Consider the following 72,089-nt stretch of genomic DNA (forward strand, 5'->3'; position numbering starts at 1 on the left):
ATCTATGTAAAAAATTGGGATTGTTGAATTATCTTCGTAAGGTTTGGGATTGTTGAATTATCTTTGCATGTAAACTGTTGTTGCTAGTTGTTACTTGTCTAAAGAAATATCTAATGTAAATGCTAGTAGCTACTACCGTGGAGCACATTGCATCATTGTGAGTGGTTTAAGTACCATAGGTTATGCTTTTGCTAACTTCCCTCTAAACCTTTGCATGTGTTCAATTACCCAACTGTTTTTGTTACTAGTTTCTGTACATATGAACATGGCTTTTGGTGAAATGCCATTTGATTCCACATGATTTCATTTTAACTTGGATCTATTTCTGGTGTTTGTGATACTCCCAACTACTAAAAACCCCAGAAAGAAAGAAAATAAATTATTTAAAATACTTCCTTGGTTAAGATGCTTTAATTGATTTAATTTGGACTTTATGTGTTGGACATGCAGACACTTACAAGATGATTCTTATTTACAAACAGTGGTTGATTTGGTCTTAGTAATGTCCGTAAACCCTGGTTTCGGCGAACAAACTTCATTGAGAGCCAAGTCAAGAAATCTCATATCTGATTGTGCGTAGAGAAGGTATTTGTGGAGTTTCTTCGATATCTTTTATTTTTTTATAAAACATTTTAGTTGATTGTTGCTTGATCTCAAACAATTGTCAATTAATTCCCTTGTAATTGACAGGGGTGAACCCGTGGATTGAGGTAGATGGTGGAGTTACTCCAGCAAATGCATACAAGGTAATTTTATTTTATTTTTTATAAAAAAAACCCTTATTCCTGTAAATAAATGCAAATCTATAGAAGTTGAAAGTTATTTAAGGGACAAGAGAAAGAGGCAGTGCACATTTGCTTTGTTCCTTGGCAATTTGAAATTCAAACGACTGAACCAAAAGTTACTCATGATGTGTTCTTTGTTAATGATTCTTTGATGAATTGCAATTTTTCAGACAATACTTGGCATGCTTGCAATTGTGTTATGTGAAGCTACTGTAGCCACCTTTTCTAATGTTCCAGGCACTACGATGTCTACCAAAGGCCATATGTCCATATAGATTGCCATTAGTCTTTTCACATTATGATGCTTTTTTTAACAAATTAATTTCAAGATTTTTTTTAACTGTTAGAGCTATATACGACTTGTGTTTCATAGTCCACGTGCAGGTGAGCTTGTCTGTCTTTAAAGCTACAGTGGACTTTTTGGCACCTCAATTTTCTTCACATTGAAAGCTTAGGCTTGTGCTCAGCGCACCTCGCACCCCCCCTCCCCTTTCCATCCCAATTCTCACTCCTTTCATTTGTAGTTGCACTTCAACTTTCTCTTGAATAAATAGATTTAGTCATAAACTTTCTTAGTGCTAAATAAGGAAAATTTGCCAAATACAACCTAATAAATTTCGCTATTTGCCAATTACAACCTCAAATTTCTAATTTTGCCAATTACAACATTAAATTTGTACATATATTTTAAATTACAACCCGAAACCATTTTCCGGAAAAAATCACCGGAATATGATGTCATAATGTTATTAAAAAAAATAGTTACATATTTTCTATAAAAAAAATTAAATCGATAAATAAGAATTAAATCAAAAAAATCATAAAATAATCATTTTTTTTTACATATATTATGTACTTCATAATTTTTTTTTAATAACGTTATGACATCATTTTCTGGTGATTTTTCCCCGAAAATGGTTTCTTGTTGTAATTTAAAATATATGTACAAGTTTAAGGTTGTAATTGAAAAAATTAGAAATTTGAGGTTGTAATTGGCAAATAGAGAACTTTATTAGGTTGTATTTGGCAAATTTTCCGCTAAATAAGTGTTCGACTTAACTAATTTTTGTGAATGAAATTTCCATTATTTTGGCCCAAAATGACGTGTCGAATAAGGTGACTGTATCCATATCGGAGCGCCAAGGATTCAACACGGGTACTTTAGAGTCGGAGTAACAATAGATAAAATGAACTTAATTTGGTAGCATTACGTTAATTAGATGACATCTTTGTTGGGAATATTGATCTACTACTACTAGTGTATAGGGGACCATGTTTGAGAGTTTATCTGAGTTTCTAGCTAGCGAGGTTGTAATGCTGAATATGATGGTAAAGGTTAGAGGTTTTGATTTACTTTACATGTTTACGTTCCATGCTTCTGTTATTCATACCCTGTAAGTGCTTGTATATGTTCAATTGTACGGTACATATCATGACTTGTACGAGTAGTAGCATAGAACTAATTAAGAACATTGGCATGAGACATCCTTATTAATTATGTGAACATTTCAGATATTCTGTTATGTAAGATGATAGTATGTATCAGATTAAGTGTACGTTATATAAAACTTGTGACATTAAACGTACGGCATTAGACTGAATTACATTAAACGCACAACATTACACTACATTCATGGTTTTATCATTAGATATAGATATAATAATTATAATCTAATCCTTAATGAATATTATCCCCGACCCCTATCATTAGACTGCAACCTTTTGGTACAGTACACAAGGGTGGGGGAGGTCGGGGATATGTGGTAGGCTTAGGGAGTTGCAGATTCATTGAAACAAGCTAGGCTTCGGCTTCTTATTTTACGAAACTTGAAACTAAGCACATGCAGAAAACTTTAAAACAACTGATATTGATTTTGTTAATTACATAATTATCTAACTGTTTCACACGGGTTTTAATGAAGCAGTTAATGGATTTATGGATGAAGGATGGTCAATGGACAATGGCGTAATTGATAATGTAACTCTTTTAGTTAATTCATTCTACAGTAAATGTATAAATTGTGTAACTCTCCTAGTTAATTCTATTTATGGAGGTTTTTATGGATAGTGTGAATGTGTAATACAGAATTATGGAGGTTATTTATGGATAGTGTGAATGTGTGAATGTGTAATACATATTTTAGGACCTAGTACCAATGCATTATTGCATTATTATTTTTTTGAAAAATAAAAGGACTATTTGCAGCGCGCATTGATAAGCAAAGTTATAACTTGTGTCAGAAATTTGCTTTAAAAAATCTCTTTTTACAACGCTCACATACAATAAAAGGCTGCAAATATGCACTTTTTGCAATTCGTGTGACACCGTGCGCGCTGCCATTAATGTCTTTTTATAGCGTTTTTGTTCGCTGTGAATAATAGTCCGTTATTTGCAGCCATCACAATTTATGCGCCCAAAAACGTAGCAAACAACCCTATTTATGCGCGCTGCAAATAACGTTTTTTTTCTAGTAGTGATTGGATTCATTTAATTTATTAGTTGGAGATAAGGACTTGCGAAGGACTAAGGATAATTTCTTAGTTTACGGTGGAGATAATGAGTTGGTTGTCACTGGATACACCAATGCAAGCTTCCAGAGTGACAAAGATGACTTCCAATCACAATCTGGTTTCATATTTTGTCTCAATGGAGGAGCTGTGAGCTGGAAGAGTTCTAAGCAGAGTACCATCGCAGATTCTACAACAGAAGATGAGTATATTGCAGCAAGTGATGCGGCAAAAGAAGCTGTTTGGATCAAAAAGTTCATTAGTGAACTTGGTGTAGTTCCTAGCATTGAAAATGGCATTGAGTTGTATTGTGACAACAATGGTGCCATTTCTCAGTCCAAGGAACCCATATCGCACCAAAATTCCAAACATGTGCTTAGGAGATTCCATCTTATTCGAGAGATCGTTGAAAGAGGGGATGTGAAAGTAAGCAAGGTTCATACTGAGGATAACGTGGCTGATCCTCGGACTAAACCGCTTGCTCAACCTAAACATGAGAGTCATACTAGGTCTATGGGCCTTAAGCATATGGGAGAATGGCTTTAGCTTGTTTACTTCATGTTTACAATTGTAAAGACATTTATTATGCTTTGAATGTTTATCAATAAAAGTTCATTCTTATTTAATTGCTTGGTTTACTATTAAATAAAATGTCCAAATAACTTGTGTTTTCAAATAGGATTATCGAAAACGTTTTGATAATGGAACCCTATAAAGTGAACTGAAATCACAACATATTAAAGTCCCTAGTCTAAATCATAGGTGATTTATGTAAAGACTAGCATGTAATTAATTGATAGCGCAGTTCCACGGTCTATGGAGACATAGAGATGTCTAATTGATTATATGTATGTATACTTGATGCATTGAGACATAACCTAACTAGATTCTAAAATTAGAATCAAACTTCTATATTTAGTGGATGTCTTAGACATGAGTATGTCTTAATAACCATGAGACAATTAGTTTAACCTTGACGTTGTTAAACGCTGTGCCGTAAAAGGAGGTTATAAAGGCAGTGATCAGGTGGGCTCAGAATTGAGTGGGAGTTATGGTCATACAATGGTGTATGGATCACTTGATGAGCGAGAACTGAAAAATTGCATGGCCATGCGGAATGGGATTAAAATGTTAATCTTTATTTGAACAGTTCGAACTCAGCAATCAAGAAACAAGAATTTGAGAATAACATTGTGTTATCAAATTTTGGCATTAAGAGACTTAAGGAATTTAACATTGCGCTCTTGTCTTCGGACACGTGAGAGATTGAAGGTATTATATCCATAGACATTTCCGGCAATTACTAAATATAAATAGGAATTAATTATAAAGATAATAAGTTAATTATTTTAGTGATCATATTTTCTTGCTAGAGAATAAATGTGATTAGTATGACAATATTGATTGGGCCTAAAACTAAAATATATTAATCCTATAAGGTCACACATATAAACACTAATTGGAATGGGCCCAAAAGGCCCTATGGCAACCGGTCTATTAAGAGAAAGCAGGTTGGGCTTAGTTTTCCTGTTAACCTAAAACTCTCACATTATAAGAGTTATAATGTCAGGGATGTAGAATAGACGTCTATTCAATATCTGACACAAAAGGAAAAGACAAAAACCCTAACTCTTATCCTCTGAAACGCTATTCTTCCCAAACAAAGCAAGAGATTGATTGTGAGCATTCTCTTCCGTACTAGAATATGTGGGATTCAATTGGTGCTTGTGGAATAAGTAGAGGAGCAACGAGTGGGGCTCTCGGATCTTCAAAACTTGCATAAGAACTTGAGAACATGCTACAAAGGTGATTATTCTTTCTTCATAATCTGATTCATATTATTGTTAAGAATGTGATTCTGGATAGATGTTAGGAAATTGTTTCCTGAAATTCCGCTTTATGCATCTATATTATCCTACAGGACGATTGAGTGAGGGCACACGAATTGACCGTGAAAATCAAAGAATACTCATCAAACACTATGAGAAAATGGTGTGTCTCTTTTAGTATAGTCTTTGATGTATAAACCTTTGGGAAACACAAATTTCCTTATGTGTATAATATATTCTTATGAAAAGTTGGGTTGTAAGGTAAAATTCTCAGTTCCAAGTGAACCAGTTTCACTTGAAGTACTTTTAGAACTAGCGAAGTAGTTAGAACCTGGATAGTTAAGTAAAAAGAACACGACAATGCCATATAATACGAGGACTGATCTCGATTGGCAAATGACAATTTTCTACTTAGGGAAGCGGTTAAACTGATGTTTAGTGTGTACGTTGTATGTTTGAGATTTACGCTATTACATTGTCACGTATGACATTTGTATTATTTTAAAAAAATTATGAGCCTAGATATTCCTTCAATTCCCTTATATTCTCGAGTCGACCTTCACTAAGGGACCTTTTATATTATGGTTATGCATAGCTTATGGGATAATGATGAGGGAGTTAATGAAATGAATAAGAGATGGTTGAAAAGGCACAAAAGAATGTAAATTAATGGCATGTTGTAATTACAAAAAAGAACCATGACCTATTTTCTTCTTTTTAGAAAGATATATTTAATTTACTTAAGGCAACTGTAATCGACATTTTTGCTATATACTTTCATTCACTTTTACTAATCAAAATTTTCTATGTTTGGGGATATAACTGCGCGGTTTAACAATTTTATTATACATAAAGGTATTTAACAAAAATTTAAATACTCACATGGATAGCTAACAAAGATAAGTATAGAATAAAAAAATTATTGAATCAAACAATATGATGGATTATCGGATTATCAAGTACATGATTACACTCTAAAAGTTATTCATATAATTGAACCTAACGTTTTCTGTATGCGTGTTGTCAATTAACACTAGTATGGACAAAAATCTATTGCCTTCCAAAAGCAATGTCGCCCACCGCAACCCTAGTCAATAAACTTACTATCGTCCTTAAATTCATTAAATTTGATTTTCCCTCCTTCTAGCCAAGGTGTCGTACAATCATAGCTTTCTTTGTAGGAGAAAGCAGTGCGCAAACGCCATGTAAATTTGTAATTACTGCCAAATGTTGAAGATGCAAATCTTCATCATCTTCTTTACAAAGAACATCTAGACATACCATTTATAACGGGTACATGATATTTAACATATTTTGTACCTGCATATGCATCCACAAACCTTTTGGATTTATTTCTCCAATAATTTGGAAAAATTAGAGTAATTGTGAGAACTAGGATCACACAATGCACAAGAATATCATTTGAGTTCATCTTCTTGAGTTGTTTTGTGGTTGATTATATTTTTGAGGGCGTAGATTATTTTTGCAAATCCATGTATGTAGGGTGTTTATATATGTCGTGGATTTTCACTTGAATTGTAAGGAAACAAATACCTTATAGTAAAAGTTTATGGGGACATACACAAAAGGGAAGAAATCAACTTTTGAATTATTTTAACTAAATTGTTGTGGGTACGGTTACAAAATAATCTATCCGTATTTTTTATGAGTTAAATGTTGACCATCATAATTACTAAGGAATGTGAGTTGATTTTCTTAAAATAATGATATAAATGGTGGGTGAATTAATTATTTATTGATAGTGAGTTAATAATTTATTGTTAATTTTTGTGGGAATTATAGGAGAAAGATAAATAATAGCCAATTGGTGGAGTTAGAACCTTGGTTGTAATAGTTTAATTTAAATTTATTACAAACTACAAAATGTAACTCCTAAAAAACTAGTTCTAAAAATGGTATATGTAACTCCTAAAAAAGTACGAATATAGTATTATGTTTATAAATATATTATTTCCTATATTAGGAAAATTTGGTAATATTAATCCAACTTTTGGCCGATTTTCTTTTATTAATCTCATCTACGACATATTTTTAAATAATCCCATATTTACTACAAAATGACTTTTATTGGACTTAAATGACCTATAACCGATGGAAAAGTCAACGAGATGGTGAGGAATTTATGATGACTGAATATATTGAGGGAGGTGAGGAATTTATGATGACTGAATATATTGAGGGAGAAGAGAGAGAGAGAGAGAGAGAGAGAGAGAGAGAGAGAGAGAGAGAGAGAGAGAGAGAGAGAGAGAGAGAGAGAGAGAGATAAAGAGAGAGAGAGAGAGAGTATTGCCACATAGGGACGTATTACCGCCTACAACAGGTTTATGACCTGTTGGGCCCAATAAAAGTCGTTGGGTAGTAATGGTGGGATTATTAAAAATTGTGTCGTAGGTGGGCTTAATAAAATAAAAGTGGCCAAATGTTGGATTAACATTACCAAATTTTTCATATTATCATCATTACATGTTTGTGGGACCAAACATCGGGTTAATTATAAAAAATAAAAAAAAAATACAAATTCCTTCCAATTAGTGGCTTATGTTTTTATTTAGATGCAATAAAAAGGGAATTACTTCGTAATTTACTCCGCGTTAAATATTTTAGAATCATTAATGTTTCCATGAAATATAAATGAGTGGTTGCATTTATTTGCTAAAAGAGCATTAAATTAAAATATAAAAAAAACATACAAGATTTTGAAGAGTAAAAAATCTCACTTTAATATAATATATAGATAGAAATGGATTAAAAACCATTCATACCACAAGAATTTAATAATGCGAAAATTATACCATTACATATATGTTGTCAACCCTTAATATTTGTTTTCCTGGCCACCCATATTTGTAGACAAATGTTCGATTATGAATCTGCCACAAATATAGACCAAAATCTGTTGTCTTCCAAAAGCAATGTCTCCCACCGCAACCATAGTCAAGGAACTTACTATCGTCTATAAATGCGTTAAATTTGATTTCCCCTCCTTCCTCCCAATGTACGGTACAATCATAGCTTACTTTGTAGAAGAAAGCAGTGCGCAAACTCCATGTAAAATTTGTATTTACTGCCAAATGTTGAAGATGTAAATCTTCATCATCCCCTTTACAATGCACATCAAGAATATCATTAGACAAGCCATTTATAACGGCTACATGATATTTAACATATTTTGTACCAGCATATGCATCCACAAACAATTTGGATTTATTTTCCCCATAATTTGAAGAAATTGTAGTAATTGCGAGAACTACAATCACACATTGCACAAGAATATCATTTGAGTTCATGTTCTTGAGTTGTTTTGTGGTTGATTTTATTTTTGATGGTGTAGATTGTTTGTGCAAATCACATGTCTGTGGGTGATTATATATGTCATGGATCCTCACTTCAGCTATAAGGAAACAAATAACTTATAGAAAAGTTTATGGGGTCATACACAAAAGGAAAGAAATCGACTTTTGAATTATTTTAATTAAACTTTTGTGGCTACTGTTACAAAATACTTTATCCGTATGTTTTTAGGATCTATATGTTGACCATCATAATTACTAAGGAATCTGAGTTGATTTTCTTAAAGTAATTATATAAATGGTGGATGAATTAATTATTTATTGTAAATATTTGATAGTTAGTGAATACTTTATTGTGAGAAAAGTTCACGTGAGTATGTGTGTGGACTATAGAAGAAAGATAAATAATAACCAATGGGGGCAATGAGGACCTTCATTGTAATATTTTAATGTAAAGTTATTACAAAACAGAAATATAAATCCTAAAATAGTACATCCGGAAAAGGTATATGTGACTCCCAAAAAATTACAGATAGAGTATTATTTTTATTAATATAGTACTTCCTATATTATTTTTATTACATGTTCGTGGGATCAAGAATCGGGGTTTATTATAAAAATTTAATTCCAATTAGTGGCTTAAGTTTTAATTCCGATTAAGGTCTTATTTTATCTTAGTTGCTTAAGTTTTTTTATTTCACGTGAGACCTTTTTTTTCCTGACTGGGGGGCATACATTTTTTTACAATAAAAAAATTATACTTAATTTTTTTAAAAATTAAAATAATATAACGACCAACGTAAACCTAAGACATGGTAACTTTCTATAATATTTTATTATTTATCTCTCTGTCATTGATCCCACTCAAAATATTTTATTGTTTCTCTCTCTGTGATGGTCCCTACTTAAATAATAATAAAAACAACCATTTCTCAAATGATATCACTATTATAGTCCGCATTGTTTAACCATTCTGAGCACGGCCATGCATTTTACAGTATCTAACTCTCCGAGAGGCCTTGTTACACAACACACCATATCCTATCAAAGATAGTAGGACAATCTATTCTTGCCATCTATGAACACTCACTTTGATTCATAGTACGCCCAGTAACTTCTTTTATAGCCTCCTTTTACGGTGCGACGTTTAGCTAGCATCAAAGCGAACTAATTCTCAAACGAGCAGACATAATCGCTCATGTTCTGAGGAATGGTTCTAATCACCATTAATGAGAACTACTTATGACATGACTTTAATCTCTTAAAGTGTTCTCATGGTCAATCCGATACAAGATCCAATAAGTATCTATGCAAAAGATTCTGACATCCAGTCAAACTAGTTCAAGAAACAGAACCAAAATCTACTTGCAATCTAATCTTCATTAGTCATTGGTCGTCCACCTTTCAATGACCTGGATTAGGGATCCTTTGTGAATTCAATATTCAAGTTCACTTATGGGTGTTTCTTTGTCGAAGAATCCATCTTGACATCCCATTTGAATGTTTTGGATCACAAGGACTTATCATTTAATACTAAACCAAAATTAAATGAATATGAAATAATAAGTTTCATAAATATGAAATGGTTAAACCAATTATTTTAAACATAGATCTAACAAATGTTCTAAAACCAAACTTAGAAAATCAAAGCTAGTCTTCAACATGCTTGATTACCATGGTTGCTACATGTGCGTTGTGCTTCACTTGTGGCAACGGTTTAGTCAATGGATCCGCGACGTTGTCGTCAGTTCCAACCTTGCAAATCTCGATTTCTTTCTTTTCAACGATCTCTTGAAGTATATGAAATCGCCGCAGTACGTGCTTGGACTTCTGGTGGCTCCTAAGCTCCTTTTCCTGGGCAATGGCTCCGCTATTGTCACAATACAAAGCCATTGGTCCTTTAATGGAGGGGACAACCCCAAGTTCTTCGATGAACTTCCGAATCCAAACAGCTTCCTTTGCTGCTTCTGAGGCAGCAATGTACTCGGCTTCAGTTGTAGAATCCGCAATAGTGCTTTGCTTAGCACTTTTCCAGCTTACTGCTCCGCCGTTAAGGCAGAACACAAACCCAGACTGTGATCTGAAATCATCTCTATCGGGTTGAAAGCTTGCGTCCGTATAGCCCTTAACAATCAACTCATATGTACCACCATAAACCAGAAACTAATCCTTAGTCCTTTTCAGGTACTTTAGGATATTCTTGGCAGCAGTCCAATGTGCCTCACCTGGTTCTGACTGGTACCTGCTCGTTGCATTGAGTGCGAATGAAACATCCGGTCTTGTACAAATCATAGCTACCATGATGGATCCAATAGCCGAAGCGTATGGAATTCCACTCATCTTTCTACGCTCATCAGATGTTTTGGGACACTGACTCTTGCTTAGATATGTGCCATGTGACATGGGTAGATGGCCTCTCTTGGCTTCCATCATATTGAACCTAGCTAGCACTTTGTCAATGTAAGTGCTCTGGCTTAGTCCAATCATCCTTTTAGATCTATCCCTATAGATCTTGATGCCCAATATGTAATGTGCCTCTCCTAAGTCCTTCATTGAGAAACACTTTCCAAGCCAAGTCTTTACAGACTCCAACATAGGAATGTCGTTTCCAATCAGTAGGATGTCATCGACATACAAGACTAGGATTGAAATTTTACTCCCACTGACCTTCTTGTATACACAAGATTCGTCCTGATTCTTGATGAAGCCAAACTTAATGACCGCTTCATCAAATCACTTATTCCAACTCCTTGATGCCTGCTTTAGTCCGTAAATGGATTTCTTAAGCTTGCATACCTTTTCTTGGTTCTTTTGATCGACAAAACCCTCCGGCTGCGTCATAAACACAGTCTCTTCAAGAACACCATTCAAGAAGGCAGTTTTGACATCCATTTGCCATATTTCATAGTCATGAAAAGCGGCAATCGCAAGGATTATCCGAATAGACTTAAGCATCACGACTGGAGAAAAGGTTTCATCGTAGTCAACGTCGTGAACTTGCCTGTAACCTTTTGCTACCAATCTAGCTTTGTATATGTACACAATTCCATCTTTGTCTTTCTTCAATTTGAAGACCCATTTGCATCCGATAGGTGTAAACCCATCCGGCAAATCTACCAAATCCCAGACTTGATTTTCAAACATGGAGCCTATTTCAGATTTCATGGCCTCTAACCATTTAGTGGAGCTTGGGCTCGTCATATCTTGCTTGTAAGTCATAGGTTCGTCACTATCTAATATGAGAACGTCTAAGTTTTTAGTCAAGAGGACGCCTGTCCATCTGTCCGGCTGAACCTTAGTTCTATTTGACTTACGAGGGGCAACAACGTTTTGAGGAACTACTCCCACTGGCTCTTCTAAAGACCTTGGAGGTTCTTCGTCCTGAACTGCTTCTAAAGAGTTCGTTGTTCGTCTCGAATCTCTTCGAGGTTTATTATTCTCCCACTTGTCAATTTGGAAATATGATTTCTCTCCAAAAAGACACCGTCACGAGCAACGAATACCTTGTTGTCTGACTTGTTGTAGAAGTAATACCCCTTTGTTTCTTTTGGATACCCAACAAAGAAACATTTGTCAGATTTTGGTTCGAGCTTGTCCAAAATTAATCGCTTGACATATGCTTCGCAACCCCAAATCTTTACAAAAGACAACTTTGGAAGTTTCCCAGTCCATAATTCGTATGGAGTCTTTTCAACAGCTTTTGACGGAGCACGATTCAGTGTGAGTGCTGCACTTTGCAACGCATGTCCCCAAAATTGTAAAGGAAGTTCGGCTTGACTCATCATTGACCTGACCATACCGAGTAAGGTCCTTTTTCTCCGTTCCGACACTCCATTCCATTGAGGTGTCCCCGGAGCAGTCAATTCAGAAAGAATACCGCATTCTTTTAGATGGTCATCAAACTCGTGGCTAATATATTCACCTCCTCGATCCGATCTTAGAGCTTTGATTTTCTTGCCATGTTGATTCTCTACTTTATTTTGAAATTCTCGGAATTTCTCAAACGATTCAGACATGTGTTTCATTAACTAAATATAGCCATATCTACTGAAATCGTCCGTAAACGTTATGAAATAGCTGAACTCACCTCTAGCTTTCGTACTCATAGGCCCACATACGTCCGTATGTATTTTCCCTAGTAGTTCGCTTGCTCTTTCTCCCACCTTTGAGAAAGGTTGCTTTGTCATTTTGCCAAGTAAACAAGATTCGCATTGATCAATCTTCTCTAAGTCGAATGATTCTAGAATTCCCTTTCGTTGAAGTAATTCCATGCGCTTTGTGTTTATATGGCCTAATCGACAATGTCACTGAAATGTGAGATCTGGATCACCAGTTTTAGCCTTTTTAGTATTTATGTTATAAATGTGTTTGCTCGTATCTAGCACATATAGACCATTTTCTTGTTGTGTTGAACCATAAAACATTCCATTCAAAGCAAAAGAACAACTATTGTCTTTAAATTGAAAACTAAAACCTTTAGAATCCAAACTTGAAACGGAAATAATGTTTATGGTGATACTAGGAACATAGTAATAGTTTTCTAGTTCTAAAACAAAACCACTAGGCAAAGAAATAAAATAAGATCCTACGGCTAATGCAGAAATCCGTGCTCCATTTCCCACGTGTAGATCCATCTCACCTTTATCAAGCCTTCTACTTCTCCTTCGAATTGGAACATAAGTGTGAGCCACAACCAGTATCCAATACCCAAGAAGTAGAATTAGCAAGATTACAATGTATAACATACATACCTGAAGGAGAAGCAATATTTCCTTCCTTCTTCTCTTCCTTTAGTTTAGGGCAATCTCGCTTGTAATGACCATTTTTATTACAATTGAAGCCTTGCGATGTTGAAGGAGAAGCATTTTTCCTCATTTTGCTCTTGGAAGGCGCCATATTCCCTATGGGAGTGGATGAAGATCCAGCCTTGCTTATCTTCCCCTTGCACACTTTCTTGAATTTGGTGCACCTCACATTCAAAGGGTCTTGCTTGAATTTAAGGATTCTCTCGAATTTCTCGAGCAATTCCACAAGTTCACAAAATGTGCTCTCTTTTTTATTAAAGAGATAGTGCATCTTAAACCCCTCGTAATCCTTATGAAGAGAATTCAGCACTAGTGCAATATCTATCGACTCTTTGCCGGAACCACCAAGTCTCTCGATTGTGAAAATTAATTCAGACATCATATCCACATGAGACCGAGTTGGTGTGTTTTTGTCCATCTTGATTGAGTAAATGCGCTTTTGTGCCTCTAGAAGCTCGTTCTCTAGGCACGACTTGTGTGGAGTAATGAGTTTGAGATCGCTCATTGAATTAGCCAATTCATCAACCCTTTTGCCACCAGTTTGGCACTTGGGTTGAAATCCCGCACGACACCTATCCCCAAGACGACTTAGGAGAGCATGAGGCTCCAAAGTAATGAACCTCCCTCTCCGACTTTCGGGGATAGACATTAGGATAAACTCCGTGACAAGGTACTTGTGAAGTGCCCAACTTCTATACCTGCGCATCATAGCTAGGAAAAGGTTGTTCAATGACATAGTGCATGTCATTAACCTTTAAAACTTCGATAAGTTTCCTTTCCCATTCAAGAAAGTTAGTCAAGTATAACTCGACAACCAGAATTTCCGATGATTTGATTGTTGTTATGTATGCGGCCATTTGATTACTACATTTGAAAAGAATTCACAATAAATAACCATTCATAACTTAATAACTTTAAAATAAAAGCTAGCATGCAATCATTAAAGCTATTAAACATTTCATTCATGCAAAAGCAAAAACATGGTCCAAAATGAATGAAACGATTCCAAGACCCTAAAAGTCCTAAATCCTTAAGCATCTTTGGCTTGTCTTAAGTAGTTTAAGATTCTAGGTAAGCAAAACCTATTGCTAGTAATCTCCAAATTACTCTTGGTTAATAAATTAATACCATAATTTATCCCATTGCCACAACATAATGCCATTGTTGATTGAGTTGAAACCACAATCAACGTGCTCCTTTGGGACGCCTTACCATCTAAGTCAACTAATATAGCACCTCGCTTTGGCGTAAACCTACTACGTTAGAACCTTAGATTTTTGTAAGTGTGAGGAGGTCGAAAAAGCACGAGGCTAATGCGTGACCTCGTCCCTCGTGGGCGTGATGTTGTCAGATCAAGTGTAATTGGATTTCCTGTGAGTTTACACCCAATCGACTAGTAATATAGGAGTCGACATTCGGTTTTTAACGACAATGAGAAAAACTGACAAAACCCGGTTATCGTGACATAAAGGAAGTGCAATTATGTTTGACCACGACGGCCATAGGTTCCCTTGTGATCCCTGGTGTGGGGATCGCTCTACGTACATCCGCAGGCAAGAGATTGAGAGTTCGGGGGACTGTAACTACCGAGAGGAGTGCTCATCGATAACTCCAGAGGCAGGTTATCCTTACTAGCTCAGCATAAATAATTGAAGGGACATGCGTTTAAACTATTAAACTATTCTGAATTCATTTTAGCAATATGCAACACATAATACTAAATCGATCGTGATTATCTTATTTAGATTGATTTAAGGTACCTAGCATGATAATTCAATTGTCCAAGGTATTATCTTATTCGGCGTGATAGATCAATCAAATTAATAGTTTGACAATTTTATAAAAGGGTGATGAAAGCGATTAAATCATATGAGGGACATATTACAACGCACCCTTGAGAGATGCGTTGTGGTTCTCAGAAAACTAACCACTTGGCTTTGCTATTTCTCCTTTTATTTAACGAATCTCGGGTTTCTAAGCTATGTTCCAGTATTTAGGCTTAATTCATCAAGCTACAAGGGGCAGGACGCGTTCTGTTCGACTTTTGGGTCGATTGCGACATAACGCTTGATCAATTTCGCAGCGTGAGGCTTAGGCTTAAGGCTAGAGTCAATACTCAGGTTATGGAATTGTGTGTGTCCCTTTCACGTCGGTTTTGAGGCTGTATTTATAGGAAAAGGGTGTGTGGAAAGATAGATTTTAAGATACGAATCCAAAAAGAATCCGGAGATAAAACGGCCCCAGGCATTTTCAGCGCCCAGGGCTGGGCGCCAAAGATTTCGGCGCCCAGGGCTGGGCGTTGAAAATGTGATCTGGGCCGAGTTCTTGTCAGATTTGGACTCTTAGAACACGGAGCTTCTGGGGAGATTTATCCGAGTCTTTTAGTGCGTATTAACTTATGACGGAATGCGTCTGGGCCCGTTACGAACTCTAGGTTCGTTAGGAATTTAGTTCATACGTGACTCTTATTTTCGAATTATACCAGGAATGCAAATTCTATCTCCTTTAGGATTTATGTTGGAGTACAACACCTATTTCTGACAGGTTTCTATCTTTTATGACTTTGCCACTTTTAACAACTACCTTTTACGGCAGTTACTATTCTTAGCATGTTTCTATAAATAGTAGCTTTGGCTGAAATGAAAGGGTAATTGAGATTCGTTTATTTCATAGGAGATGCGTTGCAAAGTGGAGATTTATGTTCTCATCATCGAACCTTCCCTTTCGGAAATGGGGACAAAAGTAGGTGTCTACAGTTAGCCCCCACTTTGACTAAGTCTCGAGATGAGACGATGGTCAAAGTACTAGACGGAGTGCGTCATACAAGCCATGGTGTATGTGACCTGTTTTGCGAGGGTCTCGCGAGCCCCCGAATGATAACATTTGACTTAAGGGTCATCACTTGAAGTGTTAACACATTCCTCACGGGTCATTGGAATTTGTTAACTGATAGAAACTCCCTCACTTTGTCATTGGAAGTATCTAAGATGTTTTCGAAATCAAAGCTATAAAGTGCAACTAGGCCTGGCCAAACCCAATCACGAGGTAAAATGTTTTAAAGATTCTCATTTTCAAGGTTAGCTAAACGAGAAAACCCCCTTGTTTTTATAGGAAGTAAAACGAAGGAAAATCCAGCACATCGCTCTTTTTTGGGAAAACCGAAAACCACTCCTTTTGATTTTTAGAAAAGGGAAACTATCCTTTGATTTTCGGAAAAGGGAAACCATCCTTTGATTTTTGGAAAAGGGAAACCATCTTTTGATATTTGGAAAAAGATAAACCATCCTTTGATTTTTGGAAAAGGGAAACCATCCTTTGATTTTTGGAAAAGGGAAACCATCTTTTGATTTTTGGAAAAAGATAAACCATCTTTTGATTTTTGGAAAAAGATAAACCAGGAAAAGTTATCGCTGCAGCGACTAAGGACCTGCGCGGTTAGTGGCGCAGACCCCGCCCGCTGAAGGTGGGCGAGCCTGTCCGCTGAGGGTGGACGCCCCGTCCGATAGAAGTGGACGAATCTGTTTTGATGTTTTGAAAATAAGGACCTACGCGGTTTGTGACGTAGACCCCGCCGGCTGAAGATGGCGAGCCTGTTTTTGTTTTTGAAGAATTTATTTTCTTTTCATTTTCGAAAACTGAGGACCTGCGCTGTTAGTGACGCAGACCCCGCCGGATGAAGATGGCGAGCTTGTTTTTGTTTTTTTGAAAAAATTTATTTTCTTTAGAGGGATGCTCGGATTTAGTTGCAACCTGAATGTGGGTTGACAACGTGCTTAGACGGACCATTGTCTCGTGGTCATAATCTTTCATGGTTTTGAGCTAGTCTTTACGGCTCAATTTTGCCACTACTCGGGTCCTTGATTAGGGGACTATGTATAAGTAACAACGGCGACCTTTGTCTTGAGGTCGTAATCTGGTTTTATCTTTTGAGATTATCCAAACACGGGACTTCGTACAGCATAGTCTGGGAATATTGTTTTATCATTGCATACTCTCTTTTGAAATATATATTTACTTTCGAGCCCCCAAGCATTCGTACTTGACGGTCTTTTCTTGTCAAAGAGGTTCCTTGGGGATACACATTTGTAATGTCCTTGATCGTGTTTGGGATCGTGCTCGTAAGTGCGAGCGATCTTTGTAGTGGTGTGCTACTCTTAACAAAGCCGTGAGGTGCGACTTTCAGTAAAGAAATCGGCAATTTTCGAGTCGAATGGATACGGCAGGGCCCTATAGATGTCAGGGCCTCTTTTGGGCCTGGGCTCATTTTCGGCGCCCAGGCCTGGGCGTTGAAATAATTCACGCCCAAGTGGGGCGTTGAAAATATTGTTTGGGCTGGTCTTTTGATGACACAATTGGCCTCTTGTTCGTTTGTTTATTTCACTTGGAAATTCTACGTATTCTCTTCTCTTTTGTTTTTTTTTTATTTTTTTATCTTTGGAACGTAGAATTTTAGAGACCACAATGAGTTGAGTGATCGTGATGATTTCTCGAGAAGCCGTAGCCGATTGGTGGACTACGGTGTTTGTCGCTTTAGGGCGATTATTTAAAGGAACTGTCGCTCTTGAGTCGTACAGTTATTGCAATATTTGGGCGAGTCTATATGGCCCGAGGAACATACCTTGAGGCGTAAGACTTTAATCGCTCTTGTTGTTATTTTGAACATATATTTTTTCTTTTGAACGCGTTCGTGAATGTTCGATACTTAGGATGATGATACGCATGTGCGAACGAGCGTTCATAGAATGGCCGTTGCGTGCGGTCCATTAATCAGTTCGATTGAGTCATTTTTTTTTGAGCAATGACTGATGTTGAATAATTTGCTTAGAAGCTTGATAGGGTTCAGGCCCATTCATGAAGTGGGATCAAGCATCGTGCCCTTTTGATCGTTCAAACATTTGCTTTGAGACTTTTTTTATTATGGTCGTTTCATAGCTTGGAGCCCCCAAGCATGCATGTTGGGATGCTTCCTTTTGGCGTACGATTTTTGTAGGTTCTTTCGAGAAAGATGCCTTGGGGTTCCGCTCGTGTAGGTGCGAGCTATCCCTTCCGTGGTAGGTAATGTTTTGCTACCTTTAATCCTTAATGTAGAAGTCGTGTGGCTTGCATTTTGAATTTGGGCGATAAGTAGTCTTTGCCTCATACTCTTGGTCGTGCCCGCATTAGCGCAATATGCCTTACTCCTTTTTTTTAGACTTGTACCGTGGGATGGTTGAACTTATGGTGCGACGTAGGCTTGTGTGGCCTAACAGCGTGTCTTAGAACATTCCTCCAGGTGTTGGGATATCATTATTATTTTTTGCATTGGAGTACTTCATCACGCCTCGTTCTGGTGCTCGAACAAGTGTAGCACCTTCTGCGTGGGTGTGCATGGCTTATTACTTCGTTCGATGCGAGGATTCATAGATGTTTCTTTCTTTTTTTTATCCTTGATTTTTCTTTCGCTTTTGCTTTGGAACGATGTAGACTGTGTAACGGGCGCTTGTAGGGCGAGCGTTATGTGCAGTAGTTTGATCGAAGTTTTGGTGACTCGCGATTTTCAGTTACCCTTGTTAGTGGGCTGACTTTATATATTCTAAGTAGCGCTTAGAAATTGGGAGGGGTTGTAGCCATTCTAAGGTTCGTTTTACACGATCAAACCTTAGGATTGTGCCCCTATGACGTGTGTATAGCATTAGCGTCGAGAATTTGCGATAAAATCGTCATTTCGAGCATTTTTAGAGTGTTTTTCTCAAGCCCCCAATTGTAGCTACGGGATTGGCTTGGTGCTATAATGCTTGGCATACGTTTTTATGAATTCATGGTGACATGGATCATGAATAGTTTGAACCAGACTCGTTTAGTACGAGGTACGTTCGAGTAGTGATTTGCTACTTCTCTTGTAAATGTCGTATTGTGCGACATTGCCATGGTCAAGGTAGTCACATGTTGAAGTGTGCCTTGACCAAAAGCTAGGTGCCTTTCTTTACCCATAATCATATTTAGAAATCTTTATGACTCACTTGCAACATCGAGATAAACGCATACTTAGCTTAAACCAACGACACTTTATTATGTTCGAAGAAGTCTTTGAAAATTATTTGAAATCCGAGTCCTACTGTGTACAATCCGAGGTGTCCTAAGTAAGTTGACTTATAGAAGGGTTCGTACAGGAATACATGAGTGATACTGTTACGATTTTCGGAATGCTATCTAAGGATTTTTTGGAAACCAGGGTGCAGGCATCAATATATTACTTGTGCCCGTGTGGCACATGCTTTAGGCTTTTAGGGCCATCATTTCCAGAATTGTGGGAATATAAATTGCTTTCAAATTGACTTAGATTTACTTGGTGTATGTCTGCACAAAAGGTCAAGGTATACTTAGTTCTTTCCCTAGTTCTTGCATTTCAATTTTCAGCCCCCAGTTGCTATTATGTCTTCTCATTAATGATGCTTTCAGATTTCGATTTTAGATGCCCGTGTCATATGTCTGAGTAGGGTGAGCCTTGGTTAAGTGCCAAGTCCTATTGACAATGTCTGATTTTTTCAAAGGAGATTCGCAAGCATTTGAATTACCATGAACGGGTGCCCTGAGTTCGAAGGAACGATGGGGCGATGCCGTAGAACAATCCTCTTTATTGCAAGCTTATTGCCTTTACTACTTATTGGCGATTATGACTGTGTCTAGTGGTGAAAGAAGGTCTTTAAGTGAGTTACTTGCTTTAGGGAGGGTCAAGTCGAGTACTTTAGAGGTCATGGACGCTCGCGCTAGCCCCCATTCAATTGAGGCAAAGCGATCTTTTGAGTATTGGCTAAGTGCCTAGGAGTGTGAGTGCTCCTTCTGGCAAGGGTACGTGCCCTTATTATTTTTCGATGTGTGCTCATTTTGGCATCTTGATGACTTGGATTCTTCCTTTGACTTAAATTTTCTTTCGATTTGGATTGCAAGTAATTAAATTTCAATAAGGGACTCTATTTTTTATTCTTGTTATTCTATAGGCTTTAACATTTTTGCAAATTGGTTGGACCGGATCATGGATTGCCTACGTATCCGCCTTAAATAGATTTAATTTGGAATCAGGTCTTGCGTAGTTCTTAGCCAGAAAATGGTTTCTTAGAATGCCGATTTTAAACAAGTACGTTCGAGTGGAATTGTAATGTTTGAAATAGGGTGAAATAAGTGAAGTTTATTATTATTTTAATCTCCTGCTTTGCCGTAAGCCAAAAATTTGTTTTATTTTTTAAGTACATGTATTTGCACAAAAATCTTTTCATGTGTTTTTTGGTACGTATATCTGAATACGTGTTGTACCCCCCCAAGTGTTCGTTATTTTTCCGTGTATGTGCGGATAAAATGACGAGCACTTCTGGACAAAATTTGGCAAGCAGAGAGAATCAGCGCCCAGGCTGGGGCGTTAAAGATTCCAGCGCCCAGCTCTGGGCGTTGAAAGTGATTCATGGGGAGATTTCTTGGCGCGTTGCTTCTTTTCGTTTTGTACCAAATATTTGCGAATCTTTTTTGTGCGTTAAATGCTCTTTTTTTTTAGATGAACTTTAAAGGCGCTTTGCAAAGTTTCTTTTTTATTAATTTTTTTTTACGTTAAGCGTAGAATGTACTTTTCATTTGTCCTTTTTTTTTTATATATTCGTGACTCAAGACGGCTCGAAAGATGGGTTGAATGAAATAGGATAATTTGTATAGGTATTAGTCAAGCATGAGGATTGGAAAGGGTAGAAGATCGTAGAACTTTATGTAGTTTTTGTGGTATGATTTGGATTGGTTGACTCAATTCTTTTCTTTCGTTTACTTGGGTAAATTTCGCACTTTGGGAGGTGCGGGCTAAGTATTTCATGGCTCGCTCTTTTCGCTCTCCCTTTTCTCTTTCTCTTTTTCTTTCTTGCTTGGGATTTCTCCCCCTTTTTATTTGGGCTAAGAGGTAGATGGTTGTGGTCTTTGAGTCACGAGGCGAGACTGAGTGAGCCTCGTTTGGTAGGCCTATAGTGGACCTTAAATTTTAGTAGGCCTAGGGTGGACCTTTAAATTGTCTTACTTTGCAAGCGTATTTAGTCGTTTCTTAAAATGTGAAAATAGCGTAGATTCAAAATGTTGTTTTTACTTTATTGAAATTTAACGAAAGAATTACATCGAAAATAAATTTTTTTTGCTTCTTTTCAGATTCCAGTTTCCGGGATTTGATTGGAAGTTGTGATTTAGACTCGAACTTTCATTAACTTTTCTGATTATAACCCGTATATGAATACAAGGAGGTGGCCTAGACTCAAAATAATGACGTGGCGTAAGCCTATAATACTTGACCAAGCGACTTTCAGACTTAGGCTAATTGGACCATAACTTTCGTTGGTTGACACTTTAGATTTTAACCCTTGGGTGTTCATTTGTCATGCGCCATTTTGCTTAATGTTGACAAGGTAGTTAGTTGGGGGGATCGAATTTTCATTTTTGCAAGACTAGAATCATTAGTGCGGCTTCCCTCTTAGTGTGTATTGCTTTACCCCAATGGTAGCTTTATGGCATGCCGATTTGGGTACTTTCATGGTTCGTCATGTTGCATTCATGGAAAATATTTTAGTCCAAGGAGCGAGTGGCTCGAGAGGACTATGATAGTCGTGACCCAATGTGATCATAAGCCTTGAGGCCATTAATTTTTTTTTTGCCAATGGTATTGACACCTTAGGTTCACTTTGGGGGTTGTGCGACTATGGAGGAATGATTTTCAGAATGTGACTGTTTCCATTTTGCAAATACTTGAATTACATAATATATTCTTTTTATTGGTGAGAGAGAGTATTGAGGCCGTAGATTCTTAGCAAGGGATGACAATTACATATGGGTGCTTATTGATTTAAATGTTAGGAAGGGAGACTCAATATGGTTTAACCTTTTAACTCGCAGAACGACACCAAGCATTAGGACCGATTCTATGTATAGGACAACTAAGACTTAGGATTTAGATTGTACTTTGGCATAGCCTAGTCTAGACTCGGATTTATTTATTTTTTATTCGAACATTATTTTTCCTTGAAAACTTTATTTGAACATCATTTTTGAATACTTTGCCCATGTGACATTCAAGGTCATTTAATCAGCGTGCTTGGTTTAGTGCCGAACATAGTCGTCATAGGAGGCCTAGTGACGACACAATGAGTTATTTATTTTATAAGTCGTTTTTAGAATCGAGTGCCTTTTTTCATACGTCCTCGTAGCAAATTTGTTGCGAATTTTCTTTTTTATTGCTACGTATATTTTATACGCGGGCACCGAGGCTGTTGTGCCTGACCAAAAGGCCAGGCAGCAACTTCAGCGCCCAGCTCTGGGCTTTGACAATGTTTGGCGCCCAGCCAGGGGCGCTGAAAATGCGTTCCTGACTGGTACTCGTATTCTGTTTTTCGTATATACGACTTAATTTTGCGTGTTTGCATAATAACGTCCTTTACGCGTTGTGCAGCGTTGTGGGATCCGTTACTGGTCGTCCTGGGCGTCGCTTATTTTTGTGGCGATCGCCCGGGGCTACGGAACACGTATTTTGGTATAACTCTTCGGCCAATTGGTGTCTATGAATGTTTGGGCAATTTTTAGGGTCGTTGGTTTTCTAGTATTATTTGTCACACACAATCACATAATTCGCTACACATAACTAACATTACAACATGAAGCAAAATAATATGTCACGTAGTTTATGATAGGCTTCTATGGGTAATATTTGCGTCGGCTTGGTACCGCTTCTATCGTTGATCCAACACATGCCCCGGTCGAGGTAGTGCATTCACGAGCGAATTTCGTCCCAAGAGGCCAATCACGATGTAAGCCAAGGGGGCATGCACCAATGAGAGGGACCTAATGGGCGAGCGATTGGGTTTGGGACAGGTGTACTACTAGCGAAAGTGCCGAGTGGACAACATTCGAAGCGTTTGCACCCCCCGGGTGGCGTTGGGTATCCTTATTCCCAACTCCCGAGATGAAACATGCCAAGGGAGCCAAGATTCGTTATGCGGTTATGTCCGTTCACATTAATATGCTGATTTTCAGGTCGTCCCAACTTGATAGGGAAATAAACGCGGGGTAGGATCGTTTCACCCTTCGGCTATTTTGATTACCTACGAGCACGAGTATTTCATTAACGTCCCCAGCGGAGTCGCCACTGTGAGGGGGTCGAAAAAGCACGAGGCTAATGCGTGACCTCGTCCCTCGTGGGCGTGACGTTGTCAGATCAAGTGTAATTGGATTTCCTGTGAGTTTACACCCAATCGACTAGTAATATAGGAGTCGACATTCAGTTTTTAACGACAATGAGAAAAACTGACAAAACCCGGTTATCGTGACATAAAGGGAGCGCAATTACGTTTGACCACGACGACCATAGGTTCCCTTGTGATCCCTGGTGTGGGGATCGCTCAACGTACACCCGCAGGGCAGAGATTGAGAGTTCAGGGGACTGTAACTACCGAGAGGAGTGCTCATCGATAACTCCAGAGGCAGATTATCCTTACTAGCTCAGCATAAATAATCGAAGGGACATGCGTTGAAACTATTAAACTATTCTGAATTCATTTTAGCAATATGCAACACATAATACTAAATCGATCGTGATTATCATATTTAGATTGATTTAAGGTACCTAGCATGATAATTCAATTGTCCAAGGTATTATCTTATTAGGCGTGATAGATCAATCAAATTAATAGTTTGACAATTTTATAAAAGGGTGATGAAAGCGATTAAATCATATGAGGGACACATTACAACGCACCCTTGAGAGGTGCGTTGTGGTTCTCAGAAAACTAACCACTTGGCTTTGATATTTCTCCTTTTATTTAACGAATCTCGGGTTTCTAAGCAATGTTCCAGTATTTAGGCTTAATTCATCAAGCTACAAGGGGCAGCACGTGTTCTGTTCGACTTTTGGGTCGATTGCGACAGAACGCTTGATCAATTTCGCAGCGTGAGGCTTAGGCTTAAGGCTAGAGTCAATACTCAGGTTATGGAATTGTGTGTGTCCCTTTCACGTCGGTTTTGAGGCTGTATTTATAGGAAAAGGGTGTGTGGAAAGATAGATTTTAAGATACGAATCTAAAAAGAATTCGGAGATAAAACGGCCCCAGGCATTTTCAGCGCCCAAGGCTGGGCGCCAAAGATTTCGGCGCCCAGGGCTGGGCGTTGAAAATGAGATCTGGGCCGAGTTCTTGTCAGATTTGGACTCTTAGAACACGGAGCTTCTTGGGAGATTTATCTGAGTCTTTTAGTGCGTATTAACTTATGACGGAATACGTCTGGGCCCGTTACGAACTCTAGGTTCGTTAGGAATTTAGTTCATACGTGACTCTTATTTTCGAATTATACCAGGAATGCAAATTCTATCTCCATTAGGATTTATGTTGGAGTGCAACACCTATTTCTGACAGGTTTCTATCTTTTATGACTTTGCCACTTTTAACAACTACCTTTTACGGCAGTTACTATTCTTAGCAGGTTTCTATAAATAGTAGCTTTGGCTGAAATGAAAGGGTAATTGAGATTCGTTTATTTCATAGGAGATGCGTTGCCAAGTGGAGATTTATGTTCTCATAATCGAACCTTCCCTTTCGGGAATGGGGACAAAAGTAGGTGTCTACAGTAAGTGCTTGATTTGGAAGGCAATTTTTAAACTCAATATTGCTTTGGACCTAGTTGTTTCTATATTGGTTCGATTATTTAGTGAACTTAATCTAATCGAGTCATACAAACAACCTATTCGTGCATAATATAAATACATTTAAGCATAATATATATGAAGTGCATAAATAATAGGTGAACTAGTATGGCCCAAAACATCTTGTCTTGAAGCATCCAATCTTCTTCACCATTTTGTTAGCTTGGCATCGTCTTGAATCTTCATTCAATTGCTAACTTAAAGTTCTAAAGTTAGAAATTCTTGAAAATAGTAAAATTACATCAAAATTTCCATGGTACGCAGACCATATTTAAAAATTTACATTCAAAGATAGAAAGGTTCGCAGACCGTATTGAACTATCCTAAAATGGCCATACTAGTCACTTGGAGTACCTGCATTACATAAAATATATATTCACCCATTCGTATGCTAAAACGAATGGCCCATGTTAATTAAGCAAGTATTTACGCGAATTAATTAAAATTCACGTTCATATAAACGCGTCCTAAAAGATTAATCAATTTCCAAATTGTTAATCCTTAGACTTTATTCTAATTAAAATTGAATTTAATTAAAATAATGCGACCTACAAAAATAATTAAAATAATTATTTCATTTTTAATTTCATTTAGTAGCTCCCACTCAAACCAATAATTATTCCGGATAATTAATTATTTAAATATTAAATTAAAACTCGCGGCCTGGCCCAAGTAAATAAAATAATTATTAATTATCCCGTTAGCCCAAATTAATGCAAACATAAGAGTCATGCCCAACGAAATAAACAAAAAAAATTGTTCATGTGCATGCGCTTGTGGCCTACGAGGCAAACGAGCAAGGCCCATGCACCTCGCAGCCGCGCACACGTACCCGCAGCGTTTTGTTGCCCCTGTGTGCTTCGTCGTTGCTCGTTGCTGCGCTGCGCAACGCAAGGCGAGGTGCCTTGCTTTCTCACAGCCATCGCAAGCCAAGGCCCTGCCTTGCTCGCCTGTTCCTCGCCCAGCGCGCGCGGCACGCAGCATGCTCGCTACTGCCCGCGTCGCTGCGGCTCTACACGGATGTGGCAGCCCGTGTGGCTCGACGAGCCACACGTCCACTCCACCCTTGTGTTTGTGCCTTTGGTTCGTACTACGAACCAACTCAATTAAAAAAATAATTTAATTTCAGGAACGTTTGCATTTAAGTTATTTTTCATTTTTTTAAAAAAATGTTACGATTTTTATTTTAGAAAAATAACGATTCTTGCGATTTAATTAATTTAACAACAATCCAATTTTGTTAACATTATTAAATCAAGGCTAACATTATTCAAATATTAAGAACGAACGATTTCAAATAAAAATTTGAACTTTTCAATAATCAAATCTAAAATTCTAAATCGTTCTAAACATTTAAATTTCAGATTTTAATCAAATTGGTTTAAGTGTCGATTAAAATTAACGAAATCATTCAAAATTTTAATCCAATAATTTTTAAAATTTTCACCGGCCATGAAATTATATTCCCTTTCCCAATTAACCAAATTATTAGATCCAAATCAATTAGCGATCTAAAATTTATGAATTTGGGGAAAGAAAAATTAGGGTTTATACTTATCAAAAACGGCTGAAATATTTACCATAATTAAATAATATACCCAACAACATCATGTCAAAATTTCAATCAATTCCGAGTAGTTTAGGTCGACCAATTAATTGAAAACCTTCTGAATTTATTAATTTTAATTAAAAAATTAACAAAAACGCCAAAAAAAGACAACTTCGAGGCCTGTTTTTGCAATTCCGTTCTCATGAGTTGATCTTAGAAAATAGTTTTCAATCAGATTAGGGTCAGAAAAGTCGAAAAACCTAATCTTTTTTATTTCAGGACCTATTACGCAATTAATCCAATAATTCATAAAAAATTCCGAAAAATCAACAAAATTCCCAAAATTCGACAACAGCAAAAACAATAAAATTCATGTTAAAACATGCTTTGAATACATAAGGCTCTGAAACCCCTATAGGGGAATACAGTTAAACATACATAACATGTGCGGAACAATCCCCAAAGCTAGGAAACATGTATAAAGCACAGATTAAGCAAACTTACATTCGAAGCGTGTTTTCCCAAGTAATCTGTCAATGAACACGAACAAAGAACTCCACTTGTCGTTCCTCTACTTGGTTCACCGACACGTTCAGATCCGCCTTGATTATTGTAGCTTAGACAAAGTACAAGGTTTTTGCTTTTTGGGAAGAACAGTTTGCACAGAGGAGAAAACTGAAGAACGTAATATTCAGAATAAGGTTTAGGGTTGGAAAACTGATATGTACTTTTTGTGGGTAAAAGATATAATTAACCTAATTATATTAATGATGTAACCGGCCAAGACCAAGGGGCCTTGACCGGCCACACCACAGAACCACACGGACACCCACGCGCGCAGCCCTCACTGCAGGCCGAAGCCCACAGCGCGCAGCCGAGCAGCATGGGCCATGGGCCTCGCTGGCTCGCTGCTGTGCTGCTACGCGTTAGCGCGCGCACTGCCACGCCCTTCGGGCTGGCTTGCTCGCTGGCTCGTTGGGCCTTGCGCGTTTGCGCGCTCGGCTCGACGGGCCGGCAGCTCCGATGCTCTTCGTATTCGCGACTAATACCTTACGGCTATTATTTATCATATCGTATGCGACGAATCACCGTCTTACGATATGATTATTCGTTTGGCCCAACTTACGAATATTCGCGATACGATTTACGATTCCGATGCAAGGTCGTATCGTATAATACGTTTTCCAAAACTAATTCCCGAAAAGCTATTAAATGTATTTCCAATTCATTTAATCCGGTGATCTGTTACATGTCATTGGTGTGACCTTGTAGGTTCAGTCAAGAGTAAGTTGTGAGCTTAATATTCATTAGAACTCACTGATCGGAAGCATTTCTCCAGCTAGCTGTTCCGATCACTTGATCTCACTGAATTAATTGTTCGCAATTAATCTGAACCTTGGTATTAGACTTAATACACCTTGGGTGAAGGACATATTTCCTTCAGCTTAATATCATCATTTTCATTAAATACTCTGCACTAAACCTCAGTGATACAACGACTAAAATTTAGAATGAAAAAAAGCAGTAAAAATACAAGTGAAATATGAACTACAAGCAGGAAAGCATCCTACATAAAAGAGTTTTGCAAAGTTCACCAAAAGTGGCAATGAAGGACAGTCAAAGCAATATGCAGACAGTGACAAAAGACTGGGGAAAGATCACAGTAGTTAATAGAGCGCGCAAAAACACAATATCATTATCACTTAAACAAATGGGGAAGAAGGAGGAGAGGTACTATTTGCACCTCTCTTCCTCCTTTTCTGAACTTTCATTGGCTTTAAAGGCGTTCCAAGATCAAAATACTCCAAGTGATTCTCAACATTATCCATATTTTCATCAATAACATTAAGGGGAATGTCAAACCTTTCCAAAGTGTGTTTCTTAGGAGGGGGAATTACATCCTCAATATCATTTACCATATCGGCTAAGCAGATGTTGATTAATTGGGGGGGGGGGGGGGGGGGGTTAACAGTCATTGTCTCACCAGTACAGACCTTGAATTCATTAAGATAGCCAAACAGGTTAGCAACTGGAACCGGATCACCAACTACCACCACTGCCTTCTGAATAGTAGGCTTGGTGGACACAGGTGGGGACAAAAGGATGGAACCTAGCCTTGTTTCCTTTAACCAAGATACGGGACTTAGCTCTCCTCTTAGGAATGGCAGTGCACTAGTCAGCAATAGAAGTAGATTCAAGTTCAGTGGGTGCGGACAAAGATGTAGAATCCATCTTTGCCACCACCAGCTCAAGACATGGAGGGGTTTTTTTGGGGCAAGCATTAATGGTATTTTTTGGATTACCACACAAAGGACAGACCTCCCATACACCTTCGTATGAGAGAAAAAAATTTATTGGGTATGGGTTCCAAAATTAATAGAGATAGAGAGCGGGACATGCTTAGAAATATCAAGATTCAAGCAAACACAAGCAAATTGATCTTTTTCAACATTTTCAAAGAGTAAAACAATCAAGCCTAATAGCGTGACCGTATGAAGTATATATGTGATAAATACCAAGTATATATCTTTTCTATTCCATGTCTAACATGTTACATTTTTTTAAAGGAAGTGGTATTTTTTTTGGCTTTTTTAGCTTTTAACCAAACTTAATAGATGTAAGAGTGATGCATGTTATATAGTTTTATCATGTACTGTGCGGGTATTCAGAGCTGTTGATAGTGTGCGTCAATTAATTATTTGATCATCATATCCTATTTCTTACTAATTAACCTTGTGATGACTCAACAATGTTAACATTACACTTGTAAATATAAAGAGTAGTCACTCACATATTATGGATCTTTTACAAACAAGGGACCGTGGAACAAAGAACCAAATTATAAATGCTAAGCAAGTTCCTACTAAACACTGGTTATCGACTCTCATTTTAAACTTATTTCTCATTTGCTCATCCCAAACTCGTTATTACCCCAATCCACCCACTAAAATTGATCTAAAACTTGAAAACTTCCTCAATCGACATATATAAACAAGCTAATACTATTTCACTTTCAAAATGATATTTATAGTTACTATTTTCACAAATATTAAGATGAAAGAAAAAAATGCATAAAAATGTGGATGCATATAATAAACTCTGGATAAAAGTAAGATAAATGTGCAAAAAAATGGATGTGTAAGAAAAACATTGAATAAAATAAGAAAATTTGAGTGAAAAGTTGTAAATGTTGTGAGATAAGAGAGCTAAAATAGTACTCCCTTTGTTCCTAAATTTTGGTCCCGTTTCCTTTTTAGCGTTCTTAAATGTCTTTCCCATTGTGAATCTTTACTATATTTGGCAATGTTTTTTTACCAAAATACCCTAATATCCCTTTCTAATTACCAAAAACACAGATTCTACCCATATTCTACCATAAATTTCTCCACCTTCCTTATTTTATTCATTCAGCCTTCCCCCATTCACCCACCATCCCACTCCTTTACAGTCGTCCTTATCACTCCCTCTCTCTCTCTTCATTTCTCTCCTTCCTCCTCTCACATTTTTCTCTCTCTCCTCCAAAATCTCTCTGATTTCTCAAGACCAAAAAATTTCTCTCTCCTCCAAAATCTCTCTGTTCCTCAATCTGATGGTTTTCGACAAATCGCAAGCACAACATTCTCAACCATGAAATCGGCGATAAGTCGCAACCATTAAATTGACTTTAAATGGTGAAATTCTAGATTTCCGCCCCCACCACCACCAAACCTCCGCCGCCGCCGCCGCAAAAAAGCTCTAGATCAAGAAATTTAAACTCCTTCATATCTGTATTATGGCTTTAGGTGGTGATATTCGACCATGAAAACTCTAGATCTAAAGTTTTCATGGTCGAATTTGACCTCTAAATCCTCAAAATCATGGATATTGAGATCAAGTGGGTATTTAGCGAAATCGTAATATTGAGATCAAGTGGTTATTAATTTATTTCTGGGTTATTGCTTTAAATTTTCTGGGTTGATGTTTCGAATTTTCTGGGTTCATGTTTCTGGAAAATATGTGTTGATTAATCTCTGAATTTTGTTGATTTTTTGTTGATTAATCTCTGAATTTCATTGAATATTTGTCGATTTTCTCAAATTTTCTGTGAATTTTGTTGATTTTTCTTAAATTTTTGTCGAATTTTCTCTTGAATTTGTGTTGATTAAGAAGAAATTTTTGTCGAATTTTCTTGAAATTTTGTTGATTAATTCACACGAAAAATCATAAGCAAAAATGAGTAATTTTTTTGATTTGGATGGAATTTTTTTATTTAGCAAATTTTTAATCAAATGAAATTATTTGGGGATTTTATGGTTCGAATGCGTAATACCCTTTGTTAGAGGTGAATCCATATGAATTGGAGCATTGGGTGCTCATTGGTGTATTTCACGTGATGAGGATCCCACCTCCTATTTAATCTGATTTTTTTGTTATTAATAATAAAATATCTCCACTTTTCCTTATTTCTTTATTATTTTCTCTCTCCTTACTTTATTCCTAAAAAAGAATCTCTTACACCCAATCATTACTCTTACACTCAATCGTTACTCTTATCCCCAAACAAACCAATATTACAGTTTTCTTAATTCCCACCCCGATTCCAATTGGGAACAACATAAAGGAACTGCGGGAGTATATTTTCATGTACAAAAATATTATAAAGCACAATGTAAAGAACATTACGAAACGTACTAAAACGAAAAATGTAAACATCATTTTGAAATGAAGGTAGTATGTATCTATATTAACCATATTAATCAAAAAAAACATATCTAAGCAAGTGCATGTCCATATGCTTCTTTTAAGTAAAATGTACAATTTTTTTTTTAGGATGTTAAATGTACATTAGTATATGTCTACATGCATTAAAAAGTTAGAACATTCTTCATACGATATTAGAACTATGTCTACATGTATACTCCCTCCGTCTGTTAATACTCGTTCCAGTTTTCTTATAAAGTCGTCCCTTAATACTCGTTCCGTTTCTAAATTTCCATAATTTTACAAATACTAGTTGTTGGCTCGTGCGCTAGCGCACATATATGTTCCCCCAAGATATAAAAACCTCTTATATAAATAAGTTTACGTAAAAGATCGGTGCTAATAACTTTACGGAAAATGTAAACATAGTGTCAATGACGCTGAAAAACTTACTTCGGGACATTGATTCTAGGTGCACAATCTCCCGAGGTCTAAAAATTCGTTTCATAAAAATACGTAAAAGAATATTTACAAATTTCATGATAAATGGAAGGGATACGGTAAATGCATAAAACACAATAAACGTTAGAAACAATATGCTAATTCAGATTTGCACATAATATGTAAGGCGAAACCATTTAGAACTACATAATGAATTATATATTCGTAAACATTAAAAAAACACTCATTCTAGATTACTTTCTAGAGATATATTAGAATTAACATTTCCGTTTTAATCCAGAACCTCAATTTATTACAAAATTCATTGTACATTAAACCGATCTTACAATCAATTGACTTGAACAATTGAAACTACAGACGATACATATCACAAATATAAGAGGACAAAATAATTCCTTTCCAGCAACAAAAATAGAAAAGTAATGAACAACTCTAATACAAAAGAATACAAAAGAATTTATAACATAATCAATAGCAATAAGTTAAATTTGAAGCATACCCTTTCCCCCTTTCGATCACCAAAAAGATATAAAGCACAAATTGTTTGCCCAACTGCCAACTATAGCACTCCTCAACACATTTTCCTCCAAAAGTTGTTAAAGCAGTCTTAAAGAATGTGTTATCTCTCATTTATATATATTCATATATTCTTAGCTTTATCTACAGCCAAACCCTCTACTCACTTTTACTACTACACTCTCTCTAGTAGCCCAATGCTACCTAATGGACAACTAAGCATTGCACATACATAACACATGTCCTAATTTCGGATAGTACCATTGTTGACAGGATAGGATACATCTAGTTGGTTTCGCAAGTCTGCACAAGCTTCACAACCTTCTCCAACAACAATGTCCTGTATAATGGACCATAAGCCTTCACCAATATCCTTATAAGTTGCGAATAGGCCTACGTCACGTACAACAAAAACTAAAATCAAGAGTATTCCGTAAAAAACAAATTTAGAGTGCGCAATCAAGGAATAGAGGCATAACCACCCATATAACAGAAAACACGAAGTAAACCTGATTACTTAGTCAGTGTGTCATTAGGTTGGAGGACCCATGAGGAAGTATTAAGGTTATTGCGTTCCTTATATCATGTAACAAATAAACCTGAAGGACAAACAAGGTGTTAAAATACAAAGACCCAAAAGGTCAAATAATTCATGGCCACAAGATGAGATGCAATAAAAATCTCAAACTCAATTCATTGGCAGCATAAAAAAAGATAAATATCTAAAGCACCAATGTCACTAACATCACCCATCCAGGTTCAATTTTACTAAAAACTGCATGCGTGTAGTCTAAGAATAGCATTCAACATCCAACACACAATGGTAATATCATAACATCACACTCAAATAACATGTTTTAGCAATGATCAATTCTTTATAAAAGAAACATGCAATCCTATCGTGATTTCCAAAATTATACTCGACACTTCGACGGTTCTATATAATTTATAATTGGAAATAAATTCACATAAATTTTAAATTGTGTGTTAAAACAAGCATATAAACCCAAAACTTAAATGCAGCAGAATCATGAGCATCGTACCTCATTTTATTAAGCAATTGCTTTACTTTCTTACGGAAAGTGCCTAGATCAAACACAAACACACATGCATCGCCACCAATTAGCCAAATCCAATCCAAATAGTAGGCAAAAAACAACAGTGAAATTTCGTTCATGGATCTGTTAAAAACAAGCTTAAAAGGGAAATTGAGTGCTTACCAAGGTGTATAATGGAGTCGTACTCCCATGGAAGTTATAACTTCTATACTTCTAACAAACCTTGATTCAACAGATCTCTTTAGACTGGTTTCATTACCCCGCTTTTCACAATGTTAAACTATTCTACAAAGATTTTCTTGCGACAATTTCCATGAGTCCCTAGTTTCTATAATAATAGCATATGACCTTTTTTAAATCATTCACCCTTGATGACCATTCTCAGCCTTGCTTTCCTGTGAAATCCAGAAGGATTAATTTCACATATTATCATAATTCACTCAATGTTCACAGCAACATCCACCATATCCTGATAAGTAGTAAATGATGTGACATACTATCTCAAACACATGAGATTAACACCCCACTCAAATCAAACCGTATTCATTAATTATGTACCTAAAATGCAAACGATTTAAGTAGAAAACTTGATAAATACAAAATCATCTACATTTGGCCTCTTCAACAGTAGTGCATAGGATTTCCTCAAGCCTTTCCTCACATAACTGCTTTTAATATCCTAATTTTTAATCACTTTCCGTTCAGGAGTAGCACCGCCATTACATAAAATATTTGATTTTGGTCCAAAATGAAGTGTCGAAATGTCCATACGGGTGCTTAAGATAAAAGGAAAAGTCCGAGTAATAGAGCCACCAACAAATGGCTACAATATAATCTCTCATGCCCTCAACAACTCTAACAGTAGCTATTTAGCATCTGGGTTTAGCACAAAAAACATCAAAAATCACTATTTACCCACAACACTTTCGTTACAGGCAAAACAAAGGACTCATGGATATTGCATAAGAATGAAACCTCTGCACACAAAAGAAAACAGTACAGGACATATACTACATATAAATATCTACTAAAGAAGATAATTTCAAGATGAAGAGGATAATAAAAACTTACCTCTGAATCTCAACCATCGACCGAAGTCTCTTACCAGATGCTGCTATATAGTACCTGAGATTATTAAGCAACATTTTTTTGTCATGATTTACATAAGAGGAATCGCATAATAACAACACAAGTTGGGCTAAGGGTGCAAAACTAAATTGGTTTCAAGAGAAAAAAAATACAAAGTAACAATTGAAGTTTACGGGGGATTGCGACGCGAATTGGACAACCTAGAACAAATTTTCTGAACAAATTTTCTCTCTTTGGCTCCTCGGCACCGTTTCTCCTTCCCTTCCTATCTTTTGGTCAAAAGTTATTGGACATTTCATTCATTCTAGTGATGGATAATTTCCTGATATGAAAATACATATAAACTTCTTGATGTGTTCTCTCTTCTCTTCGTTCTTTTCTTACACTTCGTTCTTTTCTTACACTCCAAAAGCTAGCAGGGATAGCTGAGAACAAGGTCCTCTTCTCTCCGTCCTTGTTCTCAGCTATCCCTGCTAGCTTTTGGACCATTTATTTCTATTACCTTATGTTAGCAATGTTGTTTCTATTATTCTTTATTATACTCAGACAAGTGTTCCATTGTTCGTAACCATGCTCTTTCTGGGACTAATAGGTCCAAATGCCACTATAAAAATTAATGCGTTATTCGGTTCTGAATGTTAAAGTTTCTATAGCTCCCCCTTAAAGGCTTAAATATTTTATTTCGATCCAATTAATGCCATGTTTGAGAAAATTTGCTGATTATTTCTAAAATACCAAAGAGCTACAACTCAGGCTACTTTTGAACAACCTAGAACAATTAATAAAAATAAAAAAATAAAAGAGCTAGCAAAAGCATAATTAAACCCCCAAAATTCCAGAGCAACATAAAATGATTAATCAATACATTCAAAAAGATAAAACACTAATTCAAGTTATTATAACCAATCAAATATGCTCACAAGTTTCTATTAAAACAAATGCAGGAGACACTCTTAAAACTAACCATAATTAATCAAATATGTTCACAAGAATTGAAGGAAGAGTAAATAACATGCTAAGGGCGTTGGAAATAAAATAGCTGATGGTTGAACAAATCAGAATTAGGGGGTTTGAATTATACCCTTACGGAAGATAAAAGAGTAGAAGGAATTTCAGTAACAACAACAACGGTTGCACCGGCAAGGCCGCAGAGGTGGCTCCGACGAGGGAGATGGAAACAAAGAAGAGCCAGGGGAGGGGACCAGTTGAAGGAAATAATGTCCTTGGTCCAAGTTTGCATTTAATGCATTTCATGCTAACTCTAATAAATGCGATTCGGTATTAATTAAACAAGTTGATTATTCAGTAAGATCAAGTGATCTGAATTCCTAGCTAGAGGTCACTTCAGTCCTAGTGGAATTAATAATATTAGTACCACATCTTACTCTTGACTGAACCTGTAGGTTCACACAAATAGTACGTGAACAGATCAAGTATTTAGGTGAATATTATATTCATTTAATACTCAAATTATGGATATTCATAAATGATAAATGTTGGTTTCAGTGGGAGCTAAACAAATCATCAAAAGGCAAAGATAGAATATTTGTCGGAAATGAAGATATTTCCGGAAACGGAAATATGATTCATAACGGAAATATAAATATTATCGAAGCTGAAGATATTACCGGAAACGGAAATATGGTTCGTATAGGAAAACATTAATGTAAATAAAAATATTCCCGGAATCGAAAGTATCGCCGGAAACAGAAATATTACTGGAATAGGAGATATTGTCAGAATCAGAAATATTTTCGGAATCGAAAATATTACCGGAAACAGAAATATTGTTCGAGTGGGAAATAAATTCCAGAATCGGAAAACAAATCGGAAGCACGACGAGCGACAGGCAAGCAAGCAAGGTCGACCCATCGCTCGACGAGCCAGCCCATAAAGCGCAGCGCCAACGCCGAGCATAAGGCCCAGCGCTAGCACGCAAGGCACAAGCCCAACACGTAGAGCCAACGCCAGACCCAGCGTCCAGCTGCCAGCGCAAGGGCTGTGCGGTTTGGCTTGGGTGCCAAGGCTACTTGCGCGACAAGTAGCTTGGTCCACAAGTTGGCCGGTTTTTCTAAATCCTAGTGTTTAGGATTATCCTAAACTTCCTAATCCTAGGGTTTTGGGATTATCCTAAATTCTCCTAATCCTAGTAGGATTCGACTACCTAATTTCCTATAAATATATGACCCTTGGTCATCAATTTAATACATATCAATTCAGTTGAATTTGCCTATCACAAGAGTGAAATCCCAATTTCATAAACACCTTAGATTAGATCCTAGTTGGTTGAACCTGAGGCGGATTCGAACGTGCTCTGGATTTTCTACGGAGGGATGACGTTTGGCGTTCTAACTTGTTCTTTTTCGGTTCGGGAGCATCTTGGCAAGGCACGCATCACAAAGTATGTAATCTAAATTATGCTAACTGATTATGTGCAATTAATTTGAATTCTGGTAATTTATTGTCTTTCCACATGCAATTAGATGGTTTATTACCTAACATCACTAACTCCAACAACATCAACAATGATTTCAAGATCAACCCACGACAAGGTGGAGCGGAAAGCCGGGGAAGGCGACGATGGTAACACGACACACTGACAATAGAGAGGGGGAAACACACCAAATCAGAGGAGAGGAAAAAAAATCAATTGAATTGGGTTTGAGATTTCTCAATTGAATTGATTCAATAAATTGATAAAAGGATTAGAAAGATTACCAAAGGATGTAGGTGACTAATCAACCCTAGTTTTGTAAAAATCTCCACAAATTTACCGCCAGTGTGCAGAGAAATGAGGAGAGAGAAAAGAGTTGAGAAGAGTTCATCAAAGGGATGATAAGAGGTAAAAGAAGGGGAAATACGAAAGAAAACATGAAGGGCCAAGACAGACATTACACTGCCTGTAAGCTAGAGGACAAAAAAATAGGCATGACAATGGGGGCAAAATCATAATTTCACTATTATATGAATAGTAAATGTAAGTTCTCTCTTTTATAAGTGTTAGGATTATAATTTCTCTCAATGAACCAAGGATCCATCTATATTACTATTTCCTAAAAAACATTAAAAAAATATTACATTTTCCACCCCCACCCACTACCCCTTTAAAAAAGTTTGACACATTTCTGACTAACTATATTAAAAAATACCACATTATTAACTACCGCCTAATAAATTATTAAGTCAATTAAATTACCTAAAATTCGGTACCAATAAAATCGGGCGAGTATTAAGGGACGAATCGAGGGAGTCCATTAAAATGTTAGAAATATGTTTCGTACGATATTCGAACATATGAGGATATGACATCAAGTATTTTTTTTTTTTTTTGGTTTTATACATCAAGTTTGAACATCAGATTTGTAACCTTAGTTATATCAAAAGATATATGTCAATATGTCATCCTATCAATACATAAAGTTTTATTTTGAAAAAAATCATGAATTTCGTTGATAGGGAAAATTGGTTTAATATCCCTTTATCAAACTAAAATAAAATAATGGTTAGTATCCCGATATTGTTGAGCATCGGGCAAGCTTATACTAGAGTTGGCTAAATCTGACACGACACGACACGACACGAACCCCTCACGAAATAAGCGGTCGTCGTCAAGGTTTACCACTTGTTTAATTAAACGGGTCAATATGACATGACACATTTAATTAAATGGGTCGGGTTAGTATTAAGATTCTCAACACATAATTGACACGACTTAAACCGCTTATGAAAAAATAACCAATAATTTAATGTATTTGGTGATAGACCACTATAATGGAGCCATCCTTATCTAACAAACATGTCACGAAAAAGGGTTAGTGTCAAGAGTTTCCGACACGAACCGAACACGAAAAAGCGCGCTACACAAATAGGCAAATACCATAAACGCGACCACTTGCCACCTCTATCCCAAATAGGCAAATACCAGTTTTTCTTGAGAAAAAGTGATAGATGTAAATAAACATATTGGGCTACACAACCAACAGTCATGGGCTGGGCTGAATCAAGATTCAACAAGTGAGACCGTGACGGTGTGTAAGACAATAAGAGAGAGACTGAGAGAGTGATCAATCTTGTACACTTCCCTAAAACCTCAATACTCATTTCTTTTTCAGTTCTTCCTCGATCACACACTATTTTTATTTTTTGTTTCCAATTTTTTCCTCCAAAACAAGAAAAAATCAATGCAACTTTTATGTAACCTGCAAAATTTGACCTTATAAATCCCCAGGTTTTCCATGATTTCCAAATGCTGTGGGTCCTCTTCTCTTAACGAACGTGTTGGTTAACTCACTCCTTCCTTTCTTGATTTCCGCAATTCACAATTCCCAATTTTATACATTTTCTCTCTCCTCCCTTTCATCAGATTCCACTCCAACCGCAATTTCAGTATCTGGGTTCAGTCCAATCTCCATTGTTTCAAGCTGGGTCGCACTGATTAAACCTCCAAACTCTCAACTTCTTCGTCCACGCATTTCGTCAAACACTTAGATGGCGTCTCTAAATTCGTTTCTTTTTACCATTGATTCAAGGGGTTTGCTCCATAATTCAAATGGGTCGCATTCTCTGGCGTATCAACGACGAAAGCCTTTGGATTGCGGTGGTTTCCTCAAATTTTTGGGTCATAGTGGTGATTTTGCTCATGGGAGATCATCTTTGTGCTGCGTGAAATCAGTGGGTGGGTGTAGAAGAGGCTATTCATGGAGAGTTGGTTGTTCGAAGGAGGGTACGAATGATTCCAGTGATAGTGAAGATAGCAAAGAGACTGATGATGCTGTTCAAGCTACAATTGAGAAGAGCAATAAGGTTTTAGCTATGCAGAAAGAGCTGCTTCAGCAGGTACAAGTTGTTCTTGCTTTGTGCGGGTTTTAAGACTCACTTTGTTTTCCATGACATTTTAACTTGAATGGAGTTATATGAATTAAGCCATTTTACTTTTATTTTTAAACATTAATGAATAATTTATAAAGCAAGAAAGACTATTGAACTACTCATCTAGCAGATGGGCTGTCATTTTAGTCTTGTGAGTATATGTATCTTGATGGTGATGAGTTTTTATTCATGAATTCGTTGTATAATTACAAAAACAGGCTTTATTTCTCCTTCCTTTGCGAGGTTAGGGGAAGGTATGGAAAGATTGGGAAGCATAAAGGTTAAATTTTACAGGTTCACAGTAAAAGAACATAACTTAATTTTGATTAAGTGCAGTGGTTACAGATTTACAATTATTGTACACTCATATGCTACTCATAAAAAATGAAGGCCTCGTAGCATACTGCGTGAGCCGTGAGGTCTTGAGAAGCACATCATTGTTTGTGAGTGTTTATGATGATTCCCATCATTGTTTCCGAGGTAGGGTGAAGTTGGTTTAGGTTCTGATTTGATATTATTTTCCTAGCGTGGAGGTGAAATCATTACCACGATTCTACGAAACCCAATTCAAACTATGAGTGACATGTAGTACTTTGACAAAGTCATCATCTCATATTCTCATTATCCTCATTATGTTTCTTCCATTGAGACATTTTCTTTGAAACTCTAAATAGATAGTCTTTTCTTGGATTGTGAACCTAAATATGACATAAGTAATAATATGCTGTACCTGAGCTGTAATGGTTGTGCTGTATCTCTTGTGTGAGAGAACTTTCCGGCCATTTATTTACTTTTGCTCTGTTGCTCAACAATTTGGATGTTTTGGTCATTACTACTGTAGTGTAGACCACTTAGTCACTTACAGAATAGGAACATGATTTGCAGATGGACTAGGTAAATACAGTAAATAGATGCTCTTGAACTGGAAAGATTAATGTTTTAGATTAAAATCTTGTGTTTTCTGGAAGATGAAGTATATGTAGAGGGTAATAGCACATGGACTTTTCATTATGTGGACTTGTCTAAACTTATTTACTGCAGCTATATTTCTAAATATCGCCAATTTCCAATTATCGGTTGTGATCTTAACCCCTTAATTTCAGTACCAAGGTCAAATATGCTACATGGGGGCTTTAACTGAAACGAAGAGCTCATGTGTGAAGGCTCAAAATTTTGTGAAAGTTATCATTGTATGTAATCTATTTGGAACAAATTTTGGGTGACTGGGGTTTTCCATTATGTGATGCTGTTCTAAAGTGGACACAAATGGCTAAAGCTGGAACTCAACAATATGTGGTTGTTTGTGTGTATCTGTGCTGTGATTGAATATTACACAAACACTGGAAGAACTAAAGATTTTAGCCTCATTGATCAGTTAGTACTTTGTGGATTGGCATGTTTATCTTGTTTTACATTGGTATGTCTGCTTGGTTAACATATAAGATGAGTATATCATTCTTTTTCATGTGTAGATTGCTCAAAGAAAGAAGCTAGTTTCGTCTATCAAAAGCAGTATAATCAACCATGAGAATGAACCCTTTATGAGGGAAAATGATAATTCTCCTCCAAAGGTTGACTTTAGCACAAATCAGACACGTGTCAATAATGAGCATACCAGTGGGACTGTATCTTCAAGAAACATTGATTCGTTTTCCAGCAAGGTTAGCAAAGGCCAAGTACCAATTCCTGTAAACTCACGTGAAGGGAGAAGCGGCCAGGGGAAATTGTCATTGGGAACTCTAAATTTGGGTTCCTCTATGCAAAAAGAAGACTTGACTAGGGCACCTGAAAAACCTCCCTCTAAGTCTGATGGAAGGTCGAGTAATGAAAAAAGGGAAACAATTGAAAGTTTGTCTCGTGAAAGAACTTCCTACGGTTTAAACACACCAAAGAAAACCGAAGAAAACTCTATGCAGCCTACATTTTTATCAACAACTTACATACCTTCGAGTATTAAGGACGAACAGGAACAGTTGGAAGTTGGTGAGCAGGTGAACCATCCTGTTAGGGAAGATGCAAAGCCACCACCTCTCGCTGGAGCAAATGTGATGAATGTGGTCTTGGTCGCTGCAGAATGCGCTCCTTGGCGTAAAACAGGTTTTTATTTCCCTTGAGAACTTGAGTTACGAGCACTTTCACATTATTGCTTATTTGGTGCAGGCCGCAGGATCATAAATTTTGCAATTGGATTTGATGTAATTTACATGAAATGCACCATGTGAATGCCCATTAATATGTGTAGGCGTGTAGCCACTACCAAGTATACCATTTTTTCATTTATCTATATTACCAATTATGTCGTGGTAGTGAATCTTTTTTGAAGGAAGACATATACTTGGTTGTGAAGATTCTTTTCTATAGAGGTTTCACTGGGACACTCCGTGTTAAATTACACAAAATCTTCTCCATTTTCTTAGGATGGCCTTCTACAAAATGGGCCAAGGATATTTTAAGATGGTAGCAGATTCTGCAGCTGTGTTGTATCTTCTATGACAGTTAGCATGAGGTTTTAAGAGGAAGATGGAATATTTTCCATCGCTCACCCATCTCGGGAAAAAAACATTTATACACTCGCACATTAAAAAACAAATGAAGTAATATCAATGAATTCCCATTATGGAATATTTCTGTTTTCAAGCAAATATATCCTTCGTCTAACTGCCATATTGAAGTGTTGGCAATCAGTGTCACAATTGTTCTTATCTTCATCTGTGTCGCACGTACATGCGTGAGTGTATTTTGGCTGCATAAGATATTTTCAATGTGTTCTCGTAGGTGGGCTTGGAGATGTTGCAGGATCCTTGCCAAAAGCTTTAGCTAGGCGTGGGCATCGAGTAATGGTGAGACAATCCTTCTCTGTTTCTGAAAAAAATTTGGATATTGCATACGAAATTTATTCTGTCTTTTCAGTGACAAAGCTTAGAAGTATGTTCAGACGATCAGTCATCAAAGAAGAATTTTTGTCTGGCCATAAGTCCTTGTAGTACCGAGTCTTTTCAATTTGCAAAAAAACGAATTTTTTTTTCTGCGCCTTTGAGCTACGGGCTCAGTCGGTTAGAGAGCGGGGCTGGGGGCAATTTTGACCAGTAATATCTTTTAAGTATCTTTAAGTACAAAGTATTTAAAGTAAATCTTTAAATAAATACTTTGAGAGTTTGAGACAAAAGTATGGTCAAAGAGGGTTATGTGAATAGTGACAAGGTCAAAGTGGAACATCGAAAGAAAACGGAGGAAGTAAGTAGTAAAAAAGGCAGCCGTACACCTAGGGGAGTGAAACTTTTGTAGAAAACTAATAATATCATCAATACTGCAATCTTTAATCTATGTTTATCAACAATTTTTACATCTCTTTTATTTTACTTTCTCTGTCAGGTTGTGACTCCTCGATATGGTGACTATGCTGATATCCAAGATTCGGGAGTAAGAAAAAGATATCGGGTGGAGGGCCAGGTAAAGAATAGGAGGGAGATATATGGATAAGCTTTAGTTTGCTCTTAAGAAATTATGTCAATCAGTTCTATGTTGTTTCAGCAGAATCAGGTGTTGTACCTTTTTTTTGCAGGATATAGAAGTAGGTTACTTCCATACATTTGTTGATGGTGTAGACTTTGTATTCATCGAAGCCCCGATGTTCCGTCATCTGAATGATATATACGGTGGAAGTAGGCTGGTAATAAAATTTTGGCTGTTTCAGATAATAATAAAAGTTTGCTTTCAACTGTTTGACGTGCATTTTGATGGTTTCCAAGAGATAGATGTTACTTCACTCTCGACATTAATCCCCTCCAGTTGAGCTTTACATCGGGTCTTCCCCGCGCATATTGATTTGCACTTGTTCTCATGCAAAATATTTTAAGACAAAGACATGGCCACTATAAAAGAAGACTTACTTTGGCTAACAATTTGGACCTACAATATTGAGTCAGTTCCAACAAAGTGACATAAAATTGTTGCATTTAGTCAAACCTTAACCTCATGCTGCTTTTTATTTCAGTACATTATGTTTCAAGTGATGGATAATTCTTTGCAGAACATTCACTTATGAAACTTGATATGGCCTAATTAATTTGAGTAATCAGACCTTTGTTTTCCCATTACTTGAGTGCCAGCATAATTATATCTGATATTTTGTCATAAATTTATAGCCTTTTCCTACTCTGGTTTATGATGTTCCTGATTTTGTTTCATATTACTATTTTTGTAGGACATTCTGAAACGTATGATTCTATTTTGCAAGGCTGCAGTTGAGGTAAAATTCAATAGTCTCGTTATGCACTTGACGCTTTCTGTTGTTCTACTCACTTTTTTTTTCTCTTACATCCATCCACTTTCTAATTCAGCTCTCTTACTTTATCCACCTTAATCTTACAACCACTCACGTTTTCAAACTTCCCTAGAACAAGAGTCTACAGTATGTGAATCAAACATTTAGGATCTGAGGCTGTACCAATTATTTTCCAGATTCTAGAACTAATTAAACTAAGCCACATAATCTTTTTCCAGACTCTAGAAATTCTTTTCACACAGATGGAATATTTCTTTTGTAATGGTTTAATAAGAAAGATAGTGCTGCAATACTTTTGTTTTAATGGTAATTGGATGCCAAAATAGAATAAAGGACAAATGAGTAGAACTTTATGAAACACCTTGAAACGGAAAATGAGTAGAACGTTTAGGAACAGAGAAAATACTTGGATAGTCTCCTATACCGACATTATTTATTTGTGTAGTTTGATAGACTGTAAGTGTGAATCTTAGGACAAATGAGTCTACAGTATGTGAATCAAACATTTAGGATATGAGGCTGTACCAATCATTTTCCAGATTCTAGAATTAATTAAACTAAGCCACATAATCTTTTTCCAGACTCTAGAAATTCTTTTCACACAGATGGAATACTTCCTTTCTAATGGTTTAATAAGAAAGATAGTGCTGCAATACTTTTGTTTTAATGGTAATTGAATGCCAAATTAGAATAAAGGACAAATGAGTAGAACTTTATGAAACACCTTGAAATGGAAAATGAGTAGAACATTTAGGAACAAAGATAATATTTGGATAGGCTCCTATACCGACATTATTTATTTGTGTGTAGTTTGATAGATTGTAAGGCTGAATCTTTGTGCTATTGATTTTAAGATTGGTGTCCTTTTGACTTGTTGGACAAACAACTAATCTCTTAGAGTACTTTTTCATGTTTGCTTTTGTTGAAGTACTGTGCTTGTATCGGCGTTTAGAAAATCCAAATGTTCAAAGGAATTGGGGGAGGCGATGGAGGAGAAGCGGAGGGGGGGGGGGGCATGGATGGAACAGTCCCACTCGTATCTGGTGTCTGTATTAAAAGTTGCTCTTGTTAGGCACAGGCCACATCCGTATGAGCCATCTCCGAAATGTTAGGATTTGCAGGAAAACTTGTATAGATTGTGCTCTTTACTTCTTTAGGTATTCGCGGTCCCAAATCAAGGTGTGATGATTGTCGATTAATGAACAGAGTATCAATCATTGTCAATCCTAGACCAATTTGAGGTCGAAACTCACTGTCTGTGCGTAAATGTATAGTGAAGTGTACTACATAAGGAAACTACAACAAGTGAGGATTCTACTGCCAGTGGATCTGGAAATGTTGTATCTTATATGTACATCGCCTCTCATGGAACTGATTTACCCGCCGAAATTACCTTTAATTAAAACGCTGATGAGCAGTGTCTTGATCTTTCCAGGTTCCTTGGTATGTCCCTTGTGGAGGTGCGTGCTACGGCGATGGTAATCTGGTCTTTATTGCAAATGATTGGCATACTGCATTGCTGCCAGTTTATTTGAAAGCCTACTATCGTGACAATGGACTGATGATGTACACACGATCAGTCCTTGTCATCCACAACATAGCACATCAGGTATGCTGTAGTTGCTGGGCTTGATTTTCAATTATTTAACGAAGTGTTTGAATGGTCATTAATTTGTGGCCATATCTGTTAATGTATTCACTGTTGAGGGTTGACAGCATCCTTCAGATTTCACTTGTTCTACAGATTGGCACAATTTCTCACCTTAACTTGTCATTATGAATATATGGTGCAGCTCTTTTACAGAAAATGTTTTAATCCTTTTCACAGTTTGGGATGTTTTTTCTAGTGTTTGTAGCTTTAGAGCTTCTTTTTCTCAAACCTTTCTTTTTGGTGTAGGCTTTGTCTATGGGTAGGTATTGATTTCATGTCAGTTGACAAGTACTACGTATATGAGATTATGAGATATGGGCAAAGTTTATCTGTACCTATAATTAGTTTGATGAAATAAGTAAAGCAGGTGTGTGTTTCTAGAAATGCCATTTGGACCCATAGATGTGCTGCCATGACCCATGGACCAAAACAAATGGCATAGTTGTCTGACGCTGACCAAGAAAGAGAGATGATCCGTATACTCACATAGAAGCGTCTTTATTGTACCTTAATTTGTTATGTTTATCTGAACCGAATGCAACATATTCATGTTTTATTTCACCATCATTTGAAAGTCTTCCCTATTGTGAATGGCCCTTTCTTTTTGGCACGATTGTGCTTCAACCTAACCTTAGACATGCAGGTGATTTAGTGCATCATGATGACCAAGGTCTTTCTAAAATCAGCTAAATATATTTCCATGCTACACCAGTTAGGATCTGGTTTTGGTATTTAAAGACTTCTGACAAAATTAACCATTTGATCACTGTCAGGGACGTGGTCCTGTAGATGACTTCTCTTATGTGGATCTTCCTCCACACTACATTGACTACTTCAAGATGTATGATCCAGTTGGCGGAGAGCATTTCAATATCTTTGCTGCTGGTCTCAAGGCAGCTGATCGCATTGTCACTGTTAGTCATGGGTATGCATGGGAGCTGAAAACTCAGGAAGGTGGTTGGGGTTTAAACGGGATCATCAACGAGAATGATTGGAAATTGAGAGGTATAGTTAATGGCATCGATGTGACAGAATGGAACCCAAAATTGGATCGCCATCTACACTCTGACGGGTACACTAACTATTCCCTTGAAAATCTTAAACCTGGCAAATCCCAGTGCAAGGAAGCTTTACAGAAGGAGCTGGGTTTACCTGTTCGAGATGATGTTCCATTGATTGGTTTTATTGGAAGGCTAGATGATCAGAAAGGCGTTGATATCATAGCAGAATCAATTCCTTGGTTAATGGGCCTAGACGTGCAGCTAGTTATGTTGGGAACCGGGAGGCAAGACTTGGAACAGATGCTCCGGCATTTCGAGGGCCAATACCCGGATAAAGTTAGGGGATGGGTTGGATTTTCTGTGAGGACGGCCCACAGGATCACCGCTGGAGTGGATATTTTACTCATGCCTTCTAGATTCGAGCCTTGTGGGCTTAACCAGCTGTATGCGATGAACTATGGTACTATTCCTGTTGTTCATGCAGTTGGTGGGCTGAAGGATACTGTCCAACCTTTTGACCCGTATAACAACTCAGGCCTTGGCTGGACATTTGATCGGGCCGAGGCACATCGCCTGGTTCATGCTTTAGGTAACTGTTTATTGACATACCGTCAGTATAAAGATAGTTGGGAAGGTCTCCAAAGACGAGGGATGTCACAAGATCTTAGTTGGGACCATGCTGCCGAGATTTATGAGGAAGTCCTTGTTGCGGCCAAGTACCATTGGTGAAATGTTGGGTTGCTACTGTTTCAGTCCAGGTGCTCTGCCATCACTCTTTTGGAGTCAAAGGCGGTTGTTTCTGTACATGAAGGGACTTGAATATGGATACTTAAGTAAATATTTTTCTGGTTAATATTCAAGTTCCTTGTACATCTCTCGCCCTCTGGCTGCAATCTTTTATTCTGAGTTAACTCAGATTGTGAGACACTGCAAAATTGTAGATGGGAGTGGCAAATAGCGATATTTGATCAGTAGCCTTTTGTAGAACTAACATCCAGTTGAATAAAGTCTAGTGCTTGTCCTTGTCGGTTATTTACACTGATCTGTATATATATAAATTGTAATAATCCTGTGACTCCTGTCATGCATGAAGGTTAAGATAAATTTTTTTACAAAAGGTCTTGCGCGCACAAAGGTGCACAATAAATTTATTGTACACCAACATAACTTTTACCCCTTTTCTTGTAACTTTAATCTAGTTTTGATTAACTTTTATATTAGTAAAAAAAAGTTGATAGAAATGATTAAATGATTAATTTTATACATTATAAGTGATTTTGAAGAAATAAGTTTTACTAAAATGAAAAAATTAATCACTTAAAAATAGACAACTTTTATATATATAAGCTTAACTTTTAAGCATTTTGAGTTAACTTTTACTTCGGTGTACAATATTTATTGTACACCCATTGTAAATAAGAATTTGTGAATTTTTTAATAAAAAACTTTAACCCCCTACCATTGCAGCAAGGGGATGGAAGAGTGACAGAAAGTGATGTGGACAAAACGGTGTGTCCATCATTGACCAATTACAGAGCCACGTGCCCCTTATATATATATTTTTTTAAGCTTTATAGAACAAACTAAGGAAAAGTACTAAAATTTAAAAGTAAAGTAGAAGTTGAAGTTGCTAGATCATGAGCCCTCTGAACTTGATGACGATCTACCTTGTTGACAACACCAGCTAAAAGTTTTCCCAATTTTCTTGATTTCCGCTATCGTCCATCTGACTTGTACATATGACAAATTATCCAGATTCACAACGTGCCCCTCTTTGACGAATGTGTTCATGCTGCATCTATGTGGTGACTTGGATTAAGTGCCACGAAGGGGCCACTCCCCAATTGACATGTATCACACAAGGAAACACTTCTTTACATGACACCTGTTGATAATTTTTATTTTTATTTTTTTTGACATTCAGGAAGAATACAGGAAAGGAAAAACAAAAAGAAACAAAACTAAAACCAAACTAATCAGGCTCTCTAGCAAAAGTAGCTCGAGAAAAACCCTCTTGAACTTTTTCCTTGCACGACCATGCACCTCCTGCACATGTTCTCGATTAACCTTATAGATAACGCACCTGCAGAAAAACCTACCCCACTATCGTATCCATTGTCGAGACCAGGATAGAGGAGTCAGTTAAAATTAAGACCAGGCGATCGAGCAAGATATAGCCCATTGCATTCCATTTAGACATGCGGTAGCTTTAGCCTGGCCGCAGAATGCCACATGCCCCAGGCATAAGATCTAGTGTGAACTATTGTATACTATGTCACTGATGCTAAAGACCACCCTGTTCCAATACGGTCATTGTCTTTATTCCAGGCTGCATCAACCTGCAAATGAAAAGGGGTATGACCATCCGCCTAACGTCCTATTTTAACCTTCCAAACACTCGACAGCTGAATAGGGGTTAATTCTGTAAGATCGGAATGCAAGCCCTGTCGTTGTCTAAACTTGAGAAGGGTTCCCAGCTGCTGCAGACCATCCTGAATATGGGTGATCACAAATACTTCCTATATGATTTCGGAACACTATATTATTCCCAATAATCCAAAGAGCCCATAAAGTGCAAATAAAGTAGGACATTCTTTGACAATTTCCCATCCGAGATGATAAACAACCAGATATAATAGAGAATCCATTATCGAAAGGAAAAATTCTCATCATGATTAGAGTGAATAGTTAAATATCCACTCATCTAAACATGTTGTGATAACGGACACAACCGAAACACATGTTGCACATCTTCCTCCTGTAAACCACAATGTGTGCACATAACCTCAGTACGTATTACACGATCCCCGAGATTAGTGCAAATTGCTAGTCCACCTAACAAACACTTTCAAAGGAAAATTTTCCATTTTCTGGGATTAAAACCCCCCACAAGATTTAATTTGCTGCTGATTGAGGGGTATCCCGAGATATGTTATATTCCTGCGAATCACACATGAAAGCATAACATGACTTCACAATGTCACTACCTGACTGATGTTTTTGCCAGAAAATATATTCTTCCTTCCCACTAACTGGAAATTCTGTAGACAAGATATCCCTTGCATCATCCCATTTAAAAGTTTCTCTCACCATTGCAACATTCCATTTAACTGGATTTTAATGCAAAAAATCACTAACTTTCCAGCACCCTGCATTGCCGAGGCTTAATGTGTAAGATAAAATAGGAACACGACCCTCAACCCATTTATCTCCTCCTGCTGAAACTCTATTTCCGAGCCAATTTTCCAAGCACAACCTTGCAACAAAATATTTTTTGCCTTCCTTATAACCCGAAACCCCCAAAAAACACGACCAGTGATACGAGTTTGAGTAGTTGTTGTTAATTACAAGAAACCCTTGGCTTGATATGAAGGAAATTGTTGTGGGATCTTTTGTGGTGATGATGTTTCACGCGTTCCTTGGAGGTATCCAGTGTGCGCTGGCACGATCTTCCTGCAACCTGCAAAACAAGAATATTCTCGTTGGAATATTCCCTCCGATGCCTAAGTAAGTATAGGCTAGAGAGAGAAGTAAATTTTAAAGAGAAGGCAGAGCAAAGATAGTTTAAGGTAGGTGGGAATGAATTGAATGTCCCTTTTTACCTTGGGAATTGGACTATATAAGGCTAGGGTTTTTGGCAAGTGTCCAAAAACCCTAGCTTTATGACTGGTTGACCTTTAGAGATGAAGACATGTGTCCTTATCTGGTACATTTTGAAATAAACGGCTTTAAGGTGCCTTTTTAGGACTGGGCCTGTCAAACAAGTTGGGCCTTTGTGTCTAAACAACAAGTAGAGATACATTCGAGCATCTTGTATATCTGTTGGGGCAAGTTTGGAGATGCCACGTGTCATTATGTGAGAGGTCCACTGTGGATTCCAACGAAGCCACGATGTTTTGGCATTTATGGAGGACATGTGTCAAGCTATCATTGGACACGATGTCCAGCTATTTTTTGCCACATCATTTGCCCCTCAAAGGGGGTCTTATCTTTTTACAAGGTAAATCGCCTTTGAAAATGTAATGAGCGACTCAACTAGTACCTTATGGCGGGAGGCAGGATGTTGTCAGTTGCGACTCAACTTGGGGCACATTTAGAGAGGAACTTGAGCTCTAACATGTGGCTAGACATGAGTCATGATGGGAGTTTGCAAGTCATGATGGGAGCTTACAAGTCCTGATGGGGAGGAGGAAGACCTGGAGGAAGAAGAAGTGAATTCCCCCGCCGGGCAGGACGTCCAGGATGGTAGTTCGACCGCTCCTTGTCCTTAACATTTTCTTTGACTGTTGGTTTTCGCGGCGCCGTAGGCGCTTGTATTAACACTGGTGCTTTTTGGCACTCTTTATTTGGGTTTTCGCGCTGTGTGCGCATGTAAGAATTTTTGTGCCTTCTGTGCACTTTTTATGTATTCATCCCTTTTCAGTCATGTGCTGTTTTTTTTAAATGAATTTTGTTGCCCATATGTGGACGGTAACCCCAGTGTTTTAGGTGACCAGTCTAATTTGGGGCGCTAATCTAGGCCACTCCTCAGGCCGTCAACCAATTAGTCTTTTCTGACGACATCAATGAGAAGGCGTCATTATTGATTGACTATCTTTATTGAGTCAATTATTTGCGTTTTTACGTCTTTTTATAGATAATTAATCTAGGCCACTCCTCAGGCCGTCAACCGATTAGTCTTTTCTGACGCCATCAATGAGAAGGCGTCGATATTGATTGACTATCTTTATTGAGTCATGATGGGAAGCTTGCAAGTCCTGATGGGAGCTTGCAAGTCCTGACGAGGAATCCTGGTGGGGAGCTTGCAAGTACTGACGAGGAGTCTTGAGGAGGAAACCTGACAAGGAGTCCTGTCGAGGAGTCCTGATGGGGAGCTTGCAAATCCTGATGGGAGCTTGCAAGTCCTGATGAGGAGTCTTGACGAGGAGACCTGTTGAGGAGTCCTGATGGGGAGCTTGCAAGTCCCGATGGGAGCTTGCAAGTCCTGCGAGGAGTCTTGAAGATGATTCTTGATGAGGAGACCTGGCAAGAAGTCCTGACGAGAAGTCCTGATGGGGGCAAGTCCTGATGGGAGCAAGTCCCGACGAGGAGACCTGACAAGGAGTCCTGACGAGGAGTCCTGGTGGGGAGCTTGCAAGTCCTGATTGGAGCTTGCAAGTTCTGACGAGGAATCTTGACGAGGAGTCTTGACGAGGAGACCTGTCAAGGAGTCCTGACGAGGAGTCCTGATGTGGAGCTTGCAAGTCCTGACGAGGATTCTTGACGAGTAGTCCTGATGGGAGCATGCAAGTCCTGATGGGAGCAAGTCCCGATGGGAGCAAGTCCCGACGAGGAGACCTGACAAGGAGTCCTATCGAGGAGTCCTGATGGGGAGCTTGCAAGTCCTGATGGGAAGCTTGCAAGTCCTGATGGTTCTTTTTGGAGGGTTTGCCCCTATATTTGTAGGCGTTTAGTAAGCCGTTGGGTTTTATAGGTTCGGACAAGGGGTCCTGACGAGGAGTCCCGTCGAGGAGTCCTGATGGAGAGCTTGCAAGTCCTGATGGGGAACTTGCGAGTCCTGATGAGAAGTCTTGACGAGGAGTCCTGACAAGGAGTCACTACTACAAAATAGGCTTATACCAACGGCAACAAACTGTTACTATAGATCAATTAACTATTGTAATAGGCCTATAGCAACGGTTTAAAAACCGTTACCAATAGGGGGCGTTGCTATAAGTTTATGGCAAGAGTTTGCCGGATTTAGGCAACAGTTATGATAAACTGTTGCCATAAATAACTATGGCAACACTTTTTATAGGCAACACTTTTAACCTATGACAACAGTTATTCAACAACTTAAGCCAACTTTTACACACTTAAGGTAACATTTTTCGCCAAGATAAGGCAACACTTATTAGGTTGTTGTTGGTTGAAGTTTAAAGCTAATGCAACACTTTCTTACACTTATGGTAACACATCCAATTGTATCTATGACAACACTTTCTATCGAGTTTATGGCAACGCTTACAATTGAGTTTATGGCAACACTTTTATTTGACTTTATGGCAACGCTTTCAATTGAGCTTAAGGCAACGCTTTCAATTTGTCTAAAGTTTTGTTCCCAGACGGATTTAGTTATCCATATACCTGTAGTAATTACAAATTCATATAATAAGATTTTTATAACAAATAAGTTCAATAAAGATATACATTTCAAATAACTTAAATTCATATATAATTACATTTATCTCATTAAAAAAAGTATTGGTTGTAAAAGTACATGCACTAAAATAAAATATCATGCAATAACGGTCCAATAGATCTTTTTTGTAAAACCTATCTATTAACTATGTGTCAAAAACCCTATAAATCTTCACATGTTTAAAGCAGCTTGTAATTCTTGAATATATGCACCATTATGCACAACAAACAAATTAAATCAAGCGTAACATTTTAATAAGAAACATATTACCGATATCGATCGATGAATAAAATCGTAATATGAAAGAAAAAAAAGCTCCGCATGAATGACAAAAGATAAACTTTAAGAATAATGGGTAAGGAAAAACCATGAATCCCAATGTAGACCCTTATCTATTACAAATGTCTATAACATAAAATGATAGTGAAAGTGGAAAATTCGGCAGAGTTTAATTTAAACTTGAACTATCCACAAAAATGGACCTAATTAAAACCTGTTCCAAATCCATAAGACAAAATAATTTTATCCAACACCAACAATTTTGAAACCACAAACAATATCTTTCCTGTTTAACCAATTTAACATTCTAGCAAGATGTCTTCATCCAAAATAAGAAAGAGACGTCTTTAACACTCTAACATACTACATATCATATTTTCCAACAAATGATAAATGTCTAAAACAAATAATGAGGAAATAAAACCTAATACAGAACTGAAACACAATCATAAGTTCTTTTAATTTGATAAGAATGACTGTATCCTTTGCAATAAAAATAGTCAAAATAAAAAGACTAACAAAAATAAAACTAATCATCTTCTCCCTCCTTCATTTTAACCACTACTGGATTTTGCATCCCCTTCCATTTCCCATTTGCTTATCCTTTGAATAAAAAAACCAACCAAAAAAAAAGCTTCGAAAGTAAACAGATGTGAACGTTGGACTACTACTACCTATATACGAAAATTAGACGTGCATATAAAGCATAGGCATACTTCCTCAAACGAACTTTACTGCCCCTACTAGCCTTCATAAGCAATCACTTAGGAAAACAACCCAAAACCCAACAAAAACAACACAAACAAAACTAGTGCATATCAGATTTTTCCCCTAAAAAATAAATTACTCGCATTACATAACAGTAGCAACACACGGAAGAAGTTATATCTTCTTATAAGAGTGAAGGATCGCAACACAGTACTCGAAAGACTACATTTTGAGGTATATTATTCACACTACGTTAGGAAAATTGATGGCTCGCGGTTTAAGTCATTCTTAATGCAGAACACTTTGTAATTAACAAATGGAATAAAACTCGTGAAACACCGAGTCTTGGAGCCGAAAAATTCAGAAAAACAGTAGATCAGTACACAAAGTCATTCTTAGTAATTAACATATGTAAAAAAACTCGTGAGGGACACCGAGCCCTTGAGCCGAAAAACTCAGAAAAACAACAGATCAGAACACATACAACAGAAAGAAGCAGACCTTATCAACAGTAAAGAGCCAAACAACTTAGAAAAATGGATTCTTCAGAAGCAAAGTAATCTTAAAGCCGCTTCAAGCCTACAATGAAAACAAACAATTTTAAAACCCTAAGATATTCAACTAGGCAGAGCGCCGAAGCATGAGAATGAATACAAAAATACTATTTAGCATGTTAGAAACATCAGACATGTTGAAATTTAAATATAAATGTTATCCATATGAAAATAAATGAGTACATAAAATTCACTACTACTAACTTTTTTACACCCTATGAATGATGTACTCTACAGCTTTGGATTTTGTCGCAGGTGTGCGTCTCATAAGTATATGGCAAACCTGATAACATGGATACTAGCTAGATTAAACATATGGGAATTCTGAATCCCTGAATTTAAACCAATTCATCAAATATTTGATGACTGCATCAAAAGCTTCAAAGAAAAAGGCTTTCTTAGATTCTCTTTGGCTTCCAAGAGAAGGAAATAATTCTTAATCCACCTCCACAACTACATATAAGCTTTAATGATGGCCAACAAAAATCAGCCTGTGTTTCAGAACCACCCCAAAGAATCCCCCCCAGAAGTCGAGACCCTCTATAGAAAGATAATGCGAAGTTGAGATTTATAGTTGGCAACACCAATCTTCGTTAACTCATAAAAGACTGTTTGAAAAACATAGGAAAAGCCATGTTACTTCCCTACACACTGGTGAACTTAGTCCTAGTATATGATCTTAATCCCAAGAGAGAGAAATGTCTACAACTATCAATTTTAGTACAAATGGAAACAATGCTATCCACTTCCATTCAAATTCTTTTTCACATATACACTTGCACAACCCTAATTCCTATGGAAACTTGCAGAACATCATAAATAATCAAACTTGTGACATTTACCCACCTCAAAAGAGGATGGGAGGGCAGATAAATCAAATGAAGGTTAAAGCAAGGCACGATTCTCTGTTATAGGAAACATGAACCTTATTTCCTTGATATATTAAACAAGAGTACCTACGATACACGCAGTATCATATGATACTGGATATGCATATCAAAAGGAGACAAATAGCAATCTCATTTACCTGGAGAAGATCAAAGGCAACACAAATCTTTAATATTGAAGGCAGGTTACGCATCATTGCTACAAATCTCCCAATTTCTGCTCCACTAACAATCATAAAGAATAGACAATAATCATAGCAGAATTTACAACAACGTTATCAAAAATGTTCCTAGCTTCTGAACAGCTAGCAGCTTGTGTCTTCAGATGAAAAAGAAAACAAAGAATTCAACAATTGTTACGCATGTCAGATTGATCACATAAAATGTCTCTCGGATGATTCTTTCTAAAAGAGTATCTCAATTGGTCCTAAAACCAGTATGAGGTGAGGCATCATAAAAAGTCAAACTCCCTAGAACGTGGAGCCATGCTGAATGGGTAATGAGCTATCTTAATCAGATGCAAGAGATCAACAATCACCGACTTTCTGGAGCCTAGGCATAACTCGCAAGGGGAAGGTCAAGTCTAGAAGCAGATTGCACTAAGATAAGATTTAGATTTTAGAGATATTCCCTATAAGCTATACAAGCAATAACAAAACCAACACACAAAAAAAAAACTATCTAATTCAACCGAGGTCAATTTTGGACTACAACTACTTATCTACGAAAGTAAGACTGGCACAAAACACAGACAAGCTTCCTCAAACGAACTTTTGCAGCCCATATTAGCCTTTACCGGCGTTCACTTAGGCAAACAGTCCAAAACCCAACAACACAACATTACATACATGCAGACAACATAAGTGGTATAGAGATCAGAACACATCAGTACACAGTACAGAAATGCAGAAAACAGATTAGAACTGACCAACACAAAGAAACAGGCCTAAGTAGGCAGACCGGCCTGATCAACAATACAGAGCAGAAGAACTCAGAATAAACAGCAAACCTAGAAAGCAACAGAAAGCATTGCTTTGTTACATCATGTTGATATCTTGATGCTGAGATAACTAAGGTCAAGAGAAGGGAACATAAAAGTCAGCCAATTATCAAAACACAATCCCGAATTTAAGAGTTTGCAGTCGTATAGAGTTTGCAGCTCTTAAATGTGGATGCAAGTAATGTTTAACACGTGACTAGAAGAGCTCAAAATAAGTATATGATGTGAGTTCCTTTGCTAGAAGGTATGCACTAAAGAATCCATAACCTTATATCAAAAAAACACTGCCAAGAATCCCAAGACAACTAACTTCTTCAATAGCTTTCAGATATTTCTATGGATTGTGAAGATTTGTGATAGCCTATGACCAAATGGATACCCCATAGGGTCCATAGGGACCCCCATTATTTTTTTAAAAAAATTAGAAAGTATTTAAAATTTGAATTAAAAAAAAAAATTGTACTTGTGGTCCCCCAATAAAGTCAGCAATGATATGGGAAGGAAAAAAAAGATGGAACAAAATTCCAACTTTGAAAAAAAGTCACGTGAAACCTGTAAAAGGAGAGGAAAAGTTAGGCTTTTTACTAATTCCCAAAATTGTAATACTTCCAAGACTAATTATTATTGAATAAAAAATTAAAAACCCACCTTTTCTTGTTTTTTACCAATACAACGACTCTTTGTTTCCCTGACTTCTGCTTTTTTGTTCATTGCTAATGGGTTTCAATCTTCTCACTCTCTTTCTCATGAATCTCTCATAATCAATTAACATTGGATTTTTATTTTTCAAATTAAAAAAGTAGGAAGCAAATAGCACTGCAGTGCCGCCGTGCCGGAGTGCGAGCTGCGGCTGCGGCGCTGCGCTTCAAGAAAGTGCCGCCTCCGACGGTCCGACCTCCGTTACTGCCCAATTCGACGCGGCGGCGCCACCGCCTACTCACGGCCTCACGCGGACTGGTATTACCTTCTTTAATCTTTACTCTTTCATTTTTTAAATAATCAATTTATAACATTTTATGGTTCAATTTAATTAGGTTCAAGTGTTTAACTATTTTGTAAATTAGATTTTGGGTAATTTCAAATTTCATTCATAAAATTGAATTTATTGGTACTTTGGTAGTGTTTGGTACTTGGTAGCTTGGATGATTTATGATTGAGTGTTGAATTTAAATATTTAATTAAATAATTGAATACTTGTTTATTTGAATTATTGAATTAATGGAATACTTGATTTCGAATTTCATTCATAAAATTGAATAAATTGGTAGTGTTTGGTTGTTTTGATGATTGATTGTTGAATTTAAATATTTATTGAATTATTGAATACTTGATTATTTGAATTATTGAATACTTCATTATTAAATATTATTTGAATACTTCACTATTATGAAGCGGTTTCAAGGAATGCAAAATCGTCGAGGGAAAATGTAATTTATTTATTTATTTTTTAATATTTTCATTAGTTTTATTGTATCTTATGAACGAATTTATTATTTTTAGTTTTCAAATTTTTAGTTGACTTTTAATTTTGACTTGTATAGTTGACTTTTATAGTTGACTTTTAATTATTTTTTTGCAATGAAGTTGTATTTAATTTTGGACCCCCATTTTATAATTCCTGGGTCCGCCCCTGGATATGCATATCAAAAGGAGACAAATAGCAATCTCATTTACCTGGAGAAGATCAAAGGCAACACAAATCTTTAATATTGAAGGCAGGTTACGCATCATTGCTACAAATCTCCCAATTTCTGCTCCACTAACAATCATAAAGAATAGACAATAATCATAGCAGAATTTACAACAACGTTATCAAAAATGTTCCTAGCTTCTGAACAGCTAGCAGCTTGCGTCTTCAGATGAAAAAGAAAACAAAGAATTCAACAATTGTTACGCATGTCAGATTGATCACATAAAATGTCTCTCGGATGATTCTTTCTAAAAGAGTATCTCAATTGGTCCTAAAACCAGTATGAGGTGAGGCATCATAAAAAGTCAAACTCCCTAGAACGTGGAGCCATGCTGAATGGGTAATGAGCTATCTTAATCAGATGCAAGAGATCAACAATCACCGACTTTCTGGAGCCTAGGCATAACTCGCAAGGGGAAGGTCAAGTCTAGAAGCAGATTGCACTAAGATAAGATTTAGATTTTAGAGATATTCCCTATAAGCTATACAAGGAATAACAAAACCAACACACACAAAAAAAACTATCTAATTCAACCGAGGTCAATTTTGGACTACAACTACTTATCTACGAAAGTAAGACTGGCACAAAACACAGACAAGCTTCCTCAAACGAACTTTTGCAGCCCATATTAGCCTTTACCGGCGTTCACTTAGGCAAACAGTCCAAAACCCAACAACACAACATTACATACATGCAGACAACATAAGTGGTATAGAGATCAGAACACATCAGTACACAGTACAGAAATGCAGAAAACAGATTAGAACTGACCAACACAAAGAAACAGGCCTAAGTAGGCAGACAGGCCTGATCAACAATACAGAGCAGAAGAACTCAGAATAAACAGCAAACCTAGAAAGCAACAGAAAGCATTGCTTTGTTACATCATGTTGATATCTTGATGCTGAGATAACTAAGGTCAAGAGAAGGGAACATAAAAGTCAGCCAATTATCAAAACACAATCCCGGATTTAAGAGTTTGCAGTCGTATAGAGTTTGCAGCTCTTAAATGTGGATGCAAGTAATGTTTAACACGTGACTAGAAGAGCTCAAAATAAGTATATGATGTGAGTTCCTTTGCTAGAAGGTATGCACTAAAGAATCCATAACCTTATATCAAAAAAACACTGCCAAGAATCCCAAGACAACTAACTTCTTCAATAGCTTTCAGATATTTCTATGGATTGTGAAGATTTGTGATAGCCTATGACCAAAGAGGGTAGCTAGGGTGTTACACTTACTTTAGAAAGTTAGCCAGATCTATCCCATAATACTCATACAAGAAGTTATTAAAAAAAAGCACGTACAGACTAGGTTGCAGTGAATAACTTACATACGACATAATTTCCATAAAAAAAAATCAAAGTTATTGATTTTCTTAATCCATAATTATAGGGAAAAAAAGATAAATAGTCTCAAAGATGGAAGGAAAATGGCCAAATAAGTCCACATACGAATAACTTACATACGATATATATAACTGTCAATCCAATGTGTACCCCCCTCCCAACATCCACAAATATGCGCACACAAAAATGAGACTTTTTGTTGGCGACCCTACCTCAAAGTCCACCATTACTTACCCATACTAAAAATACAGTAGGAAGAAGCAATAATCGAAGTTCAAACAAGATGACCTGATTAGTTGCACAAACAGAGGAACATTCATGTCAAAAGTTCTGAATGTATTGCACCTTTTAGTTGCCTTCTTGAAGCTTTAGCGAATTTTTTTTCTGCATATGACAGGAAGGAGGACATGATATGATATAATTACTATATTTCCTCAAGGAAGACACAACATTGTGCATATGGAGTCACCATTATAATGATATATAAGGATAAAACAATAATAGGTTGAGTTGTATATTTCCCTTGCATCCAGCAACAAAAGGAGCATTAGACACAATAACAATGATCATATGTGCAAAGTTATGAGAGGTAGTACCTGGTGTAAATGGTGGCGTACAAATGGCTGGAGTCTAGATTACATTAATTAGGGCTTCAATATTTCCAAGTTCCTGCAAACAAAAAAAAAATAATTGAATCCAAAGACGATTGTCTGATATCACAATCTATCTCCATGATTTGAAAACCACACAGAGCTTAGCTGCGTCATTTGGACTCGACATTCTTAGAATTAAAACACGCAAAGTAGAAATAACCTCAAATTGTAGCATTGGAAAAACTACTATAAGTACATTCAAACAACAAGTTATGAATGCTTTCCATTATCGTATCAAACTAGACATGTATATTCTGTCAGAATCCGTAATTAATGGAATTCCCCAATTAAGAAACCCTAATTTAGAAAACCACACAAAAAAATTCCAATTGTAACCGGTTAATAATTTAAACAGCGTAATTGTGAAATTTAAGACCGAATTCGAAGAGATATATACCAACTAACCTTGTTCTTCTCGTCAATTCAGAAACATAATTCACCATTTTCTCCTTCTCCAATTTGGTGACCCAATTCCAAATTCAGAAACGCCAAACTACAATTCGTCGTGCTTCAACAAATGATTATGGAGGGGATCGAGAACGACGATGAGGGTGAAAGAGAAGAAGAACGAAGAAGATGAAAGTGTACAAGGCTTTGACGATAAACTGGGAAGAAGGGATCCTAAAAAGAAAATTGCGGTCTATGGAAAAAATTCAATAACCTACTTCGTGTTTTTTTATTATTATTTTTTTGTTTATTTTTTTCTTTACTTAGTTTAGATACTTGACAAAAAAAACTGTTGCAATATTTCATCAAAATATTAAAAAAAGTAAAAACTGTTGCAATAACATAATGATAATATATAATTGTTGCCATAGTTTTTCTATAGCAACGCTATTCTTGAGTCAAAGTCTACTCAAATTAAGAATTATTTAATTGTTGCAATAGCTATGATATAGCAACGCCAACAAAACTGTTGCAAAAAAGGGGGTTGCTATAAGCCTATTTTGTAGTAGTGAGTCCTGACGAGGAGTCCCGTCGAGGAGTCCTGATGGGGAGCTTGCAAGTCCTGATGAGAAGTCTTCACGAGGAATCATGACAAGGAGTCTTGACGAGGAGTCCTGTCGAGGAGTCCTGATGGGGAGCTTGCAAGTCCTGATGGGGAGCTTGCGAGTCCTGATGAGAAGTCTTGACGAGGAGTCCTGACAAGGAGTCCTGACGAGGAATCCCATCGAGGAGTCCTGATGGGGAGCTTGCAAGTCATGATGGGGGGCTTGCAAGTCCTGATGATAAGTTTTGACGAGTAGTCCTGACAAGGATTCTTGACGAGGAGTTCCGTCGAGGAGTCCTGAGGGGAGCTTGCAAGTCCTGATGGGGAGCTTGCAAGTCCTGATGGGAAGTCTTGACGAGGAGTCCTGGCAAGGAGTCTTGACGAGGAGTCCTGTCGAGGAGTCCTGATGGAGAGCTTGCAAGTCCTGTGGAGGAGCTAGCAGTCCTAGGAGCTTGTTGACGCGTCGAAGGGCACTCCGACTTCTTTCTTTAGAGAGGATATCTCAATATTGGTGGTAGGTCGTCTTCCTCCTGTTCCTTCCTGCAAAACAAGAATAATGCTGACTTGGAGCTAGGCGTCCTGACTGGGAGCTAGGCGTCCTGACTGGGAGCTAGGCATCCTGACTGGGAGCTAGGCGTCCTGACTGGGAGCTAGGCGACCTGACTGGGAGCTAGGAGTCATGGGAGCTTGCTGACGCGTCGAAGGGCACTCCGACTTCTTTCCTTAGATTGCAGTTCTGCCATGATACTATAACTCCCCACAGACGGCGCCAAATGTTGTGGGATCTTTTGTGGTGATGATGTGTCATGCGTTCCTCGAAGGTATCAAGTATGCCCTGGCACCATCTTCCCGCAACCTGCAAAATAAGAATATTCTCGTAGGAATATTCCCTCCGATGCCTAAGTAAGTATAGGCTAGAGAGAGAAGTAACTTTTAGAGAGAAGGCAGAGCAAAGATAGTTTAAGGTAGGTGGGAATGAATTGAGTGCCCCCTTTTACCTTGGGAATTGGACTATATAGGGCTAGAGTTTTTGGGAAGTATCCAAAAACCCTAGCAATATGACTGGCTGACCTTTAGAGATGAAGACATGTGTCCTTATCTGGTACGTTTTGAAATAAAAGGCTTTAAGGTGCCTTTTTAGGACTGGGCCTGTCAAACAAGTTGGGCCTTTGTGTCTAAACAACAAGTAGAGATATATTCGAGCATCTTGCATATCTGTTGGGGCAAGTTTGGAGATGCCACGTGTCATTATGTGAGAGGTCCACGGTGGATTCCAACGAAGCCACGCTGTTTTGGCATTTATGGAGGACATGTGTCAAGCTATCATTGGACATGATGTCCAACTATTTTTTGCCACATCAGAAATCATGCCCTTGGTCCAAGTATGCATTTAATGCTAAGTCTAATAAATGCGGTTCAGTATTAATTAACAAGTTAATAATTAAGTGAGATCAAGTGAACTGAATGCCTAGATAGAGGCATGCATACCCAGTCCTAAACTGAATACACAATGTTAGGTTAACTATTTAACTGTTTCAGTCTGAACTGAAAAAGTGCAAATAATTCTAACACATCATCATAGCTTACTCAATTACTCCTCTTCAACAATCCTTCCCTCTTCAACTTCATATCCTTGTTGGTATTAACAGGCTTCCTGCACAAGACAAAATAGAAAATTAGAGAACTTGTAATACAACAACGCAATTACAAACTACAAGTCTACAACAATTTTATTTTATTTTATTTTGTAAAATGTCTACAACAATTAAAAAACCCAAATATTAATACACAACTTACTCTTGACTGAACCCGTAGGGTCACACAAATAGTATGTGAACGGATCAAGTATTTAAGTGAATATATTATTTATCAAGTACTCCATTTATGAACATTCGGAAACGACGGATCTCGGTTCCAGTGGGAGCTAAAATCGTCAAAGGCAAAATAAAGAATACTCCGGAAATGATGATATTGCCGTAAACGGAAATATGGTTCATGACGGAAATTTAAATATTATCCAAGTCGTAGATGTTGCCGGAAACGGAAACATGGTTCGTATCGGAAAATATTATCGGAAATAGATATATTGCCGAAATCGGAAATATTGCCGGATACGGAAATATTACCGGAATCGGAAATTATTTCCGGAATCGGAAATATTAACGCAAATGTAAATATTTATTCGAAACGGAAATGGATTCCGGAATCGGAAAACGAATAGGAAGCTCGACGAGCGACAAGCCGGCAAGCGAGCTGGCCCATCTCTCGACAAGCAAGCAAGGCAGGCCGCACCAAGCAAGCGAGCAAGGCAGAAGCTCCATGGGCCGCGCCAAGCCAACGAGCAAAGCAGTGCAGTCCCACCAAGACAAGGCTGCATCGCGCTGGGCCTTCGGCCAGCTGCGGATGTGGCTGGGCCTAGGCAGACACGCACACCAACTTGGCCCATTGTGGCTGCGTTGGGTTGTTTCGTCTTGGGCTCCAAGAAAGGTCCGATTTCTTAATTCCCAAGTAATCTTGGATTACGTATTCCTAGTCTTACTGGAATTGATTTAATTAAGAGTTTAATTAATGTTGCAATTCTAATTGAATAAGAATTTCAATCCTAGTAGGGTTGGTAATTCTATTCCTAGTAAGACTCAAATTCCTTATTTCCTACCCTATAAATATGAGGTTAGGCCCTCATAATTATACACATCAATTGAATTGAAAATCATATTCTTTATTCCCATTGTGTTCAAGGGAGAACATAATGCAAGCCTAACCCGAATACATAAAACCTTAAATAAAATCCTAGGTGGTTGAACCTAAGGCGGATCCGAACGTGTTGTGGACTTTTTACGGAGGGACAACGTTTGAGCCTCTAAAGACTTGTTCTTGTTAGGTTCAAGAGCAGCTAGGGAAGGCACACATCACATTGTATGTCACCTAAATTATTCTAATTGACTATGTGACAATTAATTTGGATTCTGAATTATATTGTTGTATTATTCATAACCTAACAGTGGTATCACGAGCCTCTAATTGATTCCATAATCAATTATCGTTAACATGGATTAAAATTTTATAAATTTGCGATGAATTAAAGGGGTGATTAATTTCGTGGATGTAATTGCAAATTCGTGCGATTATTTGATTATATGTTCGCAGGATATTTCGGCAGTTTTGTCAATAATGGTCGAAATCTTATGTTTTTATAGTGAATTTCGCATGTAAACGGCATTTTAAAATTTTGACAAAAATCAAAGATTTGACGCCGAACCCAGAATTCCCAAATTCGAAGCCTAGCTATGACTGTTCGGAGGTTTTAGTTTTTCGAATGCAAACTTTGTAATTTTTATGATGTTAAATTAAATATTTGCGAATCTTGTATGTAAATCTTGAATCTATAATTGACCTACTGTATATGTTTAACAATTTTAAGGTCTAATTTTGTTAATTATACAACTTAATTTGCAACTTAATTTGCAACTTAATTTTAAGGTCTAATTATGGTATTTACTACCTTGAAAATACACCAATTTTGTATTTACTACCTTATGAAATTTTTATTTTAAATTACTACCTTAAACTTTCAAATTATTTTTATTTACTACCATTTTGCAGTTTTCTCATTTTAAAAATAAGATATCTCTTCTGTTTCTTAATCGTTTAAAGTGATTCAAAGTTCATTATTTTTCTTTTTCTATAGGGATTTCATTGTGAACGACATTTAAAAACAATTCGTTTGATAATTCATTAAATATTTAAAAATTTACAAATAAAATTTAATTAGTTTTTCCTTTTATAAAATGTTAAAAGCAAGATCCTTATGGAATCCTTACACATAAATGAGAAGAATGGGTTTTGAATCACTCAAAATGATTAAGAAACGAAAGAGATATTTCAATTTTAAAATGAGAAAACTGTAAAGTGGTAGTAAATACAAAACAACTGGAACTTTAAGGGAGTAATTTAAAATAAAAATTTCATAAGGTAGTAAATACAAAAGTGGTGTATTTTTAAGGTAGTAAATACCAAAAAATCCTTGCAATTATAATTAATTTGTTGAATTTCAAATAATTTAGAATTTGTTTTGATCTTCATAACTAATTGATAATTTAATTAGGATCCTATGATTAAAAACCACCATAAAATTTGTTAAAATTGAAAAGTTTTAAAATTTTAGGACCTAGATTTTAATCCCTAAGAAAATATGTAATCGGAAATTAATTCGAATAATAAATTAACGATTTTTCGCCTAAATTTAGTCAAATTAATATGAGTTATTAATATGTCGTTAAATTTAAATATAAAAGTTTTTGATTTTTATAAATCGTTCACAAACTTGCACGCACGAAGCAAATGTACTGTTTGCAGGTTATGGAAAGTGACTAGTATGGCCCAAATAGGATAGAAATTATGGTATGCGTACCATTAATTTGAATGTAAAATTGGTCTTATGCACCAAAGTTTTTATTTCAAATATGGTCTATGTACCATCAAATAGTTGTAATTAGTTTTAATTATAGCATATCCTATTTGAAGAAAATGGCGCCTCCCATGGTGAAATTCAATACGGAGTTTCCAATTCATTTTCAAAGGCGGAGTTTGAAGTTGAAGCTTCAAGATGAAGTCGGACCATACTAGATCACATTTAAATCTTATGCATGCTTTAAGTTATTTATTGCTTTATGTTTGTTTGCTCGAAATAGTGTCCTTTTGGAGATTCGTTTCCAAAATGACAAGTGGGAGAAAATATACCTCGAAAGGTCTTCGAGGCGAACAACAAACATAAACGGACATTCCGGAGGCTTTTAGAAGTTCTTCATAAAATCCGAACACTTATTCTTTAAGGACTTTAGAAGTGGCTTCAAAGAATAGACATCTCTTAGAAGACTTTACAAGTGCTTCAAGGAGAACAGAATATTCAAAGGACTTTTCAGTGTCTATTGATATTCTATTGTTTGATGTTTTATATCCATATAGGCATAGAGTTCAGGTTCCTAAATCTATGAGATTCTTCTTTAAGATAGTAAAGAAACACAACTTATAGTCAAACTATTATCACAAAGATTAATGATTTTGTGACATGTAAGAAAGCTATGACGAAACCCAGATTCCCTAAATGGTTAGAGGCCATATATAGACTCAATGTTTTAAATGGTTAAAGGCCATAAAATAGAATCAATATTTTGATGACAAAATTGAAATTTTGTTGATTTGCAAGAATAGATTAACACCTATTGGTTGCAAATTGGTTTTAAGGATGAAAACTATCAAACATGGAAGTGTGTCTTCACACAAAGCTAGATTGGTTGCTAAAGGTTACAAGGAAATTCATGGCGTGGATTGTGTTGAAACCTCATGCAAAATCGTAATGCTCCAGTCTATAAATCAAGCAATGATTGGATATTGGTACATATGGCAATTGGATGACAAAACGTATTCCTCAATCAAATGTTGGAAGAAACTATGTACATGGCATATTGAAATGAATGCTAGCTTATGAAATCTAAGTATGGATTTAAGCAAGCAACTGGGAATTGGAATTGTATTATAGTGAAGCTAAAAAGTATTTTAGTTTCATAAAATATATATGAATCTTATAGATATATAAGAAGTTTAGTGGGAGTAAAACTCAATTGGTCCTATGTGTATCACACATATCTCTCTATTGCAAAATAACATTCAAATGCTAATCACTTAGATTTGAAATTATTTATCAATGCTGGACCAAGGCCTAAACTTAATACATACTGGGTACTAAGAGATATTTAAAAAGATCTTAGAATATTATTTTGGATTAAGTAATGGCGTTTACTAAATCAAATATGAAAGACTCCATTGGAGATATTCGACCCATATGAATAAATCTAAGTAATGAATGTTTGAATTATGTATAAGAATTTACTAAGTTAAACATCGAATAATTTAAATGAGATTCTTCACCTATATTATATGTCAAAGAATTTAGCTGTATTCAGTATCTACTGAAACTGAGTGAGCTAAAGTTACATGGATAGAATTCAATTGGAAATTTATCATGCATGATATAATACGAGGATCGCCAAAAATGTATCGTATGTCTTTTGGCATGATGAACATATACCAATCTCTATTATTCTAAGTAAAGATCAACTAGATTGAGATCAAGAAAAACTTATGGTACTTGAAAAGGTACATAGGAATAGTTCTTGATTCAAGGAAATGAAGATATGCTAAATATTGATTCTACACGCATAAACATTGGCAAAGGATCAAGCAAGATCCCTTTGGAGTTAACCATTCGCATGGAAGAGCTACAACGTATCGTGATTTGAAATAGCAACATGGATTAAGACCATGAGTTGTTGCGTGGGAATTTAAATATTAATTTCTATGTTCTAAGATATAGATGAAAGTCATCCATATATCTATGAACTTCTTGGATAAGCAAATCCAAACAAAGCAACACTAGCAACCTATACAGTTGAAGTACAATACTTATTGCCTAAGAAGCAATGAAACATATATAGTTGTTTATGTCTGATTACTTGATGGTTCTTCATTGCAAAATACGTATAACCACTCTTGAAGCAAGAAAGACTAGATCACAAAATAAATATACTCAAAAGATCTTATCATCCTATCTCGAAAGGCATTCGATGAAAAGGATATTGAGATTGGAAAATCATGATAACTAAACCTATGCAACAAATGAGAAGCAACACTCACATTGTGGCACTGAAAATCAAAACATAGTTTTGAATTCCATTAATTTTTTTAAAGATGGGTTAGAGGCCCATGGTTGTAAAACACTAGGGTTGAAAATTTATCATATATGAAATATATTTTCATATTCCATTTAATTTGGGTTTAGTATTAAATTATGAGTCCTTTCAATATGATAAATATTCAAGATGGACTGTCAGGACCAGTCCTGTGACTAAGAAATGTCTATCAAGTGAGCTTGAATGTCAAAAGTTAAAAATGGTCCCTGGTCGGAAGTTATCTATAAAGGTGGACGTGTAGAAAATTCTAGACGACTAGAATACAAGATGACTAGTAGTTCTGTTTCTTGAACTATGTGGACATGGCAATGTCGCAATCATTTGCATAGATACTTACTTGATAAGATTAGTATCGGACAGAACTATGAAACTTTACTATAAGAGATGAAAATCTGTCATAAGTAAATTTTATGTCATTATTAGACACTAATCCTCACTACCTGAGTGATTTGAGATTACTTGTTTGAGAACTGGTTGCTTTGACGTTGTCAAGCGTCGCACCGTAAAAGGAGACTATAACGGCAACGCTCGGGTAATCACCTACCAAACGAAGTCTAACCTCAAGGTCACAAGATTGGGATTGTCCTCCCATAAGTTGGGATGAGATGCCAAAAGTTGTACAAGGCCACCCGGAGAGCTAGAAACTGTAAAATGCATGGCCGTGCTCGGGTGAATCATAGGCTATGATTATCTGTTTATTTGATCAGTTGAACTCTGAAACCGAGAAATACTGATGAGCGACATTTATGTCGCTCCTAGCTTAGGTTTTCGTATTAGTGTTATTATAATTTTCGTAGTTTTTATAGTTTTTTATAGCATTTTTATGTTTTATTTCAATCTTGTGCATTATAGGTGAATGTTGTGGAAAATGATGGAAAACCAAGTAGATTGGAGCAAAAACAGAGTTGTGCGACCGAACATAGTCATGTGCGCCCGAACAGTGAAGAAGAGGTGGACTCAAGGATGAAGCAGCTTTGTGCGATCGAACGGCTCTTCTTGTTCGATCGCACAAAAGAGCCCTTGTGCGGTCGTGCTATGTACCACGATCGTACAAAATGGAATTTTGAGGAAAAATGTCCCCATCTTTGGTGTTCGACCGCACAAAAATATCACTCGCCCGAACAAAAGATTTGTGCGCCCACACAACATGGCTGTGCGACCACATTGAAGATTTTGGGAAATATTGGCTAAGTCAGGTCTGTTCGATCTCACAGAAATTCTGTGCGGTCGAACATGACGAAGGAAGTTGGTCTTCGCTCTATTTTCTCGCACAAAAAATATGTGTGCCCACACAAGTTTTCTTTGTTCGATCGCACAGAGGGTCTGTGCGACCGAACGTCGACGCAGGCTGACTTAATTTGAATTTCGAGCTTCTATTTGGGGAAATATATAAATAGCTTTTTCGTTTATTTTTCAATAACAATTCATTTTAGAGTTTCCAAATTATTTTTCAGAATATTAGAGTGAGAATTCTTAGTTTTTCAAGCTTTGGATTAGGAGAGAGAAACTACCATTGGAGGAAGCTTCAACTTGTAATTCTCTTTCAACTCTTTGATTGTTATTGCAATTTCAATTCAATCTTTTATGCTTGCTATTCTTCTTGATTTTCTTGATTGTTCAATTACTATAATGTTAGTTTTTGTTGATTCTAATTTTCCATTGATTCTCAATTGAATTCTTACTTTCTTGATTCCTTGCATTCAATCCTTCAATTCAATGTCTATTTTCTTTGAATCCTTTATTTCCTTAGTTAAAATCATGAGTATTGAGTAGTTTCTAGTTAGGGATAGGGGTGAAACTAGGGCTAAACTGGGGGAAATTGAAGGATGATTGTTGATTATTGATGTGATTAAATTTGATTTGAATAGGATTTCCATGACTAATGAATCAGTAGTTGCAAATGCTAGTTTAATTAGAATTGATTGGAGTGTGTCATCTTGATTTGGCAAGATATTGTGAGTCTCTATGATGCATGTGAAAAGTAGGTCTCAGCTACAAGTCGTCTAGTCCTAGGATCACGCGAGAGCTTTTCATAGATTAGATGATTTAGCGCGCTCTATCCGAGAGGTGGCGAGCTCGTCAATAGTAGCTTTTCTCCTATATGTCAAGTCATTGCATCGTAATTGTGTGATTAGCCTTTGTCCTTCCCCAATTACCCTAGTCTATCCCCAATTCCCTAACGCTTTCCTTTATTTGCAAAAACTTGTTTGATAGCTTAGAATTGTAGTCGATAATTCAAATTCAAACTCCGTCCTAAACTAGCTTAACAATTGAACTCACTTCACCCCGTTTCCTTGGGACGATCCTTATGCTTGCCGCTATAGTCAATATAGCCGGTTACTTAGGTGTTTATAAATTTTGTTTGATAAAGGTGTATTCATTCAACGACGGAAAATACCTCTATCAAAATGGCGTCGTTGCCGGAATGGCATCATTGTTTGATTTTTCATTCTAGTTCTCTAGTCTAGTTCATTTTTCATTTTCTTTTTTTAAAAAAAAACCAAAAAATGGCAAATTCCTTTGTTTCTCAAAATGATGAATCGATTACACTTGATGATCTTCTCTATCTCCATGATAATTTCCTAAGCTGTTTGAAAGTTCAATCTCCAAAATCATTGTTTAAGATGCTCCTTTTCACGAAGTATCTTGAAATTCAAGAAGAGAAAAGAATAAATTCTAGTTTGAATTTATTTGAGGTCATGTCCCAACGAGTTGTAAAAGGCTTTTTGGGAATCTCTAACCTAATGCAAGAATCTATTAAGGATGTTTCGCGGAGAAGAGATGAGTTCGAGGCTATATTGCCACCTATGATGCATGACATTGAGGAGTTGAGTATTCGAGAGTTTGTTCCTACTCGTTCCTCTTTGAGTGAATGCCTTGATGATGGTGATGAAAATCTATTTGCTCCTTTTTGCCTTGAAGTGCTTAAGTCGATTCAAATTGAGGATGAAAGTGAATGTGCCAACCAAAAACTTTTAAAAGTGAATGAAGGATCCTATGTTGAGATTTCTTGTGCTCTTTGTGATGTGAGAGAATTTGTTTGTGAAACTTTTGTTCCCACTCCCTTCCCTCATTCCCCATTCCGAAAGAAGAAACTCAACATTTATTCTTCATTTCCCATCTCTTTTCCCTTTTTATCCCAACTCCCACCGCTTGAGGATTCTTTTTCCTCTATTGATCCTAATGATTCTCCTTCCTCAAAGGAGCAAGAAGAAGGGAGTATTTCTTTTGTTTTTCATTCTGATTTTTCTTATTTTTGGTTCCCCACACCCCGTAGGCATAGAGTTGCATTCTACTTTGTGCTTGCTTCTCATTTGACTCTTGCCTACTTGTTACTCTTGGATATGTTTGCCATTGCATATGACAAACTATTGCGATCATTGTCGGGGTACTTACTAGAGGTAAAAGGCGTCAAGATAATGACGTAAAAAGAGCGCTTCTCGGGAGGCAACCCGTGGGTTTTGGCCATTTGGCCCATGTATACTACTTTTTCTTGATTTTTGAAGTTTTTGTGCCTCAAGCTTTCTTGATGTGGAAATCTTTGCATTCACCTTTGCCATGCCCGGTTATTCTTATTAGTGAGTTCGTTCGTTATTACGGTTCTTTGCGGGACTTGCTCCCACGACATCTCCGGTAATATCCTTCTAACTCACATGCATTCTTTGGGATCGGGCATATTTCTTGTGGGGGATTGGTTGTGCCCCTCCTAGTTTCATTTTAGGCCTTGAGGACATGGCCTAATTCAAGCTTGGGGGGAGATTTTATTGTTTGGATTGCTACTTTGATCTCCATGTGATGGATTGCTTGATTTTGTGAATATTTTGGATTTTGTGCATATTTCTTGATTAGTTTCATTGATTTTCTTTATTTTTCTTTTTCTTTTTACTTCCTTTTCTTTTCCTTATTTTCTTTTTCATTTCTTTTTTTTCTTTTTCCTTTTCGATCTTTGTCAAGGCAAGTTTTTCTAGTTTTTAGGCATTATTCTTGATTTGGGCATAATAAAAATGGAACTTGTAGGTTAGAATGCTTTTATTCCTAATTGGTAGATGTGTGCACGGTTTTCAATGTCTTGGTTCGAGTCTAAGATTTAGGAGTTAAGAAAGTCGGTTAGAACTTTGGGTAGCATGAGTCTTGAACCCTTGGTTTGTGGTAAGACGGTGTCGATCTCTGTAGTGACTTGAAACCGGAGAGGGTATTATTTGTTAGGTTATGATACATATGAATAAACATAAATCATGCGGAAAAACCATAAAGCCAGGAAACATATTATTTACACATAATCATTTAGCATAATTCAGATGCATACACTTTGTAGCGTGCCCTCCCTAGCTGCGCCCGAACCGAACAAGAACAAGTCTTTAGGACTCCAAGTGTCGTCCCTCCGTAGATAGTCCACAGCACGTCCGGATCCGCCTTAAGCTTGACCAACTAGAATCGCCCTTAAGGTTACTTAGATTTTCGGCTATTTTGGGTTGCAAGTGTTTGGCTGATTTTTTCTTAAAAATTTTACCTTTGAATACTTCAATATCGTCTATTAAATATGTGACCCTAGGCCTATATTTATAGAGTTTATGGAAAGGAATTATAATCCTACTAGGATACGGATTTATTAATTAGAATCCTATTAGAACTCTAAATAATAAATTTAATCTCTTAGGATTAGGATTAGGATTTAATCAATGCACGAATTCTAATAGGATTAGGATTCGTTACGAACACCAGTGTTGCACGACCACGAGGAACGCACGCACCCGCGCAGACCTTGCGGCCCACATGAGCAGGCGCTGCCTCGCAGCCCACGAGCATAAGCCCGCGCGCGCCTATGGCCTTGCTGGGCCTGGCCTTGCGCTGGGCCTGGCGAGGCTGTGGCAGCTCCGTGTTTGGGCGCTTGGCTTGCTGGGCGCGGGCCTGGCTTCGTGCTGGGCCTTCGTCTAGCAAGCCTCGTCCGATGCTAATTCGTACG

At 37.0% G+C, this 72,089-nt stretch overlaps 2 protein-coding genes across 2 annotated transcripts; one reads left to right on the plus strand and one right to left on the minus strand.

Annotated features, from left to right (window-relative positions):
- Positions 1–7,903: 7,903 nt before the first annotated feature.
- LOC130465889 (S-protein homolog 1-like) lies at positions 7,904–8,454 on the minus strand. Its single transcript, XM_056834700.1, has one exon. It carries the CDS (start codon positions 8,428–8,430, stop codon positions 7,930–7,932), a length of 501 nt encoding a protein of 166 aa, XP_056690678.1. The 5' UTR covers positions 8,431–8,454; the 3' UTR covers positions 7,904–7,929.
- Positions 8,455–38,356: 29,902 nt separating this feature from the next.
- Positions 38,357–47,201, plus strand: LOC110799648 (granule-bound starch synthase 2, chloroplastic/amyloplastic). The gene is made up of 8 exons (XM_022004933.2): positions 38,357–39,114; positions 40,620–41,244; positions 41,923–41,987; positions 42,520–42,597; positions 42,710–42,817; positions 43,352–43,396; positions 44,868–45,041; positions 45,857–47,201. The coding sequence occupies exons 1-8, from the start codon at positions 38,767–38,769 to the stop codon at positions 46,811–46,813; spliced, it is 2,400 nt and encodes a 799-aa protein (XP_021860625.1). The 5' UTR covers positions 38,357–38,766; the 3' UTR covers positions 46,814–47,201.
- Positions 47,202–72,089: the final 24,888 nt, after the last annotated feature.

This window comes from Spinacia oleracea, chromosome 1 (genome assembly GCF_020520425.1).
Source record: "Spinacia oleracea cultivar Varoflay chromosome 1, BTI_SOV_V1, whole genome shotgun sequence".
NCBI classification, from domain to species: domain Eukaryota; kingdom Viridiplantae; phylum Streptophyta; class Magnoliopsida; order Caryophyllales; family Amaranthaceae; genus Spinacia; species Spinacia oleracea.

Excerpts from the sequence above, each read along its gene's own strand:
- LOC130465889 (XM_056834700.1), bottom strand. The coding sequence starts at position 8,430 with ATGAACTCAAATGATATTCTTGTGCAATGTGTGATTGTAGTTCTCGCA.
- LOC110799648 (XM_022004933.2), top strand. The coding sequence starts at position 38,767 with ATGGCGTCTCTAAATTCGTTTCTTTTTACCATTGATTCAAGGGGTTTG. Across the intron at positions 41,245-41,922 it reads CGCTCCTTGGCGTAAAACAG|GTGGGCTTGGAGATGTTGCA; the intron begins GTTTTTATTTCC and ends GTGTTCTCGTAG. Across the intron at positions 42,598-42,709 it reads GATATCGGGTGGAGGGCCAG|GATATAGAAGTAGGTTACTT; the intron begins GTAAAGAATAGG and ends TTTTTTTTGCAG.